Genomic DNA, 70,720 nt, shown 5'->3' on the forward strand with positions numbered 1-70,720 from the left:
CGGAGGAGTCCGGGGGGCGGGGGAGGGGGGAGGCCCAGCCCGCCAAGGACCTCGCCGCTGGGGCGGGCCAGCGGAGCGGAGCGCCTTGCCTTTCGGGGTACAGAGCCACAGGTGGGGCTGGGCTGGAAGTTGGAAGGAGAAAGGGCCACCAATGCAGGGGAGGAGCTGTAGAAGGAGGGGGGCAGTGAGGGGTGGGAGGCTGGACACCCCTCCCCCCACACCTGCTGCACTTCCCTGCCTAGAGTCTGTTGATCACTGTTATTAAATTATTTAAAACCATTTCAAAAGCACCTACAAGGTGCCAGGCTCAGAGGCCAAGTGCCCTGGCCCCTACATAGCAGGTCGCTCAGCTTAAAAGTGGCGGCTGGGGTTTCAGTCCAGGGGTCTTTCTTCATTCCTACTTACATATGATATTGAGATATACACACCGCCTTCTCTATATGTTCTAACATCTGGGGATACAGCAGTGAACAAAACAGCAAAACCTTGTACTCAGGGATTGCATTCTTGTGGGGCGGGGTGGTTGGAGTGGATGATAAACAAAAAAGAACAGTACATAAAATGTTGGGTAGTGGTAAGGGTTGTGGAGAAAAGGAAAGCTGGGAGGAGGAGGAGGTGCGTGCTGGAGGGTGGGGCGGGGGTTGCACAGAGAAAATGACTTTTGAGTAAAGGCTCCCAGTGGCGGGAAGGGGACCAGGCAAAGAGTGGGAGGTGACCAGGAAGGACGAAGGCCCTGAGGTGGGAGCCGCGCTGTCACCCTGCACGGGCTAGCTCCAAAGTCACCTTCCCTACCCCCAACCTGCTCGTGCTGGGGCTGGGGGCCAGGCGCTGGGCTCTCCCACGGCCTCTGTCCTTCCCCACGTTTGATGTCTCTGCTGTTTATCCTGAGCAGAAGCAGCTGTGAACCTTCAGGAAGGCCCCACTTCGTTCCATGGACTACGTGAGTCTCCCCAGCTTTGCTGACCCTCCCACGTGGGCTGGCCTCTGCCCTCTGAACCCCCCACCGTGGTAGCTGAGCTGAGCCATCTAGGGATAAGCCTTACACCTCTCCACGCCCTTTGGCCTCAGCACAGAGCTTGGTTAGAGCCCGGGCAGGACTGGAGTGAAAACAGCGTGGGTGGGGGCCACAGAGACCTGGGTTCCAGCCCCACCTCTTGCACTGGCGGGCTGTGGGCTGTGAATGAGTTACTCCTCCTCCCCGAAGTGTGAGGAGGCCAATGACAGAGGAATTCATGTTGGTTCCTTGAGTACCAGGCCCCTCAGTGCCAGGCTAGGTGCTGGGGGTGGGGCCGAGAGGCGCAGGTCACGCCCAGGTCAGGGTGCAACTTCGTGAGGACTTGCTGTGGGTGGACTGGGTGGGTGTGGCTGTCCCAGCTCTGACTGTGCTCTGACTCAGTCCTACTTAGGACCTGGGACCTATGGCTTCAAGGAGACCTGCTTCGGCAAGAAAAAGGTCAAGAAGGAGGTGGGTACGGGCTGGGCCAAGGCCCAGAAAGCCATCGGCTGCCCCAGCTGCCCCACTTCTAGTTCCAGACCATCACGAGAGAGAAGCGGCTGCAGGTGAGGTCCCTGGGCCGCGCTGCTCCCCCCTCCAGTGGAGGCCTCAGCGTCCTCCCAGGCCCAGGAGAGCGCGTCCTTTAAGGACCACCATCATCTCCCCGGGCTCCTTCCGTGTGGACACCCCCAAGTTCAAGGTGTTCACCGTCTCTCTTTTCTTGAAGGGGCAGAAGGACAAGCTCGGGCCTGGCTCCTACAACTTCAAAGACTTCTTGGAACAGCTGCAGCAGAAACCGTGCAGCAACCGGGGGCTGCTCAGCTCCGGGGAGCTTCGCTTCCGAGGACTCATCGGGGTAGGTGTCCTCCTGGAAGGACTGGGCGCCCTGCCACCCTCTGCTCCTTTCAGAGCAGGGTGCCTGGGTGGTGCTGGAAGCGGCCCTCTTGTCCCATTTCCTCCCCAGGCTTGGCCCGGCTCCCCTTTGGGTCCCCACAGCCCTCAGTTTTCCAGGGCCACAGCCTCAAGGCCACTGGCTGGTGTATGGCCCTGTGTCTGTCCCCCAACTAGACCGGAAGTTCCCTGCTGCCAGGGATGGGTCTGGTTCATCTCTGAGCCCCCCCCCCCCCCCCACACACACACACAGAGCCCGGCATACATTAGGTGCTCAACAAACTCATTCGTCTATATGTCCAGCCAGTAATGATGGGGCACCCTCTAAATGCCATGCACCGTTGTTGGTCCTGGGGACCCAGCAGTGACGAAGACAAGATTCCTGCTGCCCTGGAGCTGGTGTCCTAGAGCTAGAAACAGCAGCATAAAGAAGCAAGTCATACACCATCAGGCTTATGAGGAAGCCTGAGACGGGAGGGATAGAGAGTGATGGAAGTGTAATTTATAGAGTGGCTGGGCATGGGCTCTGGGAGGAGGTGACATCTGAGCAAAACCTGCAGGATGTGAGCAACTGAGATTCATGGTATCTGCGAGAGAGCACTCTGGGCGAGCGGGACCAGCGAAGGCTAAGGCCCTGAGTTAGACCAGCCGGCAGGAGGCCAGTGTGGCCGGAGAGAGCGGGCAAGGACAGAGGAGGAGAGAGAGCAGAGCACCGAGGGCCGGCCAGCAGGACCTTGCAGCAACGTGGGGCTTCTGGTTCGATTCCAAGGGCTGTGTGAGGACAGAGGAGGGTTTTGTTGGGAAGGGCCTGGCTGATATGTTCAGAGGTACACCCCGCTTGTGGAGGTGAAGGCTGGAGGCTGCAGTGGTCCAGATGGGAGGTGATGCCATGAGAGGTGATGGCCATGGGAGGTGATGGCCATGGGAGGTGATGGCCATGGGAGGGGGCGGGCAGGAGGGCCACAGTGGTATCACTGTGGGCCAGGATGAACATCCCACGTCTGTGTGTGTGTGTGTGTGTGTGTGTGTGTGTGTGTGTGAGACACTGAATGGGGTTCAAGCTCAGTAAGGTCATGAGAGAGAAGACAGGAGTCACTCTATACTGGGTGAGTACTTGGTTTGCTGAGTGCCTCGCCTTCCCTACTCATCCCTCAGCGCTCAGCTCCAAGGTCTGACCTGAGCCCCCGCTAGGTGACATCTCTCTTTCCTAAGCACCCCTATTGTGATCGTGTGTTTAGTCTCCCCCTCTCCCCACTGGAATCAGCCCCTGAGGGTGGACCACATCTGCCTAGCTGCTGCAGATTCCCAGGTCCTAGCGGTTCCTGGCACATAGTAGGCACACAAGAAGTATCTGTGGACTCTGTGCATGCCTGCCTCCTAAGTACCAGGTGCTCCACAACATGCTCATTTTTTACATTCACTCCTAATAAGGCCCTGGAGGCCCAGAGAGGGTAAGCAACTTGCCTCAGGCTGCACAGCTGCAAGCCAGGAATGTCCAACCCTACATCCAGGGCCTTTCCCCCACACCTCGTCACTGGGAAGCCTTCTCTGCGGCCTGGAAATGACTCCTTGCCTTGCTCAGGGGACAGGTACCTGCATCTTCAGGTTTAGATGCTGTAACTGCAACATAGAGAGGGGTTGCCTGCAGGCATTTAAAAGTGAGTCACTAGCTTCAAATCTAAGGGAGTAATAGCTGACACTTAACACAACACTTACCCAGGCCAGGCACTGTCCTAAGCACTTCAGCGTAGTAATTAATTTAATCTTCACAACAACCCTATGAAGTAGTCACTGTCATCATCTCCACTTTCTAGATGAGAAAACTGGCGTCCAGAGGGTTTCAGTAACCGCCCAAGGCCACAGAGCTACTAAGTGACAGAAGCAGGGTTTGAATTCAGGTGTCCACGCGTAACCGCTGCGCTGTGCCCATCGGCGTGGCTCCCTTGGATTTTGTCCCTAAGTCACTGTGGAGGACAGGGTCTAATGTCAGAGCCCAGCCCAGCTGAGGGCGGAGGAGTTGGGGAGCGCATCCGATACTGTGTGTTTCCTTCCTGTGCCCCCAGTCCCAAGCTCTAGGGCACCTGGGAGTGTTGGCCAAACAGAGTGACAATGCCATGGCGTGTCCCTCCCTTCCAGCTGTCTCCTCCCCTCTGGTCCCCACATCTGCCCCTGCAGGCACCTTGGCCAGGCCCTGCAGGCTTTCCCAGAGTTCTCTCCTAGGCTCAGCCTTGGACAATAAGTTCAAGGAGGTGTCTGTCACTGCCCTGGTGGGTGAAGGCAGCGGGGAGCTCACGTCCGGGGCCTGCTTTCCTCAGTCATCGCCTTGCTGTGAGACCTGGGCTGGGAACCTGATGGCCTCCCCTGTCTCTGGTCCCCATGTTGTCCCCCCACCTCTGTAGGTCCATCAACACCACCTGCCAAAGCTGAGGGGCCTGATTTGGGGTCCCATGACTCCTCCCCCAGTCCCCCAGAGGATGGGGCTGTTGAACCCTGCAAAGGCCATGCCTTCTCCTCTGGTTTCTGAGCCCCACCCCCCACTGGCACTGGGAGCTGCCACCACCCTTCCCTCTGCATTCTCCCCGCTCGTGGCTCTGGGGACACTGGGCTCTGCAGCCCTGGAGTTCCTCCGCCAGCCGCCCTCCGTGGCTCCTCTTCCCCATACCTCCCCACTTCGGGGTGATCTCTCTCCCTCAGCCCGGCTCCATGCAGATGGCTCCAGATCCCCACCCCAGGCTCCCTCAGGCACCTCAGACTCTGCACCACCCACCATCCCCCATCACATGTCAACATCTCCCCCAGGCCTGCTCTTCCAGGGAACGGTTCCACCCCGCTGCCAGAGCCGGGACCCAGACCCCTGTCCTCTGTAGTCACTGGGGTCTGTGCTCTCGTCTCCTGTCCTCCTCCTCCCAGCCTTGCTGCCTCTGGCCTGGCCCAGACCACTGCCCCACCCCACCCAGGGGCAGCCCCTGATGGGTTCCCTGGTCTCCTACATTGCCAGCACCTTCCTCAGCGCCTCACACCTCAGAATCAGGTCTCAGTGAGCCTCAGGCCCCACTGAGGATTGGTTGCCTCCCGCATGTGCCCCGATCAGGGCCAGGGATGGAGCCTGCAACTGAGGTACATGTCCTAGACCAGACTGGAACCCGGGACCCTTCAGTCCACAGGCCTATGCTCTAGCCACTGAGCCACACCAGTCAGGGCTGAAACAATCTTATAAGTGCCAGTTCCTCTGTTCCCACACACCCCTCTGGACCTGAAAGTCTGAGGGAAGGGTGAGGCTCTGCCACAGAGTGCCCGCACTGGGCTGCAGAGGCCGCGGCCACCTCATCCTTTTAGGACTGTGGGTCGCCTTGAAGGTCCCGGCACGCTGTGGCTCACTGCCCTCCCGCCGCAGTGCCGACACGGTGCCTGGCAAACAGTAGAGTCTCAGAAAGATGGTGGGTTTTGGAGTTGGGACCCTTGCACTGCCTCTTTCTGGAGGAGGGACCTTGGACCCAGGTTTGCCTCTCTGCGACTCGGTTTCCCCATCTGCAATTGCAGACGGCACTGATTTGATCTCAGCGGTTGCCTCCAGGACCAAGATGTTAGGCTTGTGAACACCTACCACATGGTGCAGGGACCCAGCTTCCCGCCGTGGGGCTTTCCTCCTGAGCACACCGGAAACCCAGGCCTGGGAGGGGCAACGCTGAGTCGTGTTCCTCCGAGGGCAACAATTCAGGTGCCTTCACAGGCCTGACTCCCAGCAGAGCTCCGGTCCTCTCCTCCTGCCTGGCTGCCTGGTCTGGCTGCTTCCCCAGGGCTTCTAGGGACCAGAGGTGGGAAGGGCTGAGCCATCATGGAGCAGTGGTGACCCCTGGTGGCTAAAAGATGCAGAACAGCAACAAACATCCCTCTGGGTCTCTGGTCAAGGACCTCCACCCACCCACCGGAATACACTGCAGGGTGGCTCTTCTCATTCCACCTACAAAGAACATATTTATTTTAAAATATATGTATATGTTTTTATTGATTTTAGCTATAGAGGAAGGGAGAGGGGGAGAGAGATAGAAACATCGATGAGAGGGAAACATCAACATTGATTGGCTGCCTCCTGCACACCTGCTGGGGATCGAGCCCGTGACCTCTTGGTGCATGGGTCAACACTCAACCACTGAGCCACACCAGCCGGCCGAAAGACTATTTCTGACCTTGGCAGTCAAGGTCCCAGGTGGTCATTCCAGCCTCTCTTACCTCCTCTCACCCCCTCACCACAGCCACCCCATCTGACTTACCATGCGTCAGTGCTCACTATGTGCTGGGCACCGTGCAGGACGCTTTATGGACATTTGAACATTTTATCCTCATCACCCTGGAAGAAGGTATTACTATTCCCACGTTACAAAGGTGGACCATGAGGCTCAGACCGATTAAATGGTCTGCCCAACAGGGTACAGTGCGGTGGCTATTTAGGGATTCACTCAGCTAGGAAAACAGCAGAGGCAGGATTCGAACCCAGGACTCCAGATCCATCCAGGTCACCGCACAGTATGAAACTCATTCATGCAATGCAGGGCTGTGCCATGGATGTAACAGATGGAATTTCTGAGACCGCCAAAGCAAGCGACTGTCTGGGCTGACGGGGGAAGGAAGGCTTCATTTCTGAGAGAGGACATTTGAGTTGGCTCTGCAGGATTAGAATAATTTTCCGAGGCAAAGAAGGCAGGCAGGGCATTCCGGGTGGCAGTCACAGCACAAGTAAGCACAGGTAAGGAGGTTGGCAGAATGGCATGTGTTTGGGGACCAGCAGAGACCCGCTTAGGCCGAAGTGGGGATGTCAGAAAGGAGCAGCAAAAGATGAGCTGAGAGGCAGCAGGGCCCTGGTGAAGAGTCTGAATGTGGAACTGAAGGTCCGATCGGTGGTGGAGGCTCCTAGGTCAACAGTGCTGTGTGTTGGGGGGCGGTTGGCACCCAGGGTCCCTGAAAATCCTGCCCCCCTCTTGGGGGCATCGCTTCCTCAGGTGCGCTTAGCACCGAGAGTGGGACTGATGGGCTCATGTCTCCCGTTTCCCCGCAGAACTACTATCCAGGCCCTGGAAATTATGGAGAGAAGGGCAACCCCTACACAAAGCTGGAGGAGAAGGCCTGGAACCGCTCCCACTCCGAGGGCCTCATGTGCCGGATGACCAACAAGCCGCACCCCTTGGGTCACGAGGTAGCCTCCTCCCCTGGCCAAGCCTGGCCGCCTGCCTGCATAGTCCTGGGAGCAGACTCCCAGAGCAGATGGGGAACCCGAGACCCCCCAGAGGCGAGGGGCCTGCTCCGGCAGCCCTCCACAGAGCTGGCATCTGTGCTCTGTTCCAGGGCAGCGGCCTGGCACCATGCACCTACTCCTTCAAAAGTGGCATCGAGGCATTCGTGGAACGCGCCATGGGCACCCGCGGCCCCTATGACACTTTCTCCGGCGATCGCAGCAAGCCCCAGCCTTACGGACATTTCTCGGTGCAGGTGTGTATCCTCATGTGGGGGTGATCTCCCCGGCAGGATAACAGGCCTCACTACCACCCGGAGCACCACCGTGTGCCGGGCACCATGCCCTTCCCACATCCTGCTCACTTCACCCTCGCAGCAGGGCGAGATATGGCTCCCTGTGTTAGATGAGGGAACCGAGGCTGGCCACCCCACTCATAAGGTGCAGACCTGGGATTTGAACCCCCGCACGTCTGTCTGACTTCACTGCCAGTCCTCTCTCCTCTGCACTGGCATGAGTTACAGAAGCTGTGCAGATGGCCACAAGGCCGTGGATGGGAGACTGGCCACAAAGCCTGCAGGGACTCGGACAGCTCAGGTCTGGGTGCTGCTGTTCTGGACACACTTACTTTCTGGGCATCGCAGACCCAGCTAAGCTGGCTGGGTTAGTGGCACAGTTAACTAGGCAGAGAACCGGAGGGCTGGGAGGGGAAACTGAGGCATAATTTTAGCTCGAGCCTGGCCAGTGTGGCTCAGTGGTTGAGTGTCGACCCATGAACCAGGAGGTCAGGGTTCGATTCCTGGTCAGGGTGGCTCGATCCCCAGTAGGGGGCATGCAGGAGGAAGCTGATCAATGATTCTCTCTTATCATTGATGTTTCTCTCTCTCTCTCTCTCTCTCTCTCTCTCTCTCTCTCTCTCTCTCTCTCCCTTTCTCTCTGAAATCAATAAAAATGCATTAAAAAATAATTTTAGCTTGAGCCTCCCTTTCCTGTACCCATCAAGTGCCTGTTGTGTGATCCATCGCACCCTGTGCTTTGCTTTCTTCATGCTCATAGCAACTGGACTCCAGTATTTGTGTAATTACCTATTTTTTTTTGTCTCCACGTCGCTCTGTGTGGACGTTTAGGCCAGGTAATGTCTAGGTGCAGGGCACACCTGCCCCTTTGGCAGTTACATGCTAATGGAAATGGAGACATAGTCACGAGTGAAAAACAAGATAGCGTGTTAGCCGGTGGTGAGTGCTGTGTAACGGGCACCGGATGCCGGGAAGAGGGTGCGTGGGGATATGTGGAATACTTTTGGGTCAGTTGGTAAACGGCCATTGAACTGAGCCACCTGATGCCAGCAGTCCTGCATTGAGCGTCTGCCCCCTGGTGGTCAGTGCACGTCATAGCGACCAGTTCTTCTGCCATTCGGTTGATTTGCATATTAGCCTTTTATTAGATAGGATGAGCCTGCATTGACACATCATGGCCCAAAGTCCACAGCTGACATTAGCTTCTTGGTGGCGTACATTCTGTGCGTTTGGACAAATGTATGATGATGACATGTACCCACCAGTATCGTATCACACAGAGTAGTTCTCTGCCCAAACGTCCTATGTTCCCCCATGAGACTCAGTAAATGTTCATGAAACAAGTGAAAGAAAGAAGGAATGGATACCCTCAAAGTGGGCCTGTGGGTGGGGGTGCTAGAGACTGTCCGACTGATCCGCCCAGCTGGGGCTGCCTCACCCGCCGCGGGCCTGGCCGCAGGGTGTCCTGGCTGCAGTGGGTGGGGAGTGGTGCCTCATTGGGTGGCCACTTGCTTTTCTCCGATTGCCGGGGAGGGTCCAGAGGGGGGACCCTTGATTCCCCTGGCTTAACAGATAACCTTTCCCTCCTCTCTGTTTCTCAGAAAAAAAAGCCCAGTGAGCTGATGAGTGTCAAGAGCTTCGTGGAAGAACTTAACTCTCCTTGCAATAAGAAGCGTGGGGAGTTTTCCAAACTTTCCCGCAACCCAACAACCCCTTCAGAGAGGATTTACTGGAGCACCCTCAGCCAGTGTCCCCGAAAACTAGTCAGTCCCCCCCCGCCCCGCCCCCTTCCTTCCTTCCTCTCTTGGAAAGTACTCCTGAGGGCCAGGGTCCAGTGCAGTGGCTATTTCAGGGGTTCGGGGGGAGAGCTCAGCCTCGTGTCAGACCCATCTGGTTCCCAGTCCTGGTCTTGCACTTCCCAGTCACGCTGGGTGAGTCCCTCTCCTCTCGGAGCCTTGGTTTGCACCTTGATCTAACCAGGAGCGTGCCAGGTGGCTGTGAGCATTAAATGAGGTTAAGGACTGGAGCCCATAGCGTGGAGCCTGGTCCGAGAAAGTGCCCGGTCGGCATTGATCTGCACCCTACTCGCCCCCCCCCCCGCCCGCCCCTGGAGAGAAAACAAGGGGGGACACTGGGGCAGGGCAGAGTGCAAACAAGGGCTCCGCCCTGACCAGGACTGCATGCCTGTTCCCGCTGAGGGAGTCTTGGGCCCCCCTCTGTGGGGTGACAGCCTGTCATCTGAGTAGGCCCCCGACTTTAGCTGGGCACCCCCTCCCCAGCAGGGTGTGGGGAAGGGAAAAGGGTACGGGCATTTCCCGAATGCCTGCTCTGGGCCGGGCCCCTTCCAGCATCTCCACCCATGGAGGGGTTTCCATTTGCATTTCCCAAAAGGAAACGGAGCCCCAGAGATAGGAAGGGCTTGCCCAGGCAGTCGGACCCAACCCATCGAGCTCCCGAGTCTGGAGGCTTCTGCTCCCAGGCTGGGGTCTGTCATCTCTCTGGACCCTCCCAGGCCTGGAGGACCCTGGGAACCTGGAAAGAGGTGTCAGGCTAGAGCGTGGGGGTTAGTATGGGAGGCATGGATTTATGAGGGCGCCATAGGGCCCTTCACCCTGGGAGGTGGGCTCCTGGTGACTTGGGAGGTGGCTGGCTTCCCACTGTCCTTGGCTCAAGGCCCAGGGCTATCGGGCGCCCTCACCTGCCCTGGCCCCAGGCTGACCACTTCTACCCCTTACCCCTAGGCCACGTCTGGGCCCGGTATGTGGCTTCCTCCAGAGAAGGAATGCAAACGTGGCAGCCAGCCACCATTCCTGCTGTCCTCCAAGCGGGGGAGCGGAAGGACCAACCAGATGCTTATGGGGAGCTGGGTGAGTGGGTCTGTGGGGGCGACGAGCAGCCCCAAACCCCCTGCCCCCCTGGGAATTGATACTCTGAGTGAGGCCTGTTCCCCACCTTCTCTCCCCCAGGGACTAACACCCACTCCCACTATCATATTTCTCTAAGACCTCCGCTTTCAAACTTGAGCGGGCATTAGCATCCCCGTAGAGGGCTTGTTAAAACACCGATTGCTGGGCCCCACACCAGAGCACCTGATTCAGAGCCTGGGGCGGGGCCTGGGAATTTCCACTTCCGATGATGCTGCCCCAGGGACCACACTTTGAGAACCACTGCGCTAAGGGACATCACCCAGAACTGTCTCATTCTCTTCTTTTCTCAGGGGAGCGCTCCCTCCCTTCTCTTTGTATTTGTCTTGAGGCCTCAGGGGCAACTGGTGGAGTTGGCCTGTTTCTCCTCCCTGGATGAGCAAGGACTCCAGTGTCCCCCCTTTTCCCATCTCCCCCCTCCCCAAAGGCAGCCAACCCCATGTGTGATGTAATCTTCCCCTGTCCTGACTTCCAGTAGCACAGGTTAGCTGTGCCTGGTTTTGAACAGGTGTGTTCTTAAAAAAATATATTTTTATTGATTTCAGAGAGAGAGAAACATCGATGATGAGAATCATTGACTGTCTGCCTTCTGCGTGCCCCCTAATGGGGATTGAGCCTGCATCCCGGGCATGTGTCCTGACCGGAATCAAACCGTGATCTCCTGGTTCATAGGTCGATGTTCAACCACTGAGTCATGCCGGCCGGGCCGAACAGCTGTATATTTTTAAGGCCTCTCCTGGTTTCCCTGGGAACATCTTGCTTGTAACTCACTTGTCTTCTCATTACGCTCCCATTGCCTCATCCCACCCCGCACCTGAGCTCCACTCCCGAGGACAGCGGCATGCCAGCCATCCCACCTCCTCACCTCCCACCTCCCACCTCCCCACCTCCCCACCTCCTCACCTCCTCACCTCCCCACCTCCCCACCTCCCACCTCCTCACCTCCCCACCTCCCACCTCCTCACCTCCCCACCTCCCACCTCCTCACCTCCCACCTCCCACCTCCCACCTCCCACCTCCTCACCTCCCACCTCCCACCTCCCACCTCCGACACCACCCGCCCTTCCTGCTGCTCATGAGGACCAGCTGGTCAGTTCCCCTCCTCCTTCCTTTTCTCACCGCCAGCCTGCATCTCCTGCAGGGAGGAGGGTCTTCCCTCGGACACCCCAAATAAGATGTTTAGAAAAGAGCCAAACAGCCGAAACCGGTTTGGCTCAGTGGATAGAGCGTCGGCCTGCGGACTGAAGGGTCCCAGGTTCGATTCCGGTCAAGGGCATGTACCTTGGTTGCGGGCACATCCCCAGTAGGGGGTGTGCAAGAGGCAGCTGATCTATGTTTCTCTCTCATCGATGTTTCTAACTCTCTATCCCTCTCTCTTCCTCTCTGTAAAAAATCAATAAAATATATTAAAAAAAAAAAAGAGCCAAATGACCATGCTGCTGCCACAGGGCTGGCCGAAGTGGGAGGGGCCGAAGTGAGGCCCGGGTTCCAGAGGCTGCGCCTGCCCACACATCTGGCTGGGAGCCTGCTCCCCCACGAGACAGGCCTTTCTCTCGTTGGCAGCAAGTTCAGCTTCACACTGGACGAGGGTTTGGTTCCCAGCGTCTCCCAGCTCACCCTGGAGCCGTTCTCTGTGGATGGCGGGTCCCTGTCCTGAGGCTGCTCGGCCCTCACTGGTCCCCCGGGGCAGGCTGATCTCCGCTCTGAACCTCTGTCTTGTATCCACGGCCGGCCCAGGTTCTGGGTGGGCTGGCACATTCATTTCCTAGGGCTGCCATAGCAAAGTACCACAAACTAGGTGGCTGAAAACAACAGGGATTTATCCTCTCACAGATCTGGAGGCCGGAGGTCTGAAATCCAGGTGTTAGCAGGGCTGTGCTCCCTCTGAGACCTGCTGTGGGAATCCTTCCTCTTCCTCACCTGTGGTGGCCAGCAATCCTTGGGCTTCCATGGAAATGTATCCCCCAATGTCTGTGCTATGTGGCCATCTTCCCTCTCCCTCTTCCCTCCCCCCGCCCCATCTCTTCTTCTATACGGACCCTGTCACGTTGGGTTAAGAGCCCACCCTACTCCAGTGCAACTTCATCTTAACTAATTGCATCTGCAACTAAGGTCACACTCTGAGGGGTTGGGGGTTAAGGCTTCCACATCTTTTTTGGGGACACAAGTCATTCCATAATAAAGACAGTAGGGAGGAGCCTGGGGAGGGAGGAGGCCTGAGATCAAGTCTCCAGGCGAGGCGTCCACCTGCTCACAGCCTGCCTCTCTCCCTGTGCAGAACCCCGTAGGTGTGGGCTACTACCTCAACACCTGGCTGCTGGAGACCAAGGACCAGCGGCAGCGATACCGGTCCCTGTTCATGGGCGGAGCCAAGCGCTATCCCTCAAACCCGGCCCGGGACAAGTTCCTGCAGTGAGTGCCCTGGAGCTCCAGCAGAGCTCACTCTAGGGTGGGCAGGGCCGTCCCCCAACTTGTGCTCCTTTCCCAAGGGAACACGGCTGCTGCCCCCAGAGCCTGCCAAACAGCTGTGGCCGTGGAGAGAGTTCAGATCCCGGCCCTGCCGGTTACTGGCTGTGTGAGGTGGGGCATGTCGCTTAACCTCTCTGAGCCTCATTTTCCTTAGCTGTCAGATGGGCAGAGGACTGGTGTTGGTGAAACTCGTTTCAGGATGCTGTTGTGAAACCAAAAGAAAAAGCGCTTGAAAACCAGAGCTAGCTGTGAAACGGCTTGCAAGTGTTAGCATTTTATTGACCTAAGAGGCCATCGGTGACAGTATGTTCTTAGTTTCAGGAATGTGAAAATACGAAGCATGCACTTTAGCGTTGATCGTTCTGTTGTTGGAAATCCCGGGGAGGGTGTGAGGACCAGGACTGCTCAGGGAAAACCAGCTTTTAATTGTTTATTTGTATCAAGGTAGTCCTGTGTCTTCCTTGTTTTGGTGGCTTCCTCAGAAAAAGGAATGGGAGGTAACATTTTTGATAGACTGCATTCCAGAAAAAAAATATATATTCCTTACCTGAGAATACTGATTGATACTTTGATTGGATATAAACTTTTAGGTTGGAAATAATCTTCCCTTGGAATTTTGAAGGCTTTGAGTTTCAAGTGCGGTTGTTGAGAATTCTGGTGCCATTCCGGTTTTCTGTCCTTTGTATGCAGCCTGCATCTTCCTCTCTGGACCCTTTTAGGATCTTCTCTTTGTCCCTCGTGTTCTGAAATTTCATGGCCATGGGTCTTCGTGTGAGTCTATTTTCATTTATTGCTTTGGGTACTTCGTGGGTTCTTTCCTTCTGAAAACTCAGGACCTTCTATTCTGGGAAAAGTTTGATGTTTTTGTCTTTGACGATTTCCCCCTCTCCGTCTTCTCTTTCAGATGAATGGTTTGACGCTGTAATTTTCTTGTCTTTTCCCCCTTTATTTACCTTATCTACCTTTTCTGTCCCACTTTCTGGTAAATTTTCTTTGTCCTTATCTTTCTTCCTTACTATTACCCTTTTATGTGTTGTCTTCTTTTTTCATTTCCAAGAGCTCTTATGTGTGTGTTTTTTTAAATCCTCACCAGAGGATATTTTTTCCACTGATTTTTAGGGAGAGTGGGAAGGAGGGAGGGAGGAAGGGGGAGAGTGAAAGAGAGAGAAACAGACAGACAGAGAAACATTGACGTGAGAGAGAGACATAGATCGGTTGCCTCCCACAGGCGCCCTGGCCATGTGCCCTTGACCAGGAATGGAACCCGCGAACCCTCTGACTCCGCCCTGTGCTTCAGCCTCTCTCCTCCTCGGCCCGTTCGGGGGGAGGCTGTGGGTTGGCAGGACACAACATGTCATTGAACATCGATGAGAGAGAAACATCGATCTGCTGCCTCCTGCACACCCCCTACTGGGGATGTGCCTGCAACCAAGGTACATGCCCTTGACCGGAATCGAACCTGGGACCCTTGAGTCCGCAGGCCGACACTCTATCCACTGAGCCAAACCAGTCAGGGCATTCCTTTCTCTTTAATAGCACCCTGCTCTGTGTCATGCATGCAGCATGTCCTTTCATCTAAGGATAATGAGTTTTCCGTAGGTTTCCTTTTACTCTGCATTGTCTCCACTTCCTCCAAGTGTTTTTCTTTCACTCGATTTGTAAAAATAAGTAATAAATAAATAAATAACAAAGCAGGAGCACAGAAATAACAAAAACAAATGGGGACTGGATGTTGGAGGCGCTCTCACTGGCTCCTCACAGCTCCTCAGGGTCATGCTGTTGCGCATCCCTGCCTTGGCTCCAGGGCGGCAATCGCAGTCCAGGGTGCACAGCTGTGGGCGAGAGCGCAGACAGCCACGGGCTGTGCAGCTGCCGAGGAAAGGCAAGGGCGAGGGCAGTGCTACCTTCCCCATTTGCACATGAGTGAGTGAGGCTCGGAGGGGTGGGTGATGGGAAAGCCCAGGGTCCTGCAGCCCAACGGAGGTAGGGCAGCGACGAGGAGCCGGCTCTGACTCCGCCCTGTGCTTCAGCCTCTCTCCTCCTCGGCCCGTTCGGGGGAGGCTGTGGGTTGGCAGGACACAACATGTCTTTGAACAATTGCTGTCTTCAGTCCGGCAAGGGAGGGCATGTGTGGGAGTTGCGAAGTCACCTTCTGGAATGCGTCCTTACAGCTAATCTTTCTCACCCCGCACGCCCAAGCCTCACCTCCTCCTCCCTGCCAAACCGTGCCTCGCTCGGCAGCCTGGGATTTCCCTCCTGCCTGGGAAAGGCCGCCTTTTGTTTGTCCTTCCTTAGAGCTGTGTCTGTCGGTGCTGATACATTTGGCTGACTGACCCTATGGACCAGGTTTTCCACCCGCTCACCTTTCTGGCTCGCATAGCCAGGTCTCTCTGCTCCGGCTGGCCACCTGTGGCTGGCTGTGTGGACCTGGGCTCTCTGTGCTCCAGCCAGGCCTCGCTTTGTACTACCCCCTTGCTCTTCAGCCTTTGGCCACGCTGTGATCTGTTCTTGGAATAGCCTTCTCCCAGTTTCTGGAAAACTCCTATCCATCTCCGAAACTGTGCTTAAACACGAGGCTTCCGAGATTTTTCCAGATAGCGTCTCTTCATTCTCAACTTCTTGTGAGTTCCCTGGTTGGAGCACTGTCCCCATTATATTGTAATATTTGTTCATATGCTTGTGGTGCCTAATGAACAGAACTTCTCTGGCATGCGTAGGAGGAGCTCAGTGGATGTGTGTCAAAGGACGAGTCGGTGCATTCATTGATGAAATGGCCCAGCGTCTGGTAGCTCCATGAAAGGAACACCTGGGAACTCCCATTTAATTAGGGAGAAATTCATTTTTCCTTAAGATTTTTTTTTACCTGACATCTTATTATGAATTTTTTCAAACATACAGTAAAATTGAAATGATTTTACAATGTGCTCCTATACCTACCACTTAGATTATATCATTAATGTTTTATTCTTCTTGCTTTATGACATATACCTATTCATATTAATCTACTAATCATTCATCCATTCTCATTCTTCTATCCTTCTATTACTCATCTTATAATTTGATAAATTTCAAAGTAAATGGCAGACATCAATATACTTTCTCCTAAGTACTTCAATATGCATACTACCTTTTTAGCATTTTAAACTAAAGCCATATTCCTTGTCCAGAAATCTAAGATTGAAATAATAAATATCCATTCTTTGTAATAATAATTATAATTGAAATATATTTATAATGTATAGTGATTTTCTTTCTCTTTTTAAGAATATTTTTATTGATTTCAGAGAGGAAAGAAGAGGGAGAGAGAGATAGAAACATTAATTGTGAGAAAAAAATCATTGATTGGCTGCCTTTTGCACACTCCTACTGGCAACCCAGGCATGTGCCGTGACCAGGAATTGAACCATGACCTCTTGGTTCATACATAGGTTGACGCTCAACCACTGAGCCATGCCGGCTGGGCTGTATAATGATTTTTTATGTCTTAACTGGACATAGTAACTTTAAAAGGTAGGTATTACTCTCAGTGTTTTTCAGTTGAGACAAATCAATTTGGAGAAAGTGTTTTCCTAAAGTCGCTGCTAGTCAATGGCATTCGTGCATGGTCTCCAAAAATTAGTTGAGCACTTACTAGCTGCTGGGCAAATCCTGCCTCCTGGGACATTGCAAAAGAGAACCAGATAGCTGTTCGGCCCCAGAGTGGCTCCCAGCTTCCCGAAGAAGGCACTCACTCCCCTTTCTACAGTTCCAGGGCAGCGTGAGAAGCAGGATGAGGGCAGATGGGACCCAGACCTCTCTTCATTAAGAACACTTTCCCCCACTTTCTGGAGGATGAGAGCAGGCAGGCTAAGGCAAAGCCAGCCTTCACCATGACTCATCTTCATGTCCTCATCCCACCTGCCCTCACCTGATCACTTCCTTTTACCTCCTGAGCCTTTGTGCATACTGCTATGGTGGAAGTTTAGTCAGGAAATGGGGACTCTTAGGAAGTTCAGCACAGACTTCCTGCTTCCTGCAACCCCCACGACACATTTGTTATTGAACACAGAAGTCTGGTGATTACCATGGAGACAGCATGGCGCCAGGGAAAGGCAGAGCCTTAGCTCCGAGGCAAGGCCATAATTTTGCCCACTCTTCTTTCCTTCCTCTCTCCCTCCTTTCCCTCCTGCCTTCCTCCCCTCCCTTCCCTCCTGCCTTCTTTCTCATCTATCTTCCTTCCTTTATTTTTGGTGGGGGTAGACACTTGAGCATGTTTCTGGGCTGATGGGTTGGGCTAAATGATCTTTCAGGTGCTAGGATTCTGTATTTGAAGTTCTGACAAAGCAAGTTGGGGGCTCTGATGAGCTGAACTGAGTGCAAAGTAGAGGGATCTCCTCCTTAGAAACAGGCTGTTTTGATAGGAAAGCTCCGGAGGTCAATGTCGGCCCCTCACCCAATGTAGGATCTCCTGGGAAGCACAACCAGCAGGTACTGGTTCATCCCTGTGGGCACCCTCCAGGGATGGGGGCCCACTCCCTTCCAAGGGGCCAGTTCCATTGTCTTTTTTCCCTCTTTCTTTTTAAAGGGAACGGATCACACCTTTCACTAAGGGGAAGTGCCTTACAACTGTGGATTATAATTCGGATCCTACTCCTTGAAGCCACATGTGAAGGACAGCCTGCGGTGACCAGAGGGCCCAAAGGACTGAGGACAAATCTGGGGACCGGCGGGTGGAAGTGGGATGGAGGGTCTTAGAGAAAGTTCCCGGGAATGCCTGGGAGAGGGGAGAGATGTGGTGATGGGATCACTTGTGTCGGAGACATCTACCTGGGGTCACAGTGTCTGCTGGGACATCTGGAGCCAGGCATCTTTTGATATGGGAGCTCAGTTATCCTGACAATTCAAACTGGCCAGTGACATGAACATGGGAGCCAGACAGCAGATGGACCGAAGGGGTGACGTATGGTGGAGACTTTTGGGACCCCTTCTATTCTAAAGCCAAAGTCCTCGACCCCCTGTTCATTAAAATCCAAGAGGCGGGGGAGTGTGGCATGTGTCATAAGGCAGCTCTAGGTCCCCAGCAGGAGTATTCCGTCTCCATCCATGTTGTAGGTGAGGAAATCGTCTTCACAGGGTTCACTTGCCAAAATTTGTTAGATCACAACCTGGTGGCAAAGCCAGGACTGTAGCCCAGAGCTCCTGACAACCAGGTCTGGTGCCTTAAAAAAGGTACTCCACCCTCCCCCTGCCCTAGCCGGGTTGGCTCAGTGGTTGGGGCATCAGCCGGGAATTGAGCTTGCAACTGGTGTACATGCCCTTGACTGGAATTGAATCCACAACCCTTCAGTCCATGGGCTGAGGGAGGTGACCCATTGATGTTTCTCTGTCTCTCCCCCTCCCTTCCACACTCTCTAAAAATCAATGGAAAAGTATCCTTAGGTGAGGACAAATAAAAAAAGATAAAAAAGAGAAAGAACTTTGGATATGGACAACAGTATGGTGATTGCAGGGAGGGAGAGGAAGGTGAGGTGAAAGACGGTATGGGGGGATAAATGGTGATGGAAAAATAAAACAAAGGGGGGAAAAGAAAAAATTTGAGAAATAAAACTATTCTCATGCTTAGAATGATTCAGAATTAGTATATTTTTAAAAAAAGATACCCCCTCCCCCCATCGCCTCACCTGGACTCTTCCCTCCCCCCTGCAGTCTGCTCTCCACCTTGTGGATGGGAGGTCCTATTAACACCCACGCCAGTTCACATCGTGATAAGGAGAGAAGTTCAAAAATGGGACAGAAAGTCACCCATGAGCCCACTGTCCTAATGATCCTGTCACGCCCCTCATGTTCTTTCAGTCCTCGCTCAGGGGCGCGCAGGTTCAGAGGGAAACTGACCCGGTGGGTGGCAGAGCCTGCACTGAGCCAGGTCTGACTCCACACTGTGGTCCCCAGAGCAAGAAACAACAAAGGCTACTTTCCAGGTCACACTTTTATTTTTACAGACGCGGCGGCCACGCAGCCACAGGGACATGAAGGATTCTGGACAGTAGCGGGCGCAGCGCCTGCCGTGGAGAGCCTGCCAGGGGAGACTCATGCCTCTCTCCTCCGGCCCCGTGACCAAGGAGGGGAAAATATCACACACACCCCCCCTCCCTTTTAGCAACACTCCATTAAATTATACATCTTTCCAGCCGAAGAAACCGGCTACAATTGATTTTACAGAAAACCTTCATGCAGCCACGAAACTCACAGCCCTGGAGGGAGGGGCCTGTTCTACTTTCCACACACTGGCCCCCAGTGCGAAGTTCAGCTCCACCTGGAACCAGCACACGGATGGACAGTGACGGGACTGGCTACGAGAAAGCTGATAGCTCACCATGCTCGGAAGACTGCCTTTCCAGGCAACACGTTATTGGAATAAAACATTAACGTGAGGCTGGTGCAATCCCAAGACCTTCCCTGCCCAGCCCCAGGTTCGGGGTGAGATCTGTGCAGGACAGGATTCGGTTTGTAGGACTGAGGACAACAGAGGCTGCTGGCATGTCTGGCCACATTCCCAGCGGCTGATGGATGGAGGTCTCACTAGGGAAATGATGGGCGAGCCTTAGCTGTTGGGTTCATGTGCCAGGTGAACCATTCCTCTACAGCAAGTAGGATCATCAGTTGAACCTGGAGCACATGGGCCCACCATGAGAGCTAATGCCAGAATTCATGTGCTTTGCATACAAGCTAGAGAACGGGGTTTTCATATTTTTCCTATGCCTCTTCCCAGAGGCCCAAGGGTAAGGGGGTCCCTTTGTCTTCTGAGTGCCAGGAGTGCACCCAGCACTCACAGGACCGTGCTAAGGTACTTGGCAGTGTGCCAAGCCCGGGGGGGCGGGTGTGTGTGTGTGAGCATCTGTCAGTCAAAGCGTGACTCTGAGGATTCTGGCAACCTGCAGTGACAAGACCAACACTTCCTGCAAGCCTTTCTGAAAATGAGAGCCAGCCTTGGGCTGAAGGAAGGACTGTGAATGACAGACCACCCCCAAGGGTCCACTTGATCATTTATTCTTCCTCTGACTTTCCACACCAATGAGGCTTTCCACGGGTTTTGCAACCATGGGGTCTGAGATAGCCATGCCCTTCTATAGCAGAATGGCCCCCAGGGAGGTCTCGTCTGTGCCGATGTGACGGATGAGGAAAAACTGTAGTTCCGAGGAACAAATGACGTGCCCACAGCTGCGCAGCACAAGGACCACACACAGGGCCTGAAACCCAGGCCTCCCGACTCCTGCTGCCTGCCGTGTGCGCTCTTGCTCTCAGATGCCACTGCCCGGCACGGCTCACTCAACTCCAGCTTCCCTCACAGGGCAGTTCCCCTCCGATTCCGGGTCTTTAGCTGAGGCTGGGCAGGTCTTAAGATGGAGTTGCATAAACAACCAAGTTTTAGTTAGTGGGGAAGGACCTAGAGAGGGTCCCTTCCCTCCGGAACGGAAACGGAGCTAACTTTTCTCTGAGCTTAGAATTTGTAAGGCACTGAAATTAACTACAGATGGGGGTGGGTGGGGGGAGAAAGAAAGGAGATGAGTGGTTGGAGAAATCAAGCTGATGTTCTACTCCTTCAGCCCCACAGTGAGGATCCACATGGAACCTAACAATGGCGGGCTCCACTTTCCTGCGAGTGTGGTCCACCCCCCCCCCCCCCACTGCTACCACAGAGTAACGCAGACGCACCCCCCATAACTAAGCAGGTGCTGCGGATAAGAGGCATGGAGGGCTGGAAAGCAAAGAATGAGTCCAGACCCTCTGGACCCAGAGCAGAAGCCACTCGTTCCACCTGTGCGGGAATCCCAGGCCTAGGCCGGGATTGGATTCAACCCTGAAATGTCTTCCCCAGGGGCATGGTCCCCTGGGAGTAGACTCGGTGACGGCCGGGGGCATGCAAGCCTGAGCATGAAGGTGGGAGGGGCAGGATCACCGAGGACGGCAGAGAAAACTTTGGGATCTGACCTGGCTTTGGCACAGCACTTCCTGGGCCTGCCCGCCCATCTGTGGCCCTCCTGAGACCCCAGGGGTGGAGAGGAACCTTCCTTCTCCCGTGAGGAGCAATTCTAGCTGACTGAAGCAATAGCGGTGACACTCCAGGGCAACCTTTCATCATTCCAGCCATGCCTGTGCCCAGGTGACCCAACATGGAGCTCTCGGGACTCAACCACTGACTCCGGAGCACTTCAGTCAGATGTGATGCTGAATGGGAAGCAATGATAGCTACCACAGCCTGTAGGCGGATACTGTTACCCTCTGTCAACAGATGGAGAGCCAGGCTCAGAGGGGTTGAGTGACTCACTCAGAGTCACACAGCAAATGAGTGGCTGAACGGGAATTGGACTCAGGTTTACCTGACTCCAAATCCCAAGTCCTTCCCACTCCACTGGGCGGCCCCTGGAAGCTGGGAGCAGTCGGTCGGGGCTGTCTGCGTGGGATTTCTGGAGGGCTTTGCTTCTGCAAGTGTGGATCTGGGGGAGCAGCCAAGTTTGAGTGAAGGGAAGATGCCTGCTGGCCCTGGGGGCAGGGCCCACCACACGTCTGTCTCTGCAGGCGGGTTCCCGCTCAGTGCCTGGCGGCCTTGCAGATCTTGTCGTACACCTCGGGGAAGGCGTCCTGGCAATTGAGCTGCTCCCGCAGCTTGTGGTACAGGGAGCCGTCAAACATCTCCCAGAACTCCTCGCGGTTCATGTAGCAGTCGGCGTACAGCATCTGGAACCTGCAGAACAGAGATGAGGGCCAGGATGGGGAGGCGATGTCAGTGGGACAGGGAGGGGAAGCGGATGAGAGAACCCCAACCGCTCTTCTGTGGAGCGCACTTTGCAGGCAGGAAACACTTCTGGAGGATTTCCCTTGTTTAATCCCCTCATGACCTAGTAGTGGAGGGTGGTGCGGGAATTCTAATCCCCATTTTGCAGATGGGAAATCGAGGCTCAGGGTATTAAGTGGCTTGGCAGTGGAGGCAGAGTGAGGAGCAGAACTCGGACTGCTGGCTTCCCCCGTGCTCGGTGCACCACACAGCGGCTCCCTGACAGGCCGCTGACTGCTCTCTCTTCCTATTTTTACTGATGTTCCATAAACTGCGCATATTGAAAGTGTACCACTTGCTAAGTTTCACTTACGTATACAAACTAGAAACCATCACCTCAGTCGAGATGATGACCCCAAGGGGTCATTGCTGTCTACCATCCCACGGGTTCTGGAACTTTATATAAATGGAAACATCGGCACCCCTTTTTCCTGGCTTCTTTCACAGTTACTCTGAGGTCTGTCTGTGTTGTGTAGGTCAGGAGCTTGTTCCAGGCTGTTCTGTGAGCACTGCTCTGATCCAGGCCTCTGTGTAGCTTTCAGTCACGAATTCCGCCCTCCTTAGCTTAGCTTTGGTTTTCTAACCCGGAGTGGCAGCCCCTGAACATATGGGAAACCACCATCATCTGCCCCAGGGTGAGGAGCGGGGCAATTCCCGGGTTTCTGCTTGAAAACTGAGTCCAATTTTCGTTCAGCCACTCATTTGCTGTGTGACTCTGAGTGAGTCACTCACCCCCTCTGAGCCTGGCTCTTCATTCGTTGACAGAGGGTAACAGTAATAGTGACATCCCAAACAGTGACATACTTGCAGCTGGGGGGATGCAAGTGTGCTGACCGGAGGAGGAGAAGGAGGAGGAGGGGATGCAGAGAGGAGAGGGGCAGGAGCCCGGCACTCCCACCGCACCTTTCACGAGGTACTTCCCGAAGCACAGGCCGCCACAGGGAGCGACAGTCCCGCAGTGACAGCTGGTCCCGCTCCAGAGCTGGCCACCCGGGCCCTTCCCGCCAGCCCCTGCAGCAGTCCCCTGGGGCGGGAGGCCAAAGGGACCGTGCCACGCTCTGAGCCACTCACCCATGCACGCTGCGGACGAACTTCTCCAACTGCCTCATGCAGGACCTGGCTTCGAAGTGCTTTACGCGTGGCTCTCCGTAAGCTCCAATGTCCACGTAGAGCTCGGTCTCATCTCCCTTGGGGTGCACCAGGCCGGGCTGGCTGGGCAGGATGAACGGGCACAGCCAGATGGGGTAGACCTGGGTGGACCAGGGAGGAAGGTGTTGGTGCTTTCTCTCCAACAGGTGACACGCTCATAGCTGGCCCACGCCACCCCTACCCAAATGGAGGCTCTGCAGCACCGTCCAGGGGCCCCTCCTCTGGCTGCTCACAGCTTCATCCCCACCCCCAGGACTGGGCTGGGAGCACCCCCTCCACCTCACTTGAGGGCACAATGTGAGCAGTTCACGGCGTGCTCATCACTGGGCCCCGCTACTTCTCTCCCATCGGGGCCGTGGCTGAGCAGGTCCATTTCGCAGTTGGGGACACTGAGGCCCAGAGGGCAGGCCTGGGCAGCCCCCCGGTTCGGGGAGCAGACCATGGGTTCCATGGGGTGGCTCTCGGCCCGCCCTGCCCTGCCCCTGCTCACGTGGATGTCGTTGTGGAAGGTGTGCAGGGCCTGCATCAGGCACTTCATGGGCACCAGCATGTCCTGCACCACGTGGTGCTGCTCGTACAGCTTGCGGAGGGTCTCGCCCTGGGTCAGCTTCAGGAGGGAGATCTTGGGAGGCACCATCCATCCAAAGAGGTAGCGGAAGATGGGGTTGTTGCCGAAGGGGATGATGTCCTGAAAGACAGAGTTTGAAGATGGAGAGAAGGAACCAACCGGGGCCAGGAGCCAGGTCCTCATTCAGTGCTCGACATGTAGGACAGGGTCCGCCCCTCCTATTGGGAGGGGCATGGTGGTACCCAGGATTTACCCAGTTGGATTAGGGTTTGATTCTCAGCTCTGGCATTGACCAGCTGTGATGACCTTGAGATAGTTACTTAACTTCTCTGAACTCAGTTTCCTTATCTGTAAAATGGGACTTATAAGAATAGTGACATACCAAATGCAAGGCACTCAGCCCGGTGCCTGGAACAAAATAAGGCAGCTGTGACTGCTATTCTAGTTGCTGAGGTCAGAGTGGCTGGCATGGGCGTTTGAGAGAAAAATGCTGTTGAATGCGAAGAGGAATCTTCAGAGAGCTTAAGCAATTTCTTTTCTTTTTAAAAATTTATTGAGAGAGAAACATCAATTTGTTGTTCTACTTATTTATGCATTCATTGGTTGTTTCTTTTATGTGCCCTGACCCGAGATCGAACCTGCAACTTTGGTGTATGGGATGACACTCTGACCAACTGAGCTTCCCGGCCAGGGCCTTAAGCCACTTTTCTAAGGTCACATATCCAGGGACAGCTCTCACTGGGGTGGGCAAGGTCTGGCTCAGGTTCAGTAATGAGCCCCCTGGTTTACAGAATCTTCTGAGTCTCCTGGGACAAATCTGGCCCACTCTCTGGTTTTGTAAATAAAGTTTTATTGGAACACAACCATGCCCATTTATTTACACACTGTCTATGGCTGCTTTCAGGCTGTGAGGACAGAGTTGCTCCTAGAGAGACCTCAGGTAGAGAACTCCTACCTGGCCCTTTACAGAGAATGTTTGCTGACCTCTGCTCTACTGCATGGATGTGGCCTCATTTATTTCATCAGTTCTGTACTGACGGGCGTGTGGGCCATTTCCTGAGCATTCCGATGAGTGTCCTTGTGTGCATGTGCCCTTGCCCATTTACACGTATGTTTACCTGCAAGATAAGTTCCTAGAAGTGGAAAATTCTGCTTCAGACAGTGTATGCAATTTTAATGGGTTCTATTTTTAGAGCCTGCACCATTTTATACTCTCCCCGGCAACGTAGGAGACGCAGTTTCCCACACCCTGGCCAGCACGCGTGTTATCAAACTTTGGCATCTCTCATTCAGAGAGGCAGAAAATGTGAGACTCCTGTAGTCTTGTTTCGCCTGCCTTTAGTTCTGAGTGAGACTGCATCACCTTTTTTATGTTTAAACACCATTTATATTTCCCGCCCTAAAAATAGTCCATTGTTAGCCAAAAGTTATCAGCTGGAACCACTCCTTTTCCAAAGTCTCAACCTCGCAAAGTTCAAGTTTAAACACTGTGCCCTGCCCTTCTTTCCTGCCTCTGTCTAGCCCCTTATCCGTCCTTCTACCTCATATGACCCCGGTCCCACACCCCTGGCTTCACTCCTGGTCCTGTCCCGCCAGCACACCAAGGTCAGTCACGGCAGGGACCCTCATCACAGTCTCTTCCCTCCATGGCCCCAGCCTCCCAGCTGCCTTGGCTTTTACCTGTGTCCATCCCCTACTGGCCGCCTTGCTCTACTGGGCTGCAGGCCCCGCCACTGGTACCGGTCCAGTGGGCCCAGCCTGACCCAAGACCCCAACCCCAGAGGCAGGCCCTGTGACAATGACACTCAAGAAACATGAACTACCTACCTACCTGTCCTTACTTCCCTGTATTAGCCAACCACGTTCACTGCTGAACACGAGGACAGCAGAGGGAGGGAAAGACAGGCTGCCCAGGGTCCTCTGCTTTTCAGCCTTCCTTCCTCACCAGTCGCTAAGGTCAGGTGTTAGTAGAATGTGAATGTTATCAAGAAGGGAAATAGGATTTAAATGTTTAACTTTTACTTACTTAAAATAACATGAAATAGCAAATATTTATGGTAAGAGAGAGACCATGGAAGAAAGGAAGAAACATAATTTAAAACCTTTGATGGCACTTTTTTCCTGCTTTTTACACTGGGTCCTGAAAATTATGCAGCTAGTTAGGCCTGACCCCAAATACTGCGGATTGACTAGCTGGGTGAGAAGAAGGAACTGGACCAGCCAGGCATGGCCCAGGTGTGACGGGAATGCGGGGATCGCCTGGCATGCTGATCACTCCCACACTGGTATGTGCCACCTCACCTGCGCCCTAGAGTCCTGACGTGGAGCCAGCTGCCACTCGCTGTCCTACCCAGATGTCTGAAAGGATCTCAAACTGACATCCCCAGACCAGTCTTCCCATTCCCTTCCCAGACGTCTCCCCATGTTGCCATGGCAGTCAATGGCACCTTCAGCCTCCCAGTGGCTTGAGCCTCTAACCTTGGAATCACACTCATGGCCAAACTGTCCGGAAGGGGTTAGCCCCACCTTTGCAGACTCTCCCAATCTGACATATTTTTCCTCCTCCCGTACTACCACCCGGACAACAGAAATCTTTCTTCTACTCTTCCACTCTTGTCACCCTCCCTCCCCATCTTCCCTCCATCTAGTTGTCAAAGTTATTCTTTTAAAACAACAATCAGGTCAAAGCAGTTTTCTATGCAAAACCCTCCGCCAGTTTCCTATCATACTTGTAGTAAAATATAACGTCCTTCCTTGACCTATGAGGACATGCATGATCTAGGCTCTGGCTGCTGTGTGACCTCATTTTCCACCAGGGTTCTAGCTCAGGGGCTTTCTTGCTGCTTTTTAAAAGCATGCAACCCGCTGTGACAACTGGATAACCATATATCTTCCACCATATACAAAACTGAACTTTGCCCGGCCAGTGTGGCTAAGTGGTTGAGGTCCTGGTTCGATTCCTGGTCAGGGCACATGCCCGGGTTGTGGGCTCGATCCCAAGTGTGGTGTGTGCAGGAGGTAGCCGATGGATGATGTCTCTCTCTCAGTGATGTTTCTATCTATCTCTCTAATCCCTCTCCCTTCCTCTCTGAAATCAATAAAAATATATTTAAAAATAAATATAAAAAACTTAAAATAAATCAATAACCTAAATATAAGAGCTAAAGCTATAAGCTCTTATAAGAAAACATAGGGATCAATCTTCATGACCTTGGATTTAGCAATGGATTCTTAGATATGACACTAAAAGCACAAGTAATGAAAAATAGATACACTGGACTTCATCAAAACTAAAAACTTTTGTGCATTAAAAGATATTATCAAGAAAGCGAGAAGTCAACCTGTAGAATGGGAGAAAATACTTATAAGTCATCTATCTGGTACAGTAAGGGTCTAGTATTCAGAATATATAAACTCTTACAACTCAGCAACAAAGATAACCCAATTAAAAATGGGCAAAGGAACTGAATAGACACTTCTCCAAAAAATATGCAAATGGCCAATAAGAATGTGAAACATCATCCGTCATTAGGAAAGTGCAAATCAAAATTACCATGAGATTCCACTTCGCACCCACTAGGATGGAAAGCTATAATCAAAACCCAGAAAATAACAAGTGTGGTGAGAAGGTAGAGAAAGCGAACACTGCTGCTGGGAGTGTGAAGTGGCTCGGCCCCTGTGGAAAAACGCTTGGCCGTTCTGCAGTAAGTTAGACACAGAGTTACCCTGTGAATCAGCAATTCCACCCATAGGCATACACCCCAAAGCATGGAAACCTAGTACTCAAACAAATGCTTGTCTGTGAATGTTCATAGCATTACTCACAATGCCAACAGGTGGAAACAACCCAAACATCCAACCACAGATGAACGTGGTCTACCCATACAATGGAGTGTTAGCCAGCAGTGAAAAGGAATGAGTACTGATACATGCTACAACATGGATGGACCTTGAAAACATCATGCTAAGTGAAAGCAGCCAGTCACAAAAAGCTACATATTGTATAATTCCATTTATATGAAATATCCTAAAACAGGTAATTTATAGGGACAGAACAGACTGACAGTTGGGAGAGGCTAGGGAAAGGGAGAAAGGGAAGCATCTAATTAATGGGTACCGGATTTCTTTTTGGGTGATAAAATGTTTTGGAACTAGACAGAGGTGATGGTTGTACAATACCATAAATGTACTCAATACCACTACATTGTATAATTTTAGTTATCTAAATTGTATAAATTTAAATGGTTAATTTTATATGACTTCACTTCAATTAAAAGCAAGAAGGAAAAACATGCATGCAGCCCCTTAGGAACTGTGCTCACACTTTCTTTGCCTGGTGCGCTCTCTCCCAGAGCTCTGCATGGCCTCTCCTACCGACGTCCAGGTCCCTGCTCGTAAGTCATCTCCTGAGAGGCCTTCCCTGGGGCCCTTATTTAACGTGTTCCTGCTCCCCACCCCTCCTCGCACAACAGCAAATTCTTGCTCACCTGTCAGGGCCAAGCTTAGGCTTCCTCCAACCCTAGACTGGCCACTTCCTCTTTACAAGGTGATGTTTGTCTGCTTGTCGAGGCTACAACTCCTCAACGACGGAACAGGTCAGTGTTCCCCAAATTCCCCACCCAGCACCCCGTTCTCAGGTGCTCAGTGACAGCCTGTCGCTTTAAGTGAAGATGGTCCGATCCCTCAGAAAGAAGCGACTGTGTTGCTGTGTAAGAGGGTGTTCCAATTCCCCAGGACAAAGCCACGCTTTTCCCCCGAGGGAGAGAGTGTGGCTACAATGTTAACTGCCCTGGTTCCCTGCCCAGCAGGGCGGGAGGAGCCAGGACCTGGGGAACCCGAGCCTCACCTGGAGCTCCCAGAAGATGCTGCGCGTGTGCCGGTGGTAGTAGTGTCTCAGGGGGATGTACTCCAGGCCCTCTCGGTTTGTCTTCAGGTAGTTCTCCACGTGCTTGAAGAACCAGGGCTTGTAGTAATTGCCAATGCTATTCAGCTGAAATGACAGAGGGCTTTGTGTCAGCCCACAGACAAGCACCAAGGGCCATCAGAGCGTAACAGCGATACCCGGCTTCTGTTCGGCACTCCTGGCCTTTTCAAAGCTCTTTCATGTCTATTATCGCCTCTGAGACTCTTGACAGCCTGGCAAGGTTAAGCACAGCGGGAATTTGCTAGCGGAGCGGGCAGAAGCTCAGAGGGTAAGTGGTGTGCCCAGGCCCAACAGCTAGTTTTTGACAGTCTAGTGAGCTTGGTGACCCGACCTCGTCTGCTGCTCCTTCTCAGTGAGAAAATCAAAGTGCAAATGTTTACCAGCATCTCTCATAAGCCGGTGCTCTGTGCCGGTGAATCCCTCCCTCCCTGCCTCCCTGCCTCCCACCAGGCGGGCGTTGGCACAAACACTGAGCATGGGTCATCTCCTCACTGGCTCCCGGGGCCAAGAGCACTAATTAACCTCGGCCTTTCCCTGCCACTGGAGACCAAGCCCCGCGACCCTGAGCACAGCGCTCGCCCCAGCAGACCATCGATGGAGGGAGCTCACAGAGTAAACCGGCGTGTTTCTCCAGCACCAGTCCTTGTGGCCCCAAGGCCTACATGGTCTGTTTAGCGGATGGTTCCTTCAGTCCTAAATGGTTCAAGACGTCATCTCCTGGGTGCCCCAGCTTGTCTGGGCCCAGCTTCCTCACCTGTGAGATGAACTGGGCAGACGCTAGTGGAGAGCAGCGGGCGGCACCCCGAAGGAGCACAGGCTCGTCACCCACCAGCTGTGCGACCGCGGGCGGGCCACTCTCTCAGCCTATTTCCTCACATGTAAAATGGTTTTAAAAATATATACCTGGCCCTGGCCCTGGCCAGCATTGTTCAGTGGCTAGAGCATCGGCCTGCACACCGAGAGGTTGCGGGTTCAATTCTTGGGTTGCAGGTTCTCCAACTTGGTCGGGGCGTCTGTGAGAGGCAACCAATTGATGTGGCTCTCTCACACCAATGTTTCTCTTTCTCTCTCCACCCCTCCGTTCCACTCTCTAAAATCAATGGAAAAAATATCCTCCAGTGAGGATTAACAAAAAAACAAAAACAAACCAAAATGTATATATACATATATATGCTCTCTGGAAGTTTCTTTGGTGCCTATTGAAAATGACACACACACACACACACACACACACACACACACACACTGCAGATGCTCAGGCCTCACACAGACCAGCTTCTCGGGGATGAGAGCAGCACCCAGTTTTATGGGGCAGGTAAGATCACACCCAGCTGGGTGTGCTCGGCAAAGGGTAGAAGGAGAGAGTGGAGGCCACTTAGGAGAGGAAGAAGTTGCCAGGGGACTATCAGGGAGGGACAGGCAGGCGCACAGTGAGAAGTGAGCCAGCCCCAGAGTAGCCAGGATCTAGGCAGCATCACCGGCACCGAGCGAGTCTATTCCTTATCTTCTTCACGACCTTGCAGGGCGGGGCTGTCCCTGTTTCATGGATGGGACTGAGAATCTTCAAGGTCGAACAGATTGCCCAAGGCCACAAGGCTGCCCAGAAGCAGCCCAAGGACGCACCCCATGTTACACAACAAGATCAAGAGCCTTGAATAGTGGACTCTGGAATGTGGACATGGTCAAAACAAAACAAAAAGCTATAAATTTCTTTCCTGACTCTAAAAGCAACATACACCCTATGAAAACTTGAAACACTGAAGAAATATATGACTTGGGAAGACAGCTCTGTAGCCTCATCCCTGTAGCCTACTAAAACTAACGTGCATTCATTAGGTTTTAGTTTCTATGTACCTACATAGATTTATAAAAAGGACCATTCTGCACACACTCCTACCCAATTTGTTTTTCCCCACTTGTAACACACTAGGCGACCCTAGGTAGGTCACTTAGCCTCTCTGAGCCTCCTTTTCTATGCAGGCAAACTGGAGGCATTACTACTCCCTGGGGTGGTTGGAAGACTAAAAGGCAATGTAGGTGCCTGACCACCGTGGGGGGCATAGTATTCAGTTCCTGGTCCCCATTGGCCTTCCACTCCCACATCCACTTGCCAACCCCCTTCGCCTTGGAGCCAGCCAACCCTTTGGGTGGCTGCTATCTGGGTGTCACCCCCTCGTGCTGGCCACTCTGCTGGTAGGCCACGTTGCAGGGAGGAAACCGGGGCCATGACATACCAGGAAACTGGGTGACAGGGCCTGTTTGTCCAACTGTTTCTGAGAGGACAGTGTGGGAGGACACCATGCCCTGGCCTCTGCCTGCTGATGGAAAGGAGATTGAAGCCCAACGGGCGCATAGCAACCTGAGCTAACCCCCCGAGGGCCCTGGCCACACTCCTGGCAGTGGCTCCAGCTGCATAATGAAATCGAGACTTGAGGGGACCTGGAGACAGGTGCTCTTCGACGAACTCATCAGGAACCCCTTGTACCAGAGAAGCCAGATTGCCCACCTCTCCCAGGGCACACAGCTGGGGCAGCCAGGTGGCCGGGCGAGTTCCAGTTCCAACCCTGGCACTTAGATAAGCCGCTTCCTGTCTCTGGGCCCACCCTGTGAAAAGGAGACGGGCTGCCTCCTCCCCGGGCCACAGTGAGACGGCAGGGGCCCATCGCAGTGCCTGGCACACAGGGACACATTCTGAGCAGCCTCCCTCACAGGAGTATTTGGAAGAAATGTTCCTCAGAGGAAATGTCCACACATCTGATGGCACCTCTCACTCCCCTCCCAGCCCTCTTCCCACTGGGCTTCAAGGTCTTGCTCACAGGACACTTTGCCCAAGGCTGTGGCCTGGGGCCCCAGTCCCTCTGCCCAGGACACTAGACGGGCCTCTGGGTAAGGTCTCGGTCTTCTCCTTGGGAAAAAGGGTCAGGGTGCTCACACAGTGTAAAAGTTGTACAAACCCCTCTGCCCAATTGTAAGCTTCGGTGGCATTTAACACATCAAACAGATGACGGAAGAACTGATAACAGTGGGGGTGGGGTTCCCCACGGCCCCTCCCTCAGCTTCTCACCACTGGCAGCCTCGAAGGGAAAGCTTCAGAGAAGCTGGACAACCTCAGACTAGACGGGGCTCGGCCTAGGGAGCACCAGGCCACGTGGGCTCCGTGCCCGGTGTTTCCACTCCTGGTCCGGCTCTCCACCGTCAGTGCTCACCGGTGTCCCACGAGGAATGGTGCGCAGCCTGTAGGTGTGGATGATGCTAAACTCTAGAGGCTGACACGGAGGGGAAGGGACACGGAGGCAGGAGTCAGAGACCCAAATTGCTCTCTGCCCTGTGCTAGGTGTGTGTCCTCAGAGGAGTCTCTTTCCCGCCCTGGGCCTCATTTCCTTATTTGGAGAGAGAATTGTACCAAATGGTTTTTGAGTCTCTTCCAATTTTAAAATGTTTTAAGTATATATAGGTGTCAATCAAGCACCTTAAGAGTGCCTATCCCTCAATCTACTAATTCTACTTGAAGACAGTGTTTAAATTACAAACAGAAGATGTTCATCGCTATATTAATTTAAATGGTGAAAAACTGGGAGCAGCTTAAATTTGCAACTGTGGGGCAGGGGTTCAGTAAACGACAGGGCATTCACTCAGGCAACGTTCCACAGACATTAAATATGACTATTTTTGAAGGCAATGTAAAAGCACGGGGAAATGCTTATCACACCAGACAAGGAAAACACATCTGAACAGGTGATCACAGCCGAAGACAAACAAAACCGAAAAACTGTGTGTGCAAAGAGATGTTCAACCTCACAAGTGACCTGGGGGCTGCAAACCAAAACGAGATACTATTTTTAACCCTATCAGATTGGCCAAAATGAAAGAGCGATACTACCCAGTGTTGGCAGGAGGGAGGGTAAGGCATGCTCACGGACGGCTGCTGGGAGTGGACCGGGTGCTGCCGTTCTGAAGGGCTGTTTGGTCGTAGTTATCAATTAACATGCTCAACCCCTGGGGTCAGAAACTCCACTTTCTGGACTCGATTCTACAGAAGTGCTCATACAAGAGGCCAAGGACAGATGTAAGAGAATCTTCAGTGCAACCTTATTTTTTAAGAGCAAAACATTTTAAGCAATATAAATACTCATCAGTCAGCAGTGAGTCAATATTTACATGCAACAAGGGGATCCTACGGAATGAAATGAGGGCATGTACACGTACACATGTACACACACACACACACACACACACGAAGAAATAGGCCCTAAAGAACACACACCAAACTGTCACAAATGCCTGTGTGCCTGAGGGTGAAGAGACATATTTTAATTTTTTCTTTACATATTTCAACATTGTTATATGATTATTTTTTTTTAGTTAATCTCCACCTGAGGAGTGGAAGGGATGGGGAGAGACAGAGAGAAACATCGATGTGTGAGAGAGACACATCGATTGGTCGCCTCCCCCACCGGGGCTGGGGATCAAGCCTGCAACTGAGGTACTTGCCCTTGACTGGAATCGAACCCACCACCCTTCAGTCTGCGGGCCGATGCTCTATCCACAGAACCAAACTGGCCAGGGCTGTTCTACTATTTTTGTAGTTTAAAAACTTAAAAAAAAAAGTCTATGAACCAAAAAGAGAGGAAATAAATATACCAAACACATTAACAACAGCTGGCTTTGGGTCACGGTTATAGGTAGAGACTGTTCTTTCCTACTTGCTTACACTTTCCAAGTCTCTCCTAATAAAACTCATAAAAACTCTTATAAAACACTGCTATTAAAAATTATACAGCAAGTTGAAGAAGTATCCATTTGGATTCGGAGGCATCCAATCAATTACTAAATCGTGGCTTTGCCGCCTTGTGGCCGTTTCTATGACCTCTCAGAACTCGGTTTCCTCATCTATAAATGGGGTTGCTGTGGGGATCAAAGCTTACACTTAGCAAGGGACGTGCACGTATCTGGCGGTTGGTAAGGGCAGAGGAACCAGAAGCTTCTGTCACTGCCTAAGGCAGCTCTGACATAGATCCTGTGGCCCGAACCCCAGGTGTGCTGACCCAGACTGCAGCCTTGAAGAGGGAGGCTGAGGGGGTCAGCGTGGCTCTCGGGGTCAGTCCCAGCCCACCCAGGCCGCCGTCCTCCCAGGCCTGGTCCGCAGCAGCTGATGCCCTGGCCTACCTTGCTGGGCTCCACCTCGTCTGTCATGACCCCCGTCATGATGACAGCCTCATCCAGGGAGTAGAGCAGCCCTTCCACAAAGTGGTTCTCCTGCTGCTGGGACGCGTGCTTGAACTTGTCACAGATCTCCTCCAGGCCCCGTACGGGCTCAAACCGCAGCTTGATGTACTTCTTGGCGGGAATTATGCGGATCTCGGCGGCGACCAGGAAGCCCAGGGTCCCACACGACCAGGGCACAGCGTAGAACAGGTCTGAGTTTTCTGACTGTGAGCAGAGTTAACACGTGCTGAGACCTTTAGCCTGGGCCCCACATCACAGCACGTTGTCAGCAGGAACACCAAGAGCCCGGCCTGAACTAACTCCTGTTCTGTCACCATCTTGTGTAAACCCACAGGCACTTCACAAACTGTGCTTTCTGGCCTCAGCTTTCCCCCTGCAGCCTCAGCATGACCTTGGCCTGACACGGCCCTGTCGGGGGGTGCTCACGGAGAGTGCCTCCTTCCTCCTCCACCTAGGCACAGCCCCCAGACCACAGGCTACCCAGGAAGAAGCCAGGACCAGCACTGCCCAAAGACCCCAAACGGGGGGCCAAGGGCCAACCCCGGCTAAACAAGGAGCAGAACCCTCACTGAGGGTCATGGTCACCAGAGGAACATTAAAATGCCTCCCTTCTGGGCCATCCAGTATCCACATTTACAAAGCCTTTCCAGGCCATTAGCTATGGACTCCCCCCACAGCCTAGAGAGAGCATTCACACTCCAGTCAAATAGATAAGGAAAATGTGTCAAGGGTCACAGCCCACCCAAGCCTCCCCACTGTGAGGCTGAGATGCCACCCAACTCCCAGTCCAGAGATTCAGCGTTCTCCCTGCAAAGCCTCATCTGCTTCCCCAAATCTGCTTCCTAACATCATTTTTTTGTTTGGGCAACTGCCTTAGAGACAGACAAGTGACTTTTCAGCTGGCCACTCTAACCTGATTCTTTGATTCTAATCAAGTGCCTTTTGAAAAAGTCCAGCTTTGTCTGGGCTCTACCCAGAGGACCGCTGTGTGGTCTTTGCTGCCCTCCGGATAGCCGGTGGGGCAGGGGCTGGAGCAGGGAAGCTCTGCAAGAGGCCGGCTGAAGCCTCTGGAACAGCCGAAGTGGGCAACGGTCCCCACCTGGGCCACCCGTGAATCCCACAGGCAGATCCGTGTGCTGCTTTCTCCTGACAGTGCATCTGTCAGACGGGAACCTGGGCCTCAGAGAAGGTCACTCACGAATGTCTGTCTCTCCTCTGTGCTGGTAATAAATAGGTCAGAAGGCAGGGCCCATCCTGTGAAGGGAAATGGACTAAACTGATGTGAAAGGGGTCGCTCTTGTCCAAGACCTGAGCTCCCAAGCTGGGGATCCTGCCCTGGACTCTTCGGTGAGGCCGACTCCAGAGGCTCCCTAAAACACCCGCTTCTAAAGGCTCACACTGCCCTCCCACCCAGGGGCCCCTTAGGTGTGCCCGGGAGATCTGAGTTTCTCTAAGGTTCAATCCTGTCCTACTCCTTGGGATAAATGCCCTAACGTCGGTATCCCACTTTGGGCAGTAAGTTATTTTCTTTATTTCTCCAAAACAACCCCTCTTACCGCTTTTAGTTACCTCCCACAGCATCTGACACCGAGGCCCGACTTCCCTACAGAAGTGGTATAGTGTAAGGGACGGCTGAGGACATTGATCTGGGAGCTCAAGAACCTAGATCTGAATCCAGCTCTGTGCGATTTACTAGCTGTGACCTGGGGTAAGTTTATTAACCTCTCTATGCTTACTTTCCTGTCTGTAAAATGTGGCTAATAATATACTTAACCCATAAAGTTGTTGAAGGATTAAAAGCCTTAGTATATGTAAAGCATTTACACAGTGTCTGAGCACACAAAGGGGCTATTTAAATCTTGGCTGTTGTTACGAATACAGACCCAGACTGAACAACGGTATTTGAGATGAAGCACCCCCAAGGCGCCACCTCCCCAGTGCCAGGCTCCTGGGTGCCCAGGGCAGGCAGGTGGGGCATCGGACCCTGAACTCACCGGGGTGCAGCGCACAAAGCTGCCATCCGCCAGGACCAGCTCGTAGGCGGTGCAGATGTGCTGGAACAGGCCGTACTTGTGGGACGAGGACTCGATGCCCGTGCCCATGATCAAGCCCCCTGGAGAGACACACGTGTTAGCCAGGAGGAGCTGCGGGGTGTAGGGTGCGAGGGGAGGCAGGGATTGGGTAAAGGGCTCTTCACTGGAGCTGGGGAGCTCATAGCACAATGATATGACAGGGCTGGAAGCACGGGCTGTACTTAGGGGAGGTTTCCCATGCCTGTGGGTCTGGAGAGCGGGAGAGAGAAGGGGGGGCTCACATGGGAGTGTGAGGGCTTGTTCAGAGGAAGGGCAGGCACACCCTCACCTCTAGCCAGACCCGACCTACAAGCCTGTGTGCACTCATTTTCATAGGGACCTTCATGAAAAGGGGGGTTGTTTAGGTGGCAGGAAGCTGTGTCCCATGGGAACAGTTAAAGGGACTGAAGGTGTGTCCCCCGGAGAAGAGAAGGCTTTGGGGACCCCAAGTCCTCCTGAAGGAAAGAGACTAGACATATTGTGTGCTCCACAGGGCAGAGTTGGAGCCGCGGATATGTCACAGGGAAGCAGGTTCGAGCCAGAGATTGAGGAGTGCTGCCCGATCACTTGAGCTGTTCAGAAAGGGAGCCTCTGGAACTGGGGGGAACTTCTGTCACAGACGGAACAGTGGAGACTCCTGCACTGCAGGGAAGGGGGGCCAAGGTGCCTTAGCTCCGATCCTAACACCATCTGAGTCCTCACCCACTGTGAGATCATCGAGCTCGGGCAACACAGGCAGGGTCCAGCCGATGGAGGTCAGCAGGGCGGTCACCTGACCCATAGACACCAAGGGTTCCACACGGACAATCTGTTGACGCAAGAAGAGAAACCCTGAGCCACAAGGAGGCTGCCAGGCCTCACAGGGCTTCTGCATGCAGAAAGTGTCCTTCACACCGTCCCAAACAACCAAAGCGGACATGCCTACTCAGCCTGTACAGTCTCTTTCCTCCCAGTGAACGGGGTTTCCGGCTCTGGGTTTGCTATGGTTTAATCTTACCCTTTCAAATATCTTCACACTTAATACTTAGTTTATTTTCCTTCTAGATTATAGATTTGGAAGATCATACATGAAGAAAATAAAAGTCATCCATATCAATGCTAATACCGGAGTGTATGTCTTTTCCGTCTTTTTCCACGCATGTTTATATTGCTATTTTGTATGTTTTAATACAATGCATACACATACAAATACACACACACACACACACACACACACACACACACACACACATTCTGATCTTACTTTTAAAATTTAACACAATATGATCACTATTGTCTGTCATTATGAAAAACTCTCAGAAAATGTGATTTTTAGTGGGCACATTAATCTGCCTTCATGTGGACTTCAGCCGAGATGGAACAAAAGGGACCAGATTTACCTTGCTGCCTGAAAACAAAGAAGGGACAAAATATATAAAACAAGAGTTTTCAACATAGTGGGCATCAGGCAATGAAGTTAATGGTCGCTGAGATGGGGAGCGGAGAGAGGGGGAACACAGGGGCCCAGCGGACTCTGAGGTGAGAGCCCAGAAGACTGAGGTGAATAGAATTTGCAGGACAGAGCACTGGAGAGGAAAGTGTACAGAGAGAAAACTGAAGAGCTGCAAAGGGTGCCCGCTGAGTATTCAACGGAGTACAGACCAGTGCATACACATGAGGAGATTACCTGAGGCTGAGGCCAGGGACAGAGCCACAAGAAAGGACAACAGGGAACAGTGCAGCGAACAGTATCTATTCCCATGAGCTGACTGGAAACCTCATGCTTCACACAGCATTGAGGAGAGTACGCAGAAGAGTCTTGCCTCCCAGAGGGGAATAGCTAACCCTAGATTTAAATGCTGCTCTGACCCCACCTAAAAAATCAAGACCCAACAGTATCAAACTGTTTCCTAGTAACTTAGCTATATCCCAGAACAAAGTTCAAGAAGGGTTATAGGAATACAAAAATATCCAGCACCCAACAAGGTAAAATTCACAATGTCTAAAAGCCAATCTAGCCCTGACTGGTGTGGCTCAGTGGATAGAGCGTCGGCCTGCGGACTGAAGGGTCCCAAGTTCCATTCCGGTCAAGGGCATGTACCATGGTTGCAGGCACATCCCCAGTAGGGGGTGTGTAGGAGGCAGCTGATCGATGTTTCTCTCTCATCAATGTTTCTAACTCTCTATTCCTCTCCCTTCCTCTCTGTAAAAAAATCAATAAAATATGTTAATAAATAAATAAATAAATAAAAGCCAATCTAAGTTTACTAGGCTTGCAAAGGGGCAGACAAATTCAACCCACAGTGAGGAGAAAACTCATTAACCTGTTTTGATAAAATGGATCCAGATGTGACAGATATTAAAATTAGCAAACGCTGGCATTAAAATAATTACTGCTGTATTCCTTATGTTCAAAAGTTAAGTAAAGACATTAAAAAGATAGTAAAAAAAAAAAAAAAAGACCCATATCAAACTTTTAGAAAACCACAATGTCTGAGATGAAAAATACACTGGCTGGGATTAACAGAAAATTAGACATTGCAGAAGAAAAGAGCAGTGAACTTAACACACAGCAATAGAAACTATTCAAAATGAAACACTCTGGGAGGAAAAATTAAAATCAACAGTGTATCAGAGTGAGTTGTGGAACAACTTCAAGTGGCCTAATATATGTGTGATGGCAGTCCTCAAAGAGGAGAGGGTAGCAGACAGAAAAATATTTGAAGAAATGAAGACCCAAATTTCCAAATTTGATGAAAATTATAATGAATCCCAAGCACAAGAATTATGAAGAAAACTATACCAGGGAATATGATAATTAAACTGCTCAAAACTAGTGATAACGAGAAAAATCTTAAAAACAGCTGGTGGGGAAAAAAGACATGTAACATACAGAGGAACAAAGATAAGGATAAGAGATTTCTTGTTGGGCTCGGCTGTGGTGGCTCAGTGGATTGAGCGTCATCCCATGGACCAAGAGGTCCCGGGTTTGATTTCCAGTCAGGGCACATGCCCGGGTTGCAGGCTCGACCCCCAGTAGGGGGGCATGCAGGAGGCAGCCAATCAATGAGTCTCTCTCATCATTGATGTTTCTATCTCTATCTTCCTCTCCCTTCCTCTCTTCTCCCTCTCCCTTCCTCTCTGAAATCAATAAAAATATATTGAGAGAGAGAGAGAGAGAGAGAGAGAGAGAGAGAGAGAGAGAGAGAGAGAGATTTCTTGTTGGAAGCAATGCAAGCAAGAGGATAGTGAAGCTGGAATTCCATACCCAGTGAAAATATCTTTCAGAAATGAAGGCAACTGCATATCCGTTAGGATGGCTACTAAAAAAAAACAAACAAACACAAAAACAGGAAATAACAAGTGTTGATGAGGATGTGAAGAAACTCAAACCCTGCACACTGTTGGTGGGAAGGTAAAATGATACAGCTACTGTGGAAAACAGTATAGTGGCTCCTCAAAAAATTAAACATAGAATTACCACATGACCCAGCAATTCCACTTCTGGGTATATACTCAAAAGAATTATTAAGCGGGGTCTTGAAAAGACATTTGTACATCCATGCGCAAAACACCATTATTCATTATGGCTAAAACAAGGAAGCAACCAGATGTCCATTGATAGATGAATGGATAAGTAACATGCGCTATATATGTACAATGGAATATTAGTCAGCCTTAAGAAAGAATGGAATTCTACAATGTGCTATAATATGGATGAACCTTGAGGACACGATGCTAAGTGAACTAAGCCAGTCACCAAAAGGCAAACACTGTATGATTCCACTTACATGAGATACTTAGAGTAGTCAAAATCATAGAGACAGAAAGTAGAATGGTGGTTGCCAGGGGCTGGAGGAAGGGGAGAATAGAGAGTTATTATTTAATGGGTATAGAGTTTCAGTTTTGCAAGTTGAAAAGAATTATGGGGATGGATGGTGGTGATGGCTACATAACCTTATGAATAGATTTAATGCCATTGAACTATACATTTAAAATGGTTAAGATGGTAAATTTTATATTATGTATTTTAGTACAATAAAACCTGGAAAATAAATGAAGGCAAAATAAATGTTTTCAGATATACAACAGCTGATTCGTCACCAGCAAAATTACCATATAAGAATGTTAAAGGAGGTCCTTCAGGCAGAAGGAAATGAAACCAGATGGAAACACGAATCTACACAATGGAATGAAGAAATGGCAACTAGATGGGTAAGTATATAAGATTTTTTCTTATTATTTAAATTTCTTTAAAAGATAAATGATTATTAAAAAATAATAATGTAGCCCTAGTCGGTTTGGCTCAGTGGATAGAGCATCGGCCTGTGGACTGAAGGGTCCCAGGTTCGATTCCGGTCCAGGGCACATGCTCGGGTTGTGGGCTTGATCTGGGGTAGGGGGCGTGCAGGAAGCATCTGATCAATGATTCTCTCTCATCATTGATGTTTCTACCTCTCTCTCCCTCTCTCTTCCTCTCTGAAAGCAATAAAAAAATAATTTAAAAAAATAGGGTGGGTGAGAGGTAATAAAAAAAAGAAAAGAAAAAAATACTCAACTTGTCTATCCTGTCATATAAGGCCTACTTGCTGGACACTTAGAATTATGACTTTTAGTCGACAACTAAGCAAAGTAGCAGATACCATTTTGATTATAAGTTTTATAATAAAATCAATGATAAAATAATACTGTAGTGTGGGCTTTATAACATACATAAAAGTCTGACAACAGTAGCACAGAAGCAGGGAGGAGAGAAATGGAAGTGCATATAATTACAATAAGATTCTTATACTATGCATAAAATAGGTTATAATTTGAAGGTAGACTGTGATAAGTAACATGTATAACATAAATCCTACAACTACTGCTAACATAAAGAGTTATAGCTAATAAGCCAACAAAAGAGCTAAAATAGAATCATAAAAATTATTTGGCAACCCACCTGAAACTAAAACAAATTTTTTTAAAATTAGTTGAAAACAACAACAACAAAGAATATTCAATAAACACTATTCTGTCTTTTAAAAAAAATTATTTGGTAATCCAAAAGAAGATAGAAAAAGAAAAAGGGAACAAAAAACAAATGGGAAAAGTAGAAAACAAAGAACAAGGTGATAGAGTTAAGCCAAACCTTATCAATAATAACATTAAATGGAAATGGTCTTACCATATCAATTAAAAGGCAGATTGTCAGATTGGATAAAAAAAAGCAAGACCTAACTAAATGCTGCCTACAAGAATATATTTTGAATATTTAAAAAACTAAATAGGTTAAAAGAAAAATGATGGAAAAGATACACCGTACTACCACAAGTAAAAAAAAAAAGCGGAATGGCTTTATTAATATCAGATGAAGTAGATTTCAGAGCAAAGAATATAACTAGGAATAAAGTAGATCATTTCATATTATAAAGGCTCAATTGATTAATCAAAAGAACATAAAATTCCTAAACACTTATATACCTAAAAAGAGCTCAAAATACATGAAGCAAAAACTGATGAAACTGCAAGAAATATAAACAAATCCATAATCATAGGCAGAGATTTCAATAGCCCTATTTCAATAATCAGTAGAGAAAATCTGTAAGGATACAGACTTGCACAACACTATCAACCACCTTGACCTAATTGATATTTATAGTACAAACCAACCCAGAACAGAATACACATTTTTAAAAAATGTGCATGAAGTATATGATTATCTAACCACTATGCTTACACCTGAAACTAATCCTATCTAATAAAAGAGTAATATGCAAATTGACCATCACTCCAGCACACAAGATGGCTGCCCCCATGTGGACACAAGATGGCCACCACAAGATGGCCAGGACCAGGCCTGCTAGGGAGGGCAGTTGTGGGCGATCAAGCCTGCAGGGGAGGGCAGTTAGGGGTAACCAGGCCGGCAGAGGAGGGAAGTTGGGGGCGACTGAGCCTGCAGGGAAGGGCAGTTGGGGGGGGACCCAGGCCTGCAGGGGAGAGCAGTTGGGGGGACCAGGCCTGCAGGGGAGGGCAGTTAGGGGTAAACAGGGTGGCAGGGGAGCAGTTAGACATCAATCAGGCTGGCAGGCAGAAGCGGTTAGGGGCAATCAGGAAGGCAGGCAGGCAGGCAGGCGAGCAGTTGGGAGCCAGCAGTCCTGGATTGTGAGAGGGATGTCCCAGATTGGAGAGGGTGCAGGCTGGGCTGAGGGACACACACCCCGTGCATGAATTTCGTGCACCAGGCCTCTAGTACAAGATAAGATTGAATGTAAAATAAACAAACAAACAAACAAACAAACTCAAAAAAAAGAAAAGAAATAACAACAAAAATGTGCATGGAACATTTACCAAGATATTCTGGGCCACAACGTAAATCTCAATAGACTGAAAAACATTCTGATCATACAAAGTATATTTTCTGTCAACAACTGAATTCAATTAGAAATGAGTAACAGAGCTCTGGAAATCTCCCCAATATTTGGAAATGGAATAACATACTTCTAAATAACCCCTGGGCCAATGCAGACATCTAAAAGGAAACCAGAAAGTATTTTGAATTGCATGAAAATGAAAAGATAACATATCAAAATGTGTGGATTGGCTCAAGGGGGAAATTTATAACAGCATTAAACATTTATGTAAAATACTGCAACCACATTAGAAGGCAATTTGGCAGTTTCTTAAAAAGTTCATCATACACCTATCATATGATCCAGCCATTCCTATGCATATCTCCATACAAAGTGTGCCCATAATGTTCCTAGACACTTTATTTATGATAGTCCAAAGTTGGAAATAACCCAAATATCCATCAACAAGTGAAAGGATAAATAAGCTGTGATATATTCATCCAATGGAATACTACTCAGCAATAAAACAGAATGTACTTCTGATACATGCTTCAACGTGCATGAATCTCAAAATAACGATGCTGAGTGAAAGAAACCAGACAAAACCAGAGTACATAATGCATGATTCCATTTATACAAAACTCTAACTGCAATCAAATTTACAGTGACAAAAAGCAAGTCATTATTTGCCTAGAGATGTGAGGGAAGAGGCAGAGAGGGCCTGCAAAAGGGATCACCGAGGGGCAAGAAGAAACTTTTGGGGTGATTGGTATGTTCATTGTCTTGATTGTGGTAATGGTCTCACAGGTGTACACATACATACGTCAAAATGTATTATCAAATTGTACGTTATGTGCAGTTTATCATATATCAAGTATATTTCAATAAAGCTATTTAGGGAGGAAAGGCACAGGAGATTATGTAATTTGGCCATGGCCTCAAAACAAAATGCCATCATGTGGATATATATATCTAATAACTCCCTACTATTGGATATTGTGTTGTCTTGGATTAGAAATGAAACTGTGTTGAAAGAAAGGAAGAAAGCAAGCAAGCTGTGATACAGCCTTGCTCTGTGTTGTCTTTGATTAAAGCTTACTTCCTGTTTCCTTAGCCAGGTTTGAGAATAGAATTACTAGATAGGCCAAAGAGTATGCATGTGTCTACAGCTATTAACAAGTGGGTCCCCAGAAGCCTGCGACAAGGCCCACCCTCCCAGCTACTTCCACACCCATTGTTTAACAGCATACCTCCTTACCGGCAGAGGCTAAATAGATTCCCTTGGTCGCTCATTCTGCCCAAGGTTTACCCATCTGTCTTCCTGTGGAACTGCAGACAATCAAAGAATCCCCTTGAACCCTCAGTTTGCCAACCTGTGAGATGGGGCTATAACTAATCTCTTTCAAAGCTGTGAGGCTTTTGAGGCTGGCAATGGTCAGTAGGACCTTCTGTGATGACCAAGGTTCTCAGTCCTGTCCACTCTGGGATGCCCTTGGCTGAAACCATTCCGCTGCAAGTCACTTGTACCAGGGGCAGTGCCCCGCCCACTCCCAGAGCCAGGGGACCATGCCACTCTCACCTGTTTCTTGGTGTCCACCTCCAGAATGTCCATCAGGTTGATCATAATGTTTTTGTGTGTCTTCTTGTACTTCCCGACCCGGAGCGAGACGGTGAGCCAGCCAGGGCGCCCCGTGCACATGAAGGTCTTGCTGCCTTGCTCCTTCCATTCTCGTACCTGCAACCAAGGAACAGAGGCTGAGCTAGCTCCCCCTGCATCCCCACAGCAACTCGCAGCCCTGCTTTCAGGAAGGGGAGCTGGGAAGGATATCTGCCCGTGTCAGCAAACATTTACAGAGCCCTTGCCTGCTTCTAGGACCTGGGAGGCCCACCGGCCTTACCCTCTTGGAATCTTCCTGGTGAGTGAGGCAGACAGGAAAGCTGCCACACCACAAGGCAGAATGAAGGAATGAAGAAAGAGCTAAAATACAGGTTCAAAGTGCTTTGAGAACATTAACTCTAATTGGGAAGGTCAGGAAAGGTTTTGTAATGGCGACAGTAGCAACCATACAAATGATAACACTTACTGGGTGCTTGCACTGTGCCAGGCACTGTCTCATTTAACCCTTACTACAACACCAGGGGGTTGGGATGATCTCCTTTTACAAATGAGAACACTGAGGCAAAATGACGTGCCCAAGGTTATACAACCAGGGAAGGGCAGAGCCCAGATTCACAACCAGGACTATCAGACTTCTGGGAGGACAGGTGGGCTCGTATTAACAGTCAACAGAGTAACAGCTAACATGTTCAGGGGCTTGTTATGTGCCAAGCTCCGTTCTAAGCATTTGCATGGGTTAACTCAGGTATCAGGTGGAGGGGCGAGAAAGGGCAGGGAAGGACCATCAAGCCAATGGAAGGAAGAGCTTTTGCAAAACCTCTACTGTAAGTGACCAGAGCACAAAACAAGGAGAAGAAATGGCCCAGGAGATGACAAGTGATCAGGAACATGGAGGAAGTGCTCCCTTCCTACTGAGATGGACAAGGACGGGTGTGTGTGTGTGTGTGTGGCTAGCTGTTGCTATAACCTGTGACCATCCATTTCTTCTTTATTTTCTTCTAACACTCCCATCTTCCTTTGGCCCAGGTGATGCTGATCTCGCCCTGCCCCAGGAGGCAGGCATATGAGTCCACTCTCCAGGCCATACTGACCAGTTCAGGGATCGGGCCTATGACCCAAGTCACGCCAATAAGACTGGTTCCGAGAGGCACTCTCGCTGTATTGGGGCTGCTAAGCTGGTTGGATGTAAGCCAGAACTGCTGGGGCCTCCACAGGGCGACAGCCTCCCTGAGAACGAAGTCAACCCAGAGGAAAGCAGAGCCGAGACTGCAGGTGGATGGGAAGGTGGAGATGAGGGATCCTAGACCCAGTCATGCCCGAGCCAGTTTTACTCCTGGATTTCCAGGACCTGGGTCAATAAAATCCCCTTTTTTGCTCACCAGTCTAAGCTGAGTTTTTATCACTTGCAACCAGGAGTTGGGAAGGGGATTGCATTGAAGCTGATCGGGCAAACAGCTCAACATGGGGAAGAACTTTCCTCCGATCAGAGGCCAGGGTGCCACGGGAAGTAGAGGTGTCCGAGCAGAGGGGAGTTATCGAGGAAGGGATCCTGTGACTAGGGGTGAAGGAACGGCAGGAGGGATTCCATGATCAAGCAGGCCTTGCCCCTGCCCACTGCAGTCCTAGGACACAATGCAAGCTCAGAGGTGTGGGGAACGGATTGAGGGTGCTATGTTCAAGCCGGAGGGAGGGCCACAAAGCATGAAGCGGATGTGGAAGCCATAAAGCCTGAAACATTGGTTGAAGAGGAGCTAACCAAGATTTTCGGCAGGGAGGCCATGCTGTGGGGAGTGACTATGTACGTGCCAAAGAGAGGTGGCGAGGGCCCAGAAGAGGGGCAACTAGTTCGGTAGCTATTACATGCCAGGTGTGAGGCAACAGAACCAGACCTACGGTGTGGAATGGAATGGGATGGGATGGGAAAGAAAAAAATGTCAGAGTTCAGGCTCTGAAATCAGCTGACCTGGTTCCAGCCCCATTTACCTGCTATATCACCTTGAGCACTGACTTAGTTTGAACCTCAGTTTTTCCCATCTGTAGAATAGGTACAAGACCTACCAGGGTTGCTGTGAGGATTAGAAAGTAGGGACATTGCAGGTCCGGGGTGGTGCTCCAGGCTGGTCGGGCCCCTTTGGTTTAGTTTAAATACACAAGAGAGCTCAGCGGGCTGTTCTGGGCCAGGTCCCGTGAGTCAGAGGTGAGTTGGCTAACAGTCCCTGCCCTCCAGGACCACACACTCTGATGGGGGAGAGAAACAGTTAAATGGAGAATCTGAACACATGGAAAGGGCTATGAAAGAGGGTACAGCTGGGGAGGGAGGGTAGGCAGGGCTCTGGAGCCATGACTGTGACGGGCAAAACCCAGGGCAGCCCAAGCAAAGCACTGGCAGACACTGCCCTCTCCCACTCCCACCACGGCTTCTCTCTCCCTTGTGGGAATGCTCTGAGCATCCATCTTCACATTCTTGCTTGCAGCACCCAGCACGGTGCACACAGAACATGGAGGCTGCTACACCTGTGGCGAGGCGGGTAGCAGGAAACAGAAGCTCTTTGCAACCTGACGCTAGTAAGAGAGGAACGTAAGGAAGGGCAGAGGGAGCCACGGACCTGCCCAGGCCGGATGGCTATGTCAGCCCTGCACGCAAGGAGCTCAGCTCTGAGCAGCGGCAGGACAAGGCTCTGTGGGTGCGGACGCACGGGAGGGTGTACAGAGGTACTGGAAAGTGGGCAACTGTCTTGTCCAGGAGTGAGCATCTGGCCCAGAGGCTGCAAGGCTCCTCACCTTGGCTAAGGGCTATACCCGGTCACTTTGGTCCTTTATTCGAATGTGTCCGAAGCTCCTTGGTGGTACAGAGTAATCTCTACATTGAAGTCGCCTCCATAACCTAGCTCCAAACTGACTTTCCTTCCCCACTCCGCCTGCCTTCACACCCGCTCACACCTCTGGCCAGCTCCACTTCCTGGAAGCCCTCCCTCCTCAGAAATTGCTCCGGCCTGGTGATAGCTACCAGCTCATTGCCCCCACCCCCACCCCCGCCCAACACCCCTCTCTTAGGATTCTTTATATTCCTCCCGGTATCCGCAGGTACTCGGCACATAGCGGGAACTCCATAAACATCGGAGCAATGTTTTATTCTCTCCAAGCCTTTGTTTACCCCTCCCGCTTTCTCCCCGGGAAGCCCCCACCATCACATTTCTGAGTTCAACCCCCCCCTGGAGCGTCATCTCCTCGTGCGGGCTGGGCTCCCCCGGCCCCGCAGAACACTCCGCACCTCGCGCCCGGCGGAGCACGCAGACCGCTCCATCCCTCGAGCCCGGGGTGGACGCCCGCCCGGGAGTGCTCACCTGCTTCTGGATGTCCCGCACACGCTGCTCGTGGAGGCGCGGCGCGCTGCTGAGCTTGAACACCACCCAGGCGCGCACGTAGTAGTAGATGTCGAAGATGAGCGAGAGCGGCAGCAGGAAGAGGCACACGAACACCCAGCGCTGGTGAATGAGCACGAACTCCAGCCCCTTCACGCGGATCCAGAGCAGGAAGAGCAGCGCGCACACGGCCAACGACACGGCGGGCTCCATGGCGAGGCCGACGGCGCGCCGCGCGGGGGAGGGGGGTACCGGCTCGCGTCGCCGATCACCGCCACCCGCCCAGTGCCCGCCTGCGCCCGTCGCCGGCTCCTAAAGAGCGGGGAGGGGGGGGGGGGTCGCTTCGCTGCCACGCGATTGGCTCGGGTCGCAAAGGTTCGGTGGGCCGAGACTCGGGTGACGACCAATGGCGAGCCGCGCGGGAGATCGGACCAGGTGCCCGCTGCTTTTATTGGCTGAAGGAGCCAGGTCGCTCCACCCGCCTTTGCGCCGACGCGCGGGGAGGGGTTGGCCAGGGACCCAGACGCTGGCGGGTCGACTGTGTTCTGCGTCGCGGGTGTTGCAGGGGCGCGGGAGGCGGGATCGGGGCTTCCCGTCTTGGGGGCTGCGGGGACCGCTCCTTAGCCGACGGGCGCGGCTGCTTCCTTTCCCATCTCCTTCGGTGGCGCCTTCGCGAGAGGCGGGCGAAGCAGTCACGCGTTGCGTTACCTTCCGAGGGGAGGGTGGAGGTGGGGTGAGGCGCCCCACGGCCCTGTGTAAATCTCCCTGCAGCTTGGGGATTACGGGCTTGGCTAGCAATCTTCCCCCCTTTCCCAATCTGCTGAGGCAGCTGGGGAGGGCTGAAGGGGGGAGAATGATGGAGGGAACTAGCGCCCACTCTGTGCCAGGCTGTGTTGCAGGCCCTGGGAGAGGGTGGTGAGCAAAGCAGATGGCCCTGCCCTCATGGAGCAGCCAGTCCAGAGGAGCGGCGACTGTTACCGGCAAAAGCCTAAATATGGTGTCATTTACATTTCGTCTCTTCTGAAATTTTAAGAAGTGTCAGAGATTTTTATTTTAGAAGCCAGACAACTTACCAGGTGTGTCAACTGGCGCTACGTAGCTACCCACTTTCTTCTTTTACCTTTGCTTTAACATGCATTCTTAGGAGGGTCCCTGGGCCCCACTCTCGCTCGGTTCAGTGCCTTTGCTCAAGCTGGCACCTCTGGAATGCCCTTTCCCATCATCCCCTTCATAGAGCTAACATCACACATCCTTGAAGGCAGCTCAGGGCCACTTTCAACATTAATTACACTCTTCGTCACTTCCTTCCCCTTTCAGGTGCTGCTAAAATAGTGCATCTCTGTCAGGCATGATTCTTTCACAATTTTTTGGTCTTTTTATGTGTTTCTCGCATTCACAAACTGAGCTTTAGAACAATCAATGTCTGATTCACTTTTATATTTCCAGTTACCAGCATAATGCTTGGTGCATAATAGACACCCCAGTGTTTGTTGACCAATGAATGAATGAATGAAGAATGTAGGCAGAGGCTCACATACTCAGTAATGATCAAAGTCCAAATAGTGAGAGGCTGTTTGCATTGGGCTTGGCATGTGACTAGTCTAAACTGTGATGTACTTTTTTTTTAAAAAAAAATTTGATTTTAGAGAAATATTGATTTGTTGTTCCACTTATTTATGCATTCATTGGTTGATTCTTCTATGCTCTGACTAGGGGTCAAACCCACAACCTTGGTACATTGGGATGATGCTCTAACCAACTGAACTACTGGGCCAGGGTCAAATTTTGATGTATTTTAAGTGTGAAACACAGTGGATTTCAAAGACTTAGTACAAAAAAAGAGAATGCAAAATATCTCAGTAATTATGTGGATTGTGTGTGAACTGATGATATTTTGATATATTAGGTTAAGTGAAATATAGTATTTAAATTGATTTCACTTGCTTTATTTACTTTTTTTACTCTCTTTTTTTTTTGTTAATCCTCACCCAAGGATATTTTTCCATTGATTTTTAGAGAAAGTGGAAGAGAGAGGGAAAGATCGATGTGAGAGAAACACATCGATTGGTTGCCTCCTGCATGCGCCCTGACCGGGGCCGAGGAGGAGCCTGCAACCGAGGTACAAGCTCTTGACCGGATTCGAACCTGTGACCCTTCAGTTTGCAGGCCAATGCTCTATCCTCTGAGCCAAACCAGCTAAGGCTATTTACTTTTTAAATGTGGCTACTAAAAATAAAAGTAAAAAAAATTTTCAGATTGGCTTGCATTATTTCTCTAGCAGCTCCAATCAAGAGGGCGTATGTAATTGGAGTAAGAGGAGAGGCACTGTGAAATGCCTTTCCTCTGGTTCTATCAGACTTCAAATGTTGGAACTGTCAGAGAGGGCTTTGTTTTGAAAGCTCAGCCATCATGAGTATTGTTGGGGAATGAGGTAACCTGGAAAGTAAAGTTCAACCTAAAAATTAACATTGGACCTAAGTGTTTAGGGTCTTGTAGGAGAAACAACAGAAATTACTGGTAATCAGAAGAGCTTTACACTGGGAAAGGGAAAGAGGAAGCCCTAGGAAGAACACAAGACTGATCTTTAGGGGACAACTTTCCAAAAAGAAAAGGAATAAAAAAATACTCAGAACAATTGTTTATGCAGCATGCATGTTTTTATTCTCCCTTCCTGCCTACTCTGATTATTCTTTTCTCGCCACAAACGTCAACCATTTGGGTGGCTATTATCTGGGCAAGACAAACAGTTACCATGAGTTGGGCCAGTTAATTCATTTTATTTTTAAGTTAACATATAGTAAAATTGTTTATCTTTGTGTACAGTGTATGAATGTTAGCACGTGTAAGGGTTCTTTTAACCACTAACACAATGAGGATACAGAATAGTTCCATCCCCCCCCCCCCAAAAAAAAATCCCTCCTGAACCCCTTTGTAGTCATACCCTTCCTCCTCCCCTAGCCCCTGGCAACCACTGCTCTGTTCTTAGTACTATAATTTTGTCTTTTCAAAAGGTCATATGAATGGAATTATGCAATGTGCAATGTGTAATCTCAGCCCAAATTAATTGTTTTTAAATAGATTTTTTATTGTGATAAAATACACCTAACATAACAATTACCATCTTAACTATTTTTTAAAAAAATCCTCACCCAAGGATATTTTTTCCATTGATTTTTTATTTTTTTATTTTTTGACAGAGTGGAAGGGAGGGAGGAAGGGAAGAGAGAGAGAAAAACATCGAAGTGAGAGAGACATCTATTGGTTGCCTCCCCCTCTTGCCCAGACCAGAGCAGGGGATAGAACCTGCAACTGAGGTACATGCCCTTGAACAGAAATCAAACAACCCTCGACCCTTTGGTCTGCAGGCCGACGCTCTAACCACTGAACAAACCAGCCAGGGCTTAACTATTTTGTTAAAAGTATGTTTTTATTGATTTTTAGAGAGAGGAAGGGAGAAGGATAGAGAGATGGAAACATTGCTGAGAGAGAAACATCAATGATTACTGCCTCCTGCATGCCTCCTACTATGGATCCATCCATGCTGTTGCAAATGGTAAGAATTCCTTCTTTTTTACCACAGCATAGTATTCCATTGTGTAGATGTACCACAGTTTTTTAATCCACTCATCTGCTGATGGGCACTTAGGCTGTTTCCAAATCTTAGCTATGGTGAATTGTGCTGCTATGAACATAGGGGTACATATATCCTTTCTGATTGGTGTTTCTAGCTTCCTGGGGTATATTCCTAGAAGTGGGATCGCAGGGTCAAATGGGAGTTCCATTTTTAGTTTTTTGAGGAGACTCCATACTGTTCTCCATAGTGGCTGCACCAGTCTGCATTCCCACCAGCAGTGCACAAGGGTTCCTTTTTCTCCACATGCTCACCAGCACTTGTTGTTTGTTGATTTGTTGATGGTAGCCATTCTGACAGGTGTGAGATGATACCGCATTGTCGTTTTGATTTGCATCTCTTGGATAATTAGTGACTTTGAGCATGTTTTCATATGTCTCTTGGCCTTCCTTCTGTCCTTCAAAAAGTATCTATTTAGGTCCGTTGCCCATTTTTTTTTATTGGATTGTTTATCTTCCTTTTGTTAAGTTGTATGAGTTTGCTGTAAATGTTGGAGATTAAACCCTTAACCTGGGACCTTTCAGTCTGAGGCCGACGCTCTATCCATTGAGCCAAACCGGCTAGGGCTCTTGTTTTCAATTTTTAAAAATATTTTTATTTTTATCGATTTCAAAGAGGAAGGGAGAGGGAGATAGAAACATCAATAATGAGAGAATCATTGATCGGCTGCCTCCTGCACGCCCCACACTGGGGATGAGCCCACAACCTGGGCATAGGCCCGGACCGGGAATCCAACTGTGAACTCCTGGTTCATAGGTCGATGTTCATCCACTGAGCCACGCTGCTGGGCTTCAATTTCTTTCATATTTTAAAATCTATTGCCAAACCACAAGATATACAAATAGCAATTTCCTCACATCCTTACTAAGAGTATGGCATCTCACGTTTGTTCAGACAGTAGGAATTTCAGACACAGTGGCTGGCTACCCCATTTGGCCTGTCAGTATCTCCCACAGCACATGTGGAAGTAGTTTGCTGAAGACCAGCCAGCCACCACTCTCCTTTTCCAGCTGCTATCATGTCTAGTTCTCAGTGCTTTCTAGAGAGGAAAGATTGAAGCCGATGTTTCAGACGGACCAGTCTTGGCAATCGAGAGGCAGTCAGCAGAAATCGGGGGAGGTGCCATTTCTATCGCTGGCCCTGTTTTCACACTTGACTATCGTTCCCAAGGGCAGTTCTTGCAGCTCCTTTGTGGCTACAGCCTCCTTTGTGCTCAGGTCAGCCACAGACTTTCTGACCAGTGTTCTCACTGGTTAAAAACAATCAGTGAATTAACCATCAAATATCCATTGCACAGAGTGATCATAAAGCCCCCACGCATTAGCTTGTGACCCCTGTCATTTGTTTTAATAGTTTTAACCTCTGTGTGCCTAGTGCCCAGCACGTGGCCAGTGTCCCAAAGTCAACTGGTCCCCAGCTTGATTCTTTTTTCTTCTAATTTTTAAAAAAATTGATTTGAGAGAGAGAAGCACCAATTTTTTTGTTCTACTTATTTATACATTCGTTGGTTGATTCTTGTATCCGCCCTGACCGGGGATCGAACCTACATCCTTGGTGTGTCAGGATGATGCTCTAACTAACTGAGCTACCCAGCCAGGGCCCCAGCTTGATTCTTGAATCAGAATTACTTCAGTTTCTTCTAACAAAATCAGAACATCCCTTTAAAGAACACTATTGGGAAATAAGCATCACATACAAGCAATAACATCTGTGTATCTTCATTTGTTTAATGATCAGACTTCCAGCAGCTCACTATTAAAAACACCAGTGAAGCTGAGTAGAGGAAAGTACCAATCTCATTCGGATAGTTCTGGCTTGAAGCCCAACTCTTTCCTGTATGAATCTTGGGCAAGTTACCTAATGGTTCTAGATAAGTTCTGGCTTGCGGTAAGTTTCCAGTGACTATTACCTGTCATTACCATTTCTCAACAGAACGGGGTAGGTGTTTCTGCTCATTTACTGAGCCTATGCCCTCGTTCTCTGGCAGAGATAAAGGGTTCCTAAGCCACAGACTATTGACTTAAATTGATGTGTAAAATCAAACCACTGGTGGTCTGACATTCTGAGGTGGTGGGTGGAGGAACAGGTGGCCGCATAGAGAAGGGACGGCTGATGGGTGAGCGGGGACTGCAGAGGCAGCAGGATGGCTACACAGCAACAGAAAAGCAGCCTGGGTCCGTGCACCGAGGGACAACGTGTCCTCTCTGTGGCCTGCCAGAGGGCATGGTGGTGGGTTTGACAGCTCTTTATAGTAATAGATGTGTTTAATGACCATTGGAAGCATCAATTAAAGGTGAAATGTGTCCGAGTAAGCTGTTCAGCCAGGCAACGAGGTGTGTAATGCCTTTTTAAAAGACACCCGAGCTTAACTTTGGAAGAGAAACCACCAGTTAGTCTAAACTCTTTCCGGCCCAGGAGCAGCGTGTTCCCCAGTTAAGCATATGGTCCAAAAAGATGTTTAAAAATCAAGGGCCATTCGAGGGCCAACTTGTTCATTTTGTCATGTAAAGAAACCAAGAAACAAACTAACGAAAGAACCACCACTTATTGTCCTTATCTTTCCAAAAAAGAAGAGGAATTTTAATGTCAGAAAAAGTCTGAAGGCCACAGTCTTGGCATAAAGGACAGCCCTTCGAACTGGGCACAGGTAGCGCTGAGAAACGCTGGGTGCATTTCACAGCTTTTCTGGCTGTGTTGTGACTTTGGGGAGCATGGTTGTGGACCAACCCAATGGGCCTGGAGTTTAGAAAGTGCTGCACTCGAAAGCTGTGGCCAGCAGCAGCAGCAGCAGCAGCAGCAGCGTGAGAACTGGTTGGAGATGCCCTCTCAGGCCCCACCCCCGCCCCGCAAAGCAAGCATTCTGGATGTGGTCCCAGCAACCTGTGTTTGAATAAGTCCTCGCGTGATTCTGACACACCCAGAGCTGAGAGCCACTGCTGTAAATTGTCCCTTCTAGACGGATTGCACCCACCTTCTCTGGAAAACCTCCAGCGGCAGGATCCCGCCACCTTGCAAAGAAGGCTGTTCCCAGGGGAGTCACCACAGTGGTTGAGTTTGCAGGGGGTTAGAAACTCCTAGACTAGCCTCCGTGGTCCCGTTCTCTCCCCTTGAGAACATAGAATGAGTCCTCTCTGTCTAATCTCACGTGACAACACTGTATGTATCTGAAGGTGACTATTAAGGCCGGCCACTGCTCTGACTGGCTCTCTCGTGGCTTGTTCTCTAGTCCTCTTGTCAGCCTGATCACCCTCATCTGGATGCCCATTATTATTATTATTGTTATCATCATCATCATCACCACCAACTACCATTTATTGACTACTTGTGACTATCTGCCACACACTGCCTGGGATATTCCTTTTTCCCCCGCGTTTAATCTTTTCAACAACCCTGGGAAGTTGGTCTGCTACCTACATTTTACAGAAAGAAAATAAGTTCAGGGAGGTCACGTAACATCCAATATCACTCAGTTTGTAAGTAGCTGAGCCAGGGTTCCACACTCAGTTCTGTGTCACTCCAGGTCTCATGCTATTTCCACTGTTCCAGGCTGCCCTTAAATTTCCATCGAAGTCTTATTAAGTTAGGGGAGGCTGAGCCAGGAAGAGATGGTCATGAAGAGTGAGTATGTGACATGTGGGAAGAGTGTGGACTCTAGAGTTAAGAAATCTGGGTTGAGCCCTAACCGGTTTGGCTCAGTGGATAGAGCATCGGCCTGCAGTCTGAAAGGTCCCAGGTTCGATTCCGGTCAAGGGCATGTACCTTGGTTGCAGGCACATCCCTAGTAGGAGGTGTGCAGGAGGCAGCTGATTGATGTTCCTCTCTCATCGATGTTTCTAACTCTCTATCCCTCTCCCTTCCTCTCTGTAAAAAATCAATAAAATATATTAAAAAAAAAAAAAAGAAATCTGGGTTGAGTTCCATAGTCTGTAGTTACTAAGTATACGCCCTTGGATGTGTTTCCTATTCTCTCTGAGCCTCAGTGTCCTCGTCTGTACAATGGGGATAATAATAGCCTCCACCTCATAGGGCTGTTAATGAATAGTAATGAATTCATGCTGATAAAGCACTTAGCAAAGTGCCCGGTACATAGTGCTCAGTAAATATCTCTGTTATTATTACCAAATAGCTGCACTTAGCAGTTATATAATTATAATATAGAGGAGCTATATACAGACACAGGTGCATTACAGCAATATAAACCAGTGTCTCCTTTCCAGCTCCATTGCACCTCCAGCTATTTCTGAACCTGGACTGTCTCAGCAACTTCTTAACCAATTCTCGGTCTCCAGCTTCTGACTTATGCAAGCCAGCCTACACCTGCTAAAAAATCAATCCTGCTAAAGTTCAACTCCAATTATGGTGTCATCTCCCTGCTAACACACCATCTTCAAGTGAGGTTCAAGTTTCTCTTCCTTCATGGACTCTGGTTCCAGCTGAAGCCAGTTATGCCTTTCTTCACACACGGAGTTCTCCTGAATTGTCTGTCCACAATGGCCACCGTCTCCACCTTACCCTCCATGGCTCTGCCTCATGGCTCTCTGCCAAACATTTTCAATGACCCAGTGCTATTTCTCTCATGAACCATTTCCTACAACTTCCAAGGAGACTGGGCAACTTCTTCCTTTGAACTTATTTGGCCTTTATTTCCTGAATAATTATTTTTGAAGTAACTTGGCCTTTATTTTATTTTTTGATATATTTTTATTTATTTCAGAGGGGAGGAGGGAAGAAGAAAGAGATAGAAACATCAGTGATGAGAAAGAATCATGGATTGGCTGCATCCTGCACATTTCCTGTGGGGATCGAGCACACAACCTGGGCATGCGCCCTGACCTGGGAATGGAACCGGTGACCTTTTTGTTCATAGGCTGATGCTCAACCACTGCACCACACCAGTCAGGCTGGCCTTTATTTTTTGAATTATAATAGTATTAGGAAAAGAACTTAGATTCTGCCACCAGATAGACCTGGGTTCAAATTCTGAGTCTTCCTCTAATTAGTGTATCATATCCCTGAGATTCCCTTATATGGGAAATGGGGATAAAATCCCCCTCATGTGTGTCTGTGAAGAACTAAAAGAGACTAGGAAACAGAAGCCCCCCAATTCCAGCGTCTGTTCCCTTCTCCCCGGCATGGGTACCATGATTTATATCCCCTATTTGTTAAGAGCAGGAACTTCATCTCCATCGTGTTGGTACCACCTGCAGTGCTTAGAACAATTCTTTATATACAGATGCTCAATAAATACATGTTGAAATGGACTTTCTGCCTCTTACTAGCTAAGTGGTCTCAGTTTGCTTAACTTCTCTAAGTCAGTTTTCTTGTCCTTAAAGTTGGTGACATGAAAATTAATCTGAATGTTTGTTCCAGCCAAGTCATTCTTTCATTTTGTCAACAAATATCAATTGAGCACCTATCATGTGTGAGCTGGTCTGCTAGGCGGTGCAGATGAAATGGTAGGTCAGATGTTCTGTAATTAGAAATTTGGTCCTGGAGCAGGAGTGTGGAATGGTACTGTTCCTTTTTTGAAACAATTTTTATTTTTATTTTTTAATATATTTTATTGATTTTTTACAGAGAGGAAAGGAGAGGGATAGAGAGTTAGAAACATCGATGAGAGAGAAACATCGATTCAGCTGCCTCTTGCACACTCCCTACTGGGGATGTGCCCGCAACCAAGGTACATGCCCTTGACTGGAATCGAACCTGGGACCCTTGAGTCCGCAGGCCGACGCTCTATCCACTGAGCCAAACCAGTTAGGGCTGAAACAATTTTTAATTGATTCATGAGAGAGAGAGAGAGAGAGAGAGAGAGAGAGAGAGAGAGAGAGAGAAACATTGATTTGTTGTTCCACTTATTTGTGCATTCATTGGCTGATTCTTACATGTGCCCTGACTGGGGATGGAACCCGCAACTTTGGTGTGGGCGACGCTCGAACCAACCGAGTTGCCCGGCCAGGGCAGAATGGCACTGGTCTAATGTTGACACTGGAGAGGAGTGCGTGCTGGCAGCCTGGGAGTGTTGGAGCTCCCAGGCATAGAGTACCCTGTCATCATCATTGTTTCCCTTTGCTTGGTGCTTCACAGGAGGCTGCATATTAGTTGGGTACCAGGTTTTGTTTTGTTTTTTAAATTGATTTCAGAGAGGAAGGAAGAGGGAGAGAGAGATAGAAACATCAATGATGAGAGAACCATTGATCGGCTGCCTCCTGCATGCTCCCCACTGGAGATCAAGCCTGCAACCCGGGCATGTGCCATGACCGGGAGTCGAACTGTGACCTCCTGGTTCATAGGTCGACGCTCAACTGCTGGGCAGGTTTGTGTTTTTTTAAAACATCTTTATTGAGATAGAATTTACATATCATGAAATGTGCCTGTTTAAAGTGTACAATTCAATGGTTTTTTTCGTATATTTACAGAATTGTGCAACCATCACCCTATCCATTGTAGAACATTTTGATCCCCCCAAGAAACTGGCTTGTTTATCTTTCTGACACAGGACTTTGCCCAAGTCAAGCCCTGCCTTTCTTCACCAGCCCAGTAATGTGCTCAGCTCACTGTGGAGGTGGCCGGGTTGAGAAATTAGAGTGTGGAAATATATCTTAATGAGATCATGGATAATCACTTGATAAATCGTCTTAAAACACACGGCCACCCCCAGAGATCCCCAGCTCAGCTGCGTGAGCGTGCCCAGCTGAAGGAACCTTCCGCACACACAGCTGTCCTATCAGCCCTGCTCCGCCAGCTCCAGCGCTCCCTGCGGTCTGTGTCAGCAGATTTCTCAAAGCAGCAGGCCCAGATGACCTCAGAGGGCGCCATCCACCCTTCCTGTTTATCTCCCTCTCCTCCCCTTGTTCTCCTCCTTTGCCCCAGTATTGCTCTCACCTCCCTCATTCAGACCATTATCCTTCTCTGTCCTGTCTTCCAAAATGCCCCTGTAACAACAAAGCCTTCCCCTGACCCTGCCTCCCTCACCATCCCCTCCCGCTTCTCTGTATAGACACGCTCCTTGGGCAGGTTGCTCATATGTCTGCCCCTTTCCTTCCTCCTATTACCTCGGCAAGCTCACTGGCTCCTGTGCCCCTCTCCTAAACGCCCGAATCCAGACCACTGATGGCTTTAGAATGGCCAGACCCAGAGGCCCCTTTCAGTCTTCCTTCCTGCCCTCTGGGTCCTCTCTCTCTTCTCCAAGCCCTGTCCTCCCGGGCCTGTGACCCAGCACCCTCCTTCCACCCACGGAAGGGCCTTATCTATCTAATAACAGAGGAATATGCAAATTAGCCAGGACACCATAACATTACGCCCGAACAACAGGGACCTGAGGCTGCATGGCGCCTGGCCAGGGCGAGGGACCTCAGGCTGCACCCCCTGCCTGGCAGGGCTTGACGGGGGACCTCAGGACGGGCCCCCAAGCCAGCAGGGCTTAAGGGGGGACCTCAGGCCATGCCTCCCGCCCTGGCACTGAGCCAGGGGACCTGAGGCTGTGCCCCCCAGAGGGGCTTGACGAGGGTGGGGCCGGCTGGGTCTGGGTCTCACCCAATGGGGGTGGGGCTGGCCGGTCTGGGTCTCCTGCGTTTTCGAAGTGCATGCGGGTGGTGGGCGGGGACTTAACTCTAGGTCTCGCGGCACTCCCCAGACTCTGACAGGAGGGAGATTTTCATATATATTTTACTAATTTTCTTTCCTCTCTGACACTTCTATTATAGAGAAAGGGCAAATAACAATATTAAAATATTTCCTCTAATTAATTCCCTTTTAATGTGCACAAATTTCGTGCACCAGGCCACTAGTTATAAAATCTATGCTGCTTCCACTGAAAATCAGTTTTTGGCGTCCCAGAGGTAGTGAGGAATGAAAAACAGTCCAGGTTGTGGAATCAACAGTTCCCAGGTTTCTAATCCTAGTCCTTCCACTTCTTAGGCAAATTGCTCCCACTTCCTCTCCATCTCCTCCTCTGGAAGACAGAGGTAAAAATCTCCACCTCTGGGCTGTTGTTAGACTGAGGAGTGATGATCAATGAATTATAGACACCACTGCGCACTTGGAGCGGCCAAATGAGGGGTAATGTGGGTAAAGCGCGCACTTGGAGAGCCGCCAGGGCACAGTGTGTTCACAGGGATAAGTTGCGGGTCTAATCAGGTTCCAGGGGAGAAGAATGAGAAGCACCCGGTGAATGGGACGGTTCATTGTCCATGAAAATGAGATAAACGGGGGGCAATTTTCTGATGAAATAAACATAGGGAGGGAGTCAGCCCCAAAGGCTTCTCGGAGGTTTTGAGTTTTAGAATGAGGAGCCTGGTGACTACAGAGGGGCCATCAGCTCACCAACACCAGGAGCCTCCTCACGCCAGGCCCAGGGCTGGGCACCGGTTGCAGACGAGTGGCACAGGCTTGTTGTTTGGAAGTGCACAGTACACTGAATCAATCCATTTAGCTCCAAGGGACTTCTGGGTGCTGGGCCCTGGGCTGGGGCTGAGGTTACAAAGTGAATTAAAGTCGGCTCTGCCCTCAAGAAATCAGAATTTAATAAGGGCAAGTGAGACCAAAAGAATATCAAGCACGCAAAGCGTAGAGGACACCCTGCTATTTAAATGGCCTTGCTGCCCTGGCCAGTGTGGCTCATTGGTTGGAGCATCATCCTGTGCACCAAAAGGTGGTGGGTTTGCTTTGGGGTCAGGGCACATGCCCTGGATTCAGTTTGGTAAGAAGCTAGGAGAATTCCTTGGCAAGTAGAATGGGGAAACGGAGACAAGTAGCTGAACCAACTGGTGGAGCAATTTACAGCCAGATACAGAAGGTCACATCTAGGTCTCAGTTGTATTTCAGCTCTAGGCCCAGAAAAGCAACAAAACCAGGTGGGCAACGCCAGGACCAGCTGCAATGACGAATGACCCTCTGCCCTGGCGCCGACCAGTCAGTAAAACCACGACCCTGGCAGGGCACACCTGGAAAACGGATGAATATTCTGCTGAAACTCTCCCCTGAGACCTCCCCTAAAATTCCCGCTTACGAGAGAGATCAAAGCCCTCAGGACAAAGGACCCGGTGTACCCTCTCTCTCTGGGGAGCATGCCCCTGCCTTTCCCTTTCCCCTCTTCTTCCCCCACAGGCACGTGTCTCCTAAACTGTAAGGGACCCCACAAGATCTGCCTCCAGGGGGGCAATGGGCAGCGGCAGCTCGTCCCAGGCTCACCCCCGGAACTTGTCTCCAAGTGTCTTCCTAGTGAGCTCAAGCAGCCCCACCTCCGCCCCTTCCTTTCCTATAACGTTTTTAAAAAACCAAGGCAGCCCAGCCTGGCTCTCCTGTTGCTTCTGCTATGCTAAGCCCTTCCTTGTTTCACTGTCCCCAGCGTTAAGAGACGTACTCTCAATCACCTGGGCTTGTTTTGTGAAATCTTTCCTGCACAGAGTCAAGAACCCACATGCTACCACTGGCCCTAGGCCCGTGGTCGGCAAACCGTGGCTCGCGAGCCACATGCGGCTCTTTGGCCCCTTGAGTGTGGCTCTTCCACAAAATACCACGGCCTGGGCGAGTCTATTTTGAAGGAGTGGCGTTGGAAGAAGTTTAAGTTTAAAAAATTTGGCTCTCAAAAGAAATGTCAATCGTTGTCCAGTTGATATTTCGCTCTGTTGACGAATGAGTTTGCCGACCACTGCCCTAGGCAGGCCTGCGCAGGGCCAGGTTCCCCGTCCATAACACATACAACTGACCTCTCTGAGTCTGGGGGCATTACCAGGCAGGGTCTTTCCACGTCCGAGGGTGACAAGGGTCACCCTAGTGGTGGCATTGTGGGGGCAGGCCCCTGCCACTTGGCCAAGTGCTGGCAGTGAGGGCAACAGAAGTGATGAAGGCAGGGCATGCACCCACAGGGACCTCACCCTCTGCTGCAGGCATCTCAGCCGTCCACCGTACGTGAAGCCCGGGGAGTGGGACAGATGCAGATCTTGCCCTGGCCCGGTGCTCAGTTGGTTGGAGCATCATCTCAGGCACAGGATGATTCCTGGTCAGGGCACATGCCTAGGTTGTGGGTTCGATCCCAGTCCAGGCAAATGATTGATGTATCTCACATTGAGCCCTCTCTCTCTCTTTCTCCCTCTCTAAAAATAAATTAAAAAATAAAATCACGAATGCAGATCCTGACTCAGGGGCCTGGGAGGGGCTGAAATTCTCCTTTCTGACAAGCTCCCAGGAATACAGTGCTGCTGGACCTGGACATACTTTAAAGAGCAAAGCAAAGCTTGAGCAGATATGTATTAAAGATCTTCTAGGTGCCACGCACTGGGCACTTTAAAAAATAACTTCTTTTTTTTAAAAAATATATTTTATTGATTTTTTACAGAGAGGAAGGGAGAGGGATAGAGAGCCAGAAACATCGATGAGAGAGAAACATCCATCAGCTGCCTCCTGCACATCTCCCACTGGGGATGTGCCCGCAACCAAGGTACATGCCCTTGACCAGAATCGAACCTGGGACCTTTCAGTCCGCAGACGCTCTATCCACTGAGCCAAACCGGTCAGGGCAAAAAATAACTTCATTACATATTACTTTTCACATCCCTTTATATGCCCATTTTGTACATTTTCCCTCTCTTGTCACCCCTCTCCCTTTGGTCATTATAGAGCTGGGAATTGGCCCTGGATGGTTTCTACAGAGAAGTGTCCATTGCTCAGATTTCCCTCCTAGGAGGCCGACTCTGGTCATAGTGCAGAGAACCAGTGCAGGGGCCAGGAGCAGGGGCGGCGGGAGGGCAGGGGACGGGGGTGGTTGGCGAGTGGCCTTTGAAGTTGTTCAGGGCAGAGCTGGTGGCTATGACTAGGGCAGTGACGGGAAGGGAGAGAAATTGAGGGGCACCCACAATATTTTGTTGTGGTAATTAGGGGTAGGACCGGGAAGGAGGGGAGACTCCAGGGGGATTCCCAGGATGGAAGTGGGTGCCACTGATGAGCATGTGAGACTGGGAGGGGGGTGGCAGAGAGGGGAGAAGTGGCTCTGTCAGGAGCACAGGACAGGGCACCCCCAGGGATCAGGCTTTAGGGTCCTCCAGGCCAGCGCCCACCACAGAGCCTGGCACAGCACCTCAATGAGTGCATGTGGAATGGCTGAAAACTGAACCGGGCCCCAAGAGGTGGTATAGCAGGAACCGCCAGCTGGACAATTGACCCCATTGGGCCTGAGAGTGTCTGGTCTGTGCCTGTGCCTCTGCCCTGGGTCATTAAGGACCGTTTGTGCCTGGCTGGTGTTGCTCAGTGGTTGAGCATAGACCCAGGAACCAAGAGGCCACCAGTTCAATTCCAGGTCGGGGCACAATGCCGGGTTGTGGGCTCGATCCCCTGGAGTGGTGTGCAGGAGGCAGTGGATCGATGATGTTTCTATTTCTCTAAAAATCAATAAAAACATATATATTTTTAAAAGTATCCTTTGTGACCTGTCTATGCCTGGCTGACTGGGCTCCTGGCTCCAGGGAGCCGCCATTTGTCCCGGGAACCACAGTTGTCCAGCCCCACAATTAGCGGTATGATGGCAGAGCTCACCACAAGGTGGCGCTCATAGGCTTTTTTATTTTTAATTTCCATCCCCCATAACAGGATTCTTTTTGTGTTGCTCAACAGCACCCTGACGTAGTCTTCACAAGTTAGGGGGCTGACTCCAGGTGCTGTCACAGGCTAGCACCCCCAGACCAAAATAAAGGTCCTGATTCAACAACTCAGTTTGAATGGCAGCCCCCAGAGGCTCAATAATGCAACTCTCACTGGCTGTGTGACTTCGGGCAAGTCATCCACTTCTCGGAACCTCGGCTTTCCTAAAATAAAATAATGGGGATAATCATCATTCCTCTCTCAACCAGTTGTTGGGGAAAGAAGAGCAAATGGAAGCAGTACTGTATTGTGTTCTTCATCAGAGCCCCTGAAACCCAGCCCTGCACAGCCACTCCAGGTGATTCTTCCAACCTCTGTTTAGAGTCCCCATAGGTACCTGGCCCGGTGCTGGTGGCGGCCGGGGAGGCAAAGATGAGTGTGGGGCAGGGATGGCCCTCAGGAGCCTGCAGCCTTGGGGGGATGGATGACTCCTGAAGATTGTGAGTGATGCCCTTGAGGTCTCACAGCCAGTGTGTAGACCCTGAGTGTCCTGACCACCAGCCTGAGGTGACAGGAATTCAGAACAGTGACTTCGGCTCTCCCAGGCAGAGCGAGATTCCCTCTGATACCTGCCCAGTGCCTGTTAACACATTGGCATTAGGCTGGATGGTCCTGGTGAGTGAGGCTCCAGCTCAAACTCCAACACAGGAATTTACAAGAAAGCAGCATCAGATTGCTTCCAGACATGGCTTCCTGTAGGTCTGAGCCTCTGCAGAAACCATAATAGAAAAAAAAAGAAAAACAAAAAACCATAATAGGACCCATTGTCCACCGGCGACTCAAGGTCCCCTGGACGGCGGATCACGTGGTGCACTTTTCCTTGAATTAAATGCCCAGGAAGGCTCCCCCTCTGTGTGGACAGTGGGGTCTGCTTTCCCTTCTTGGGAAAGAGGCACCAAGTGAGCCTGGCTTTTCCGTGGTGTCTGCCCAGTCAGGGAATGACAGGAAGTCAGATGTGGCTGTCACTGCAAGCTCTCTGCAGGTACCTGATGCCATGGCTCTTTCAGTCCCTTTTCAAGAAGGTCTACTCACCCAGAAGGGTAGCATTTTGGTGAGGAGCACAGACCCTGGAGCCAGACTGTGTGGGTTCAAATCTCAGCTCTACTACGTACTCACTTGGGCAGTTGACGTAACTTCACCTTAGCTCAGTTCACATCTGTGAAGTGGGCTGCCGTGAGAATTAAACGAGTTCATTGTGTAAAGTGCTCAGAACAGTGCCTGTCACATGGTAAGTGCTATGTCAGTGTGAACTATTCTGTGACTTCTTTCCCTGCCTTGCCTTGATGGGATGCGATAGCGAGCAAGGGACATGAACATTTATATATATATATATACTAGAGGCCCAGTGCACGAAATTTGTGCAAGAGTAGGCCTTCCTTCCCCCAGCTGCCAGCACCGGCTTCTCTCTGGCACCCGGGACCTCGGCTTCCCTCGCAGCCCTGGCTTCGTCCAGAAGGTCATCTGGAAGGATGTCCGGTCTAATTAGCATATTATGCTTTTATTATTATCGATATTTTAAATATATTTTTATTGATTTTAGAGAAAGGAGAGGGAGGGAGAGATAGAAACATCAGTGATGAGAGAATCATTGATCAGCTGCCTCCTACATGCCCCCTACTGGGGATCAAGCCTGCAACCCAGGCATGTGCCCTGACCGAGAATCGAACCCTGACCTCCTGGATCACAGGTCTACGCTCAACCTCAGAGCCACACTGGTCCGGCAGGACATGAGCATTTATAAAGCAGCTTTATAGCTGAAGCATGGTAAGTGGATAATTAGTGACGCTCTTCATAGCCATATAAAGCAGTAACTCTCATTCTTATTTGACCCAGGAGGAAACAGAGGTTCATTGTGAGGGAGTGGCCAGTGCCAGGCCACCTCTGCGGCAGAGGCGCGACCACGTCCTCAGCCCCAGGCTGGGCCCTCTCTGCTGTCCTCCCTAGCTTTTGCCCGTCTCCTAGGCCCTCAGCTGCCCCGCGGTGCCCCCTCACTCTAATCCGTGTGACTGGGAGTCAGGAACTGGGGGTGTTAAATAACACTGCCTGCTCTAACAAATGACCCTCAAATCTCAACACTTACCTCACTGGAGATTTCTCACTCCCACACAGGGGATTGCGGGTCAGATGTGGTGCGGGGTCCGCTCCACACAGTCACTCGAGGACCCTGAGTCCTTTCATCTAGTGACCTTGTCATCCTCCAGGGGCTCATCTGTGAAGCAGGATCTCCTGCCTCCAATGTCAGTACTTTTCCCACGTCCAAAATTCTAGTGCAACCATGTCAATGGGGGAAACTAAGGCCCCAGAGAGGAAGGACATGGCCAGGGTCACTCTGCAGACTAAGGGCAATTTGGGAGTAAAATCAGAGCATTCGGGCCTGTCAGCAACTTTAGATATGGTCATGTGCACACCCCCCCCCCCCCCCGCCCCCATTAAATGTTGGGACACCAGGCCCAGAAAAGGGAATGAGTAGCGACATTTCTCCCAGAGTTGGGGTGCGTGGAGTTGCCATTCACTGAGCAATGACCACGGGAGTCAGGGCAGCTCGGGGGGGGGGGGGGCGGGGGGGAGGAGGGGAATGGTGATTTGGTGTGAGGTTTTTGTGAGTTATCAGCCACTGGGTGAGTGGGCTGGAGTTGGGCGTGGATTGGCACAGGAAGCAGGAGTCCAGGCAGGAAACGGGGTTCTCCTGAAATCCTGGCAGAGCAGTGGATGATTCCAGAAGAGCCTGTTACCTGGGAAGAAAGCACTGACTCTGAACAGAGTCCAGGATTCCTATTGCACTTGGATGGGAACTTGCCCGTTAGCGAGTCCAATTCGGAAGAGGAGGAAGAAAGAGAACTACGCCCCAGAATAGCATCCCACAGCTTGAAAGGACCCCAACTCTTTATCGAAGGGGAAACTGAGGCTGAGAGGTGGCAGAGACTTGGCCAAGGCCACGAGGCCCAAACCAGGGCTCCTGTGCGCCTGGCCAGCTCCTCCGACCACATTTCAGCACATTGACAACAGCTTTCCACGGACAGCCAGCTTGCGGTAGCTTTCCCAGGATCTCTACAAACAGCTGGCTCTTGCCCAGAATCTGAGCCCTTTCATGCGTCTGCCTGAGCTCCCAGCGGTCACCCCTGGAGTCAAGGCTGTCGCCAGCCCTCCATCCACACACCTCCCGGCTCTCAGCCCTTTGTCTCAGATGGCAGACGAGATTTCCTCCTCTCACTGGCCTGCATCTCCCCCGCTCCAAGGCTGCTGGCCCAGGCTCAGCCCTGCCCGAACAGGGGCCTCAGAATAACCTTGGACCATCTCCTTCGGGCAGAAATTGCCTCCCAAGGAAGTGGAGGCCTTGAGGTTCTAAAGCCTTTCTTACCCACAGAGGGCAGTTTCCTTGTTTAGACCGTGAATGCAGAGGGACACAGCAGCTCCTTGCCTCTCCATGAACAGACTCCCCCAGGCACAGAATTCCAGGAGCCTGCAGGCCACTGGGGAGGGGGGCACTGGAGAGGGGGGCCAAGGCCTTTCAAGGTTCGCTCAGGGGAACAGCAAGTCCCTGGCAGATGCTGGAGCCTGAAAGTTCATCCTGGCACCCAGGTTAGTGCCACTCTGGGCCAGCAGGACTCTCAGGGGATGTCCCAAAACCTCACTCACCCACCTTCAAATCATGCTCACTGACTCATCCTCCCCTTCACCTAACAAGTATTTATTGAGCACCTACTGTGTGTCAAGCCTCTTCCAGGCACTAGAACCTTTTTGATAAAGCAGAGAAAACAAAGATCTGTGTTCTGAAGAAATGAATACTTTAGGAGAGGAATGGTTAAAAGAGACCTCTGTACTATTATGTTTACCCAGAGGCAGGAGGTATAGGTGTTGGGTGGACCTGAGTTTAAACCTGCTCTGTTCTCTGACCCTGGGTGGCCATTTAACTTCTCTGAGCCTCATGTGGAGATAACAATTTCTACCTTATCCTCAGTTGGTTAAATATAGAGTAACCTTATAATCCATCCAGCAAATCTGCTCCAAGGTTGTATTCCCAAGGGACATGAAAACATCATATCCACGCAAAAACCTGTACTAGTACATGAATGTTCACAACATCAGTATTTATAGTAGCCAAAAAGTAGAAACAACTCAAATGTCCATCAACTGATGAATGGATAAATAGAATGTGGTATGTCCTACCCTGGTCAGATGGCTCAGTTGGTTGGAGCATCATCCCATACACCAAAAAGTTGTGGGATCAATTCCTGGTCAGTGCACATATCTAGGTTGCAGGTTCAATCCCCAGTTGGGGCACATATGGAAGGCAACTGATTGATGTTTCTTTCTCACATTGATGTTTGTTTTCTCTCTCTCTCTCTCTCTCTCTCTCTCTCTCTCTCTCTCTCTCTCCCCCTTTCTCTCTCTCTAAAAACCAATAAAAGCATATCCTTGGGGTGAGGATTAAAAATAATAATAAATACAAAATGTGGTATGTCCATACAATGGAATATAATTCAGCAATAAAAAGGAATGAAGCACTGATACATGCTACAACATGGATGATCCTTGAAACAGTATGCTAAGTGAAAGAAGCCAGATACAAAAGATCACATGTTATATATTTCCATTTATATGAAATGTCCAGAATAGGCAAACCTATAGAGACAGAAAGTAATAATTAGTAGTTGCCTAGGGTCAGGAGGAATGGAAGAACTAGATGGCTAAGGAGTGTCGGATTTCTTTTTGAGGGTAATGAAAATGTTCTAAATGTATTATGGTGATGGATACACATCTGTGAAGATATCAAAAGTCACTAAAGTGTACATATAAATGGGTGAGTTTTATGGTACATTAGAGGCCTGGTGCATGAAATACGTGCACAGGGTGGGTGGGTGTCCCTCAGCCCAGCGTGCACCCTCTTCAATCTAGGATCCCTTGGGGGATGTCCGACTGCTGGTTTATATCCCACAGGGATCAGGCCTACACCGGCAGTCGGACATCACTCTCACAATCCAGGACCGCTGGTTCCTAACTGCTCACCTGCCTGCCTGATTGCCCCTAACCACTCTGTCTACCTGCCTGATCGCCCCTAACCACCTCTGCCTGCCTGCCTTATTGCCCTAACTGCTCTCCCCTGCTGGGCTGATCCCCCTAATTGCTCTCCCCTGCTGGCCTGATCACCCCTAACTGCCTCTGCCTTGGCCCTGCCACCATGGCTTTGCCCGGAAGGACGTCCGGAAGATGTCTGGTCTAATTAGCATATTACCCTTTTATTATTATAGATGAATTACATCTCAGTACAGCTGGAAAAAAACAACCTTCTACCATGTAGGGGTCTTTGAGAATTAAATGGCCTACCTAGCATAGTGTCTGACATTCGGTAGATAGCCAACGGATGCTAACTGTTATTCTGTTGATAATCCTTAATAGGCTGATTTATACAAAAGCTTAACAGTGTGTCTGTTGTCAACATCAGAATGGCCCAGCCTGTGGTAATCTGTGCTGTGGCTCGAGCAGATGCTCCTTCCTTACCCCCAGCCCCAGCCTTTTTGTTGCCTGTTGAAATCCTGTCCGTATCACAACCCAGCTCAGAGGCTGCCTCGGCGAAGCCTCTGTGTCAGTCTACTCAAAGTCCCGGGGTATTCTCTGTAGTATCCCCAACAACAGGCATTCAGAGGCCAGCTCTTGTCACCATCTGGCTTGTTCCAAATTCTTTGTGAACATTCACCCCATGTGTCCTGCCCTGTGGGTCCAGCATGTCCCCTGGCACAGAGGGCATGGTCCTGTAACTAGCGTTTACACACACATACTCTGTCTTCCCTGGCACAGCACCTGTGGAGGGCAGAATTTTCAGATGGCCCTCATGACCTTTGCCCTCTGGTTACATGGCAAGAGGAATTTTGTCCATGTAATTAAGATTACTAATCAGCTGACCTTAAGACAGAGAGATAGGTGGGCCTAACCTGATCACAGGCGCCCTTTAAAAGCAGAGTTTTCTCCCGCTGGTAGCAGAAAAGGCAGTCAGACAGATTCACAGCTGGAGACAGATTTGACTTGAGGGAGGTTCTTCACTGCTGAGGTGGAGGCGTCCATGGGGCAGGACCTCAGAGCGGCCCCTGGGAACTGAGAGCAGACCCTAGGGGACAACCAGATAGAAAACGGGGCCTCAGTCCCACAACCACAGGAATGGAATCCTGCCGATAATCCGGAAGCAGGATACTTCTCCAGAGCTGCTAGATAAGGGCCGGCCCAGCCCACACCTTGACTTGATTTTGGTCTTGTGAAACCCTGCACAGAGAACTCAGTTGACCCACCTGGATTTCTGACCTATAGAACGATGAGGTAATAAGCACAGCTGACTCTTGAACAACACAATCTGAACTGCGTGGGTCCACTTGCATGCAGGTTTTTTTTCATCTTGTAAACAGACAACAAACTTATGGTGTCAATAAATATAGTACACTACCCTAAATGTATTTTTTTCTTCCTTATGATTTTCTTAATAACATTCTAGTTTCTCTAGCTTACTTTATTGTAAGATACAGTACATAATACATATAACATACAAAATATGTGTGAGTCGACTGTTTATGTTGTTGGTAAGGCTTCTGGTCAACAGTAGGCTAAGTTTTGGGGGAGTTAAAAGTTATTCCTTTTTTTCAGGTTTTAAAACTTTTTATTTGCATATTTAAAAAATTGTGCATTCCAATAATTAAAATCATTTTAACAACAAAAAATAATGGCACTCTGACTAAACTGCATTTTGCAGCCTGCAGGACACCTTGGGCAGCTTGGTTTTTACTCTGGATTTCACTGTCGTCCCACCCAGCTCATTCCTTCACCAACATGCACGTTTCCCTTCCCTGCCAGCCAGACAGGCAGGAGGGAGAGGCAGGCGCGGCCTTCGTTGTCAGTAGTTCTGATGTGAAAACGGGCAGCACAGTCACTTAAACTGATCCAACCTCTTTGCAAAAGTTACCCCTGGATTTTCAGCAATGCCAGGCGTAGGGTCGGCACCCTTTATCCCTGTGTTATTCAAATGTCAATGGGGGGTGTTATATTAAGCTAATACATTTGTGATCATTTGTTATGAAACAATAGAGAATTAACATGGCACCGGCCTGTAGAGGAAAGTTTTATCACCATTTTACAAGCGATGAGGGCCAGAGAGGTGCGGCCACTTGCCCAGGATTGCACAGCCCACTAGTGGCAGAGCTGAGAGGCTAGGGTAGGGATCAGCAGACATGTTCTATAAAGGTACAGATAGCAAAGATTTTAGGCTTTATGGGCTATATGGTTTACATCACAACTCCTTAATTCTAACGTTGTAGCACAAAAGTAGTATGCAAAAAAAATGAGCTTGGCTGCGATCCAGTAAGATGTTATTTATGGACATTAAAATTTGAATTTTGTAAAATTTTCATGTATCATGAAATATTCTTCTTTTGATTTTCTTCAATCATTAAAAAAAAATGTAAAAAGTCCTTCCAGGTGAGTAGGCCACATGAAAACAGGCAGTGAGCCAGATTTGATCTGTGGGACATAGTCTGCCAGCCTGTTATACCTCAGGCAATTCACTTTCCTTTCCTGGGCCTATAAAACCAGAAGTCAGCCCGGCGGCGTGGCTCAGTGGTTGTGACGAACTATGAACCAGGAGGTTACAGTTTGATGACGGGTCAGGGCATATGCCTGGGTTGCGGCTCCATCCCTGGTGGGGGCGGGGGGGGGGTGCAAGAAGCAGCCAAGCAATGATTCTCTCTCATCATCGATGTTTCTATCTCTCTCTCCCTCTCCCTTCCTCCCTGATATCAATAAAAACATATTAAAAAACAAAACAGAAATCAAAGGAGACCAGTGGTTTTCAAAACTGTTCTTCCCCCAGTCTCCAGCCCCAGGATACCACCCCCCTAAAAAAAACCTGACACAGAACTCTAGCATCAAAAACTGATCAAAAGGGTACATGCTCTGATTGGTTGGGATGGGGCTAGGGTCTCTGCCTGCTCCTGCCCCTTCTACCCTCTGCTCCTCGTGTATAAGAGACATGCTGGGAGGTCTGGTTTAGAAGTGACATGGTAGAGTTCCTGAGACTTTTCTATGGCATTCAGGAACACAGGGCTGGCTTTCTAGAATCTCAGGGTTATTTTCTCTTATATTTCTTTATATCATACTAGTGGCCCGGTGCACAGATTCATGCACACTGAAAGGAAATTAATTAGAAGAGATATTTTAATATCGCTATTCGCCCTTTCTTTATAATAGAAGTGTCAACCAAATTCACGATCGACAATGACAGATGGAAACATATGTGCGCAATTGGCACCAGTGAGAGCTTTATAGGTATCATGCATGTGTGAGTCAAATTAGCCATATATATATATATATATATATATATATATATATATATATATATATACTTATATAGAATAAAGTTGCTTAATTAGACCTGCTTTCTGATTTAGCTAAAAATTTTCCAGCCCAGTGAAGCACCCCAACTTCTCTTTCAGATAATTGTCAGTAACACAGCAGTAAATATCAACACAAAGCAGAGTATTATTATAGATCACACAGGGAGAACAAAGGGTAAAATATTTAACTGCAGCAGTGTTTGACTATATTCTGTGCAGTGAGAAAACCTGAAGTCA

The 70,720-nt window shown here is 50.3% G+C and overlaps 2 protein-coding genes across 2 annotated transcripts; one reads left to right on the forward strand and one right to left on the reverse strand.

The window, feature by feature from the left end:
* Positions 1-890: 890 nt before the first annotated feature.
* Positions 891-17,961, forward strand: CIMAP2 (ciliary microtubule associated protein 2). Its single transcript, XM_079778437.1, has 9 exons — positions 891-940; positions 1,397-1,465; positions 1,722-1,850; positions 6,939-7,076; positions 7,226-7,369; positions 9,010-9,171; positions 10,150-10,275; positions 12,611-12,744; positions 17,366-17,961. The coding sequence occupies exons 1-9, from the start codon at positions 932-934 to the stop codon at positions 17,436-17,438; spliced, it is 984 nt and encodes a 327-aa protein (XP_079634563.1). The 5' UTR covers positions 891-931; the 3' UTR covers positions 17,439-17,961.
* Positions 17,962-18,748: 787 nt separating this feature from the next.
* On the reverse strand, positions 18,749-47,149 carry DHCR24 (24-dehydrocholesterol reductase). The gene is made up of 9 exons (XM_079776307.1): positions 46,826-47,149; positions 43,443-43,598; positions 36,255-36,360; positions 35,475-35,593; positions 33,421-33,684; positions 28,177-28,320; positions 23,253-23,450; positions 22,685-22,863; positions 18,749-21,523 (listed from the first exon to the last, which is right to left on the reverse strand). Exons 1-9 carry the CDS (start codon positions 47,054-47,056, stop codon positions 21,370-21,372), a joined length of 1,551 nt encoding a protein of 516 aa, XP_079632433.1. The 5' UTR covers positions 47,057-47,149; the 3' UTR covers positions 18,749-21,369.
* Positions 47,150-70,720: the final 23,571 nt, after the last annotated feature.

This window comes from Cnephaeus nilssonii (genome assembly GCF_951640355.1).
Source record: "Cnephaeus nilssonii genome assembly, chromosome: 7".
Classification (NCBI taxonomy): Eukaryota; Metazoa; Chordata; class Mammalia; order Chiroptera; family Vespertilionidae; genus Cnephaeus; species Cnephaeus nilssonii.

What these genes read in the sequence shown, in the direction of transcription:
- CIMAP2 (XM_079778437.1), top strand. An exon ending in GCTTCCGAGGACTCATCGGG is followed by an intron (nt 1,851 to 6,938) that starts GTAGGTGTCCTC and finishes GTTTCCCCGCAG; the next exon opens with AACTACTATCCAGGCCCTGG. An exon ending in GCCAGTGTCCCCGAAAACTA is followed by an intron (nt 9,172 to 10,149) that starts GTCAGTCCCCCC and finishes CCTTACCCCTAG; the next exon opens with GCCACGTCTGGGCCCGGTAT.
- DHCR24 (XM_079776307.1), bottom strand. Translation starts at nt 47,056, where the DNA reads ATGGAGCCCGCCGTGTCGTTGGCCGTGTGCGCGCTGCTCTTCCTGCTC. An exon ending in GCTCGATGATCTCACAGTGG is followed by an intron (nt 35,594 to 36,254) that starts GTGAGGACTCAG and finishes GTGTCTCTCCAG; the next exon opens with GGGGCTTGATCATGGGCACG. An exon ending in ACGAGGTGGAGCCCAGCAAG is followed by an intron (nt 28,321 to 33,420) that starts GTAGGCCAGGGC and finishes CTGTCATTTCAG; the next exon opens with CTGAATAGCATTGGCAATTA.